At 40.4% G+C, this 68,808-nt stretch overlaps 1 protein-coding gene across 1 annotated transcript; it reads left to right on the top strand.

The window, feature by feature from the left end:
* Positions 1-29,049: 29,049 nt before the first annotated feature.
* On the top strand, positions 29,050-32,784 carry LOC137296896 (tetranectin-like protein). Its single transcript, XM_067828781.1, has 3 exons — positions 29,050-29,107; positions 29,425-29,604; positions 32,558-32,784. The coding sequence occupies exons 1-3, from the start codon at positions 29,050-29,052 to the stop codon at positions 32,782-32,784; spliced, it is 465 nt and encodes a 154-aa protein (XP_067684882.1).
* The last annotated feature ends 36,024 nt before the right edge of the window (positions 32,785-68,808 follow it).

Below are 68,808 nucleotides of genomic sequence, written 5' to 3'. Positions count from 1 at the left end.
GTTAAAAATCTCATATTCTAGGTAGAAGATTGATATTTTTAGATAACATTTAACAAAAACCCTTTAGTAGTTTCAGTTTCAAAAATATCGATCTAATATTAAACTGGTTGTCCTTAACTTTCAAAACCTTCCTGGAGCGTTTAACAAGTAGTGTAGCACCCGTGAAGATCAAGGTTAGAATTGATCTTCAGTAACGCATGCTTGCATGCTTGACGTAAGGGGGGACGAATAGCATCTGGTGGCCAGGCTCGCTGACTTCGTTCACCTCACCTCACCTCATAGCAAAGAAAATGCAAATGTTATCATATTTTCGTGATCAGTCATTCTGGTATATGTGTTTTCAAGTTCTATTTAATTTGATTAATAATGTACCATTTATCACCTTTGTGCGTAGTCTTACACGCCCGCAGTGCATGTAACTCTGTTGGCTAATTATGGGAGTTGAATCTCCTGAGTCCTCAGCCTCATCTCTTACAATTGTAATGTTTAGCTGTCTTTTAACACTTTATCTATTAGGCCAGCTACAGCCACTTGTCGCTAGAGTTGCATAAAAATAGAGCCTTTCAACTCTACTGCTTCATGTGTTGGTGAAGACCAGTGCCAAGCCGGATCTTCACGGGGCTGACATTGTACGTATACATGAATGCGTTTGACAAATCACAATGCCTTTCAGAAAGTGTCCAGAAAGTAATGAAATATAACACTGATTATATTTCGGAAATCATACCTGTACTCAGACTGTAGTAAACCGTTCCTGCCTCCTCTTGTTCGTCCTTGGGCGACATGGACAACACGTCGCTGGAGCTGACACCGTCGATGATGCTGTCTGTAGAATACAGACACACATGCTTTGGTCATACGACACAACGACACACATTCAACACGACATTGAATGTTTGAAACTTAGGTAGGATGTCAGTTATTATAGCTATTATAACATTTGTGAAACTTTCCCACTTGTTTCCAAAGTCGGTCTCGATTAAAGGAGACACAAGGATTACAAGATAAGTCAGCACGAGAGGGATCACAAAACACTCAATCGTGTACTGAACGTCGCTCTTTTGTCATAGAGGTGTAATAAATAACCAGTTGTTTGGCCCGACTTTTTTTTATCTCATTAGCTGAAAAGTAGACACATACTCGTACTTACGTAAATACATCTGTGTAAATACATAGTTTATCTCTGGGTCAGACGTGTAAAACAAAGGGAATATTGACTGATTCGAAACTCATCAGTACACAACGCGTGTCCAGTGAAAATTCAAAGCTTCTTCAAGGAATCTTCCGGGAGTCGAGACATCCGGATTGTCGGGGTCCGTGCTAACGGGGCTGAAACATAAGCAAAGGTCTATTCGCCCGATAATCTTGTTCATCATATACGTGTGCTGTTTAACACTGCACTGAGCAATATCCCAACTATATTGTGGTAGCCTAAACGTAGTTTGAGAAGTACTTAAATAGTCCAGGTGGTGATTTGGCATAATCAGTTAGACAACAACCGTGTTCAGAAATACACGTGAACATTCCTTCAGTATCTCCCCCCCCCCCCCCCCCCCCCCCACCCACCTGTTCTTTTCAGATATACAACTTACAAACGTAACAGAAATGTAACAGAAATTTCCCCAATCTAATTACACAAGTGTCATTTGTAAATCTACACTTCGCATATGTGGAGGCTGATTTTCAGTCCCAACGGATCATTTAAAGTATATAGTATTCAGTAAGCTGATGTAGATTATCTAATAACCTCTGCTCCAACGTCTCGAAAGGAAGCGGCTCCTGTGCCTTCATACAAAGAAGACACCGCTAGGGGAGCGTGTGCTACTAGAAGTAAAACATCACATCTCTGTCTATAAGTCGCTTATCTAATCGGATGCAAACCGTGTTATCAGTATCTTAGAAATCCTCGAACAGAATTTCAAAAATGTCTTTTAATTATGAATTCGTAAATGTCTCCCGAAAGTCTGCCATATTTATCTAGTATTATGGCAGTACAAAAATAAACTTCAATTTAAATTCAATATATTATTAATTTATTTACAATAATAACGCGCTACATCACATGAACGCTTGCTTAATATTGCATACACATATAAACAATAGTTATGTCTACTTTTACAGTCAATATTCAACATATATCTTGTTCTTATGTCAATATCGTGTTGTGTGGAACCTCAACTTCTAAAATGTTCTTACAACATTGACAAAATCTTAATTCCCCTGGGACATTAATTCTTCTCTATCCATTCTTCAAGATATTTAATTCACCTAATCTTAAAAGTGAAAAAAACTTCTTGAATCATCGTTATATAATGTTGACAAATATGATTCTACATTAAACGCTCTCTTGACACATGGGTAGAACTCTAAATCAAAATCTTCATCAACGTAGAAAATATACACTGGATGTAACAATCTGTCACTCATTGAGAAAACTGCTTAACAAATAAGTCAGAGTTTACAATATTTTTAAACTCCTACGCATAGCTGAAACCATAAATATAAATCTATTTCCTCACTTCAGTAACCCCAACGGTTATTCTCTCATTGTTTTAACATAATATAGGTTTGTTTTGGATATCTAGTATATTCCATAATCAATAATTTACATAAGTACTTAACACATCTTGTAGAATTCATACAAATATTAAGACGACCGCATTCAAATATGACAGCTGTGTTAATGCCAGCACCAAAACCATATTTACAGTATTTTACGTGAAATCTTTCTAGAATCAGTTACTCTTGAAAACCCCATATTACTGAGCAGTATGATCAGGCTTAATTTGTGTATATTTGAAATAGGACAGTGGGAAAGGGATTTTTAACTTATGGCGGAGCTGTTTAATTGGAAGAAGGGCTTTATTATCTTTATGAACGAGAGTCTGGACTGCTTTTGACCAAGGTAGTCTACTGGCAAATAACATACCAATATAAGTGTATTAGTTTGTAGTTTTCAACTTGACATGGTTGAACACCCATTTTTCGGTCTTCTTCACCATACCTCCCTTGAGAAAAAACGACTTTGTGCAAAATGTGCATAAAATATTAATTTTTCTTTGTAAACCTATACTAGCGTTAGAAAATAAACACAACTTATCAGCATAGAATAATAAAAGAGCTCTAATAAAAAATCTACTCCAACAAAAAATACCTCTGTAGTCCGACGATGTAAGATCCTCAAGGAACTGAAATATTCTGAAGTACTACAGTTTGATAGTTTTACAGGTAAAAAGATTTTACATAATAGAAAGAACATACAATAATTGATCTCTATTTACACAATCAAATGCTTTACAAAGTCAAAATATAAACACAAGAATCGACCCTTAGACATAGACAAGTATTTTTTTAAATTAAAGCCCGCAGGGTGCAAAACGTTATCAATAGTTGAATAGCCTGAACGGAATCCAGGTTGACATTCTGGATTTTAATAATTATGCACATTAACAAACAATGTCAGTCTTTCATTTCAAATATAAGTGAATATGTTTCCGCATATGTTCATCAAGGAAATACCTCTATACCTATTAACATCATTAACTTCTCGTGAAGTGGGAAGATAACACCGTGATCAAGCCGGAGGAAAGTTTCCAGCTTTAAAAATACAAATAAAAAGTATATGTGAATAAGATTGTTTCGATATGCCGTGTTTCGACATATCAGGAGGTAGTCCGTCAGGACCACAGGCTTTGCCAGGTTTTAAAGCTGATATTGCATTTGTTATTTAATTTATGGTTATCTCTTTATTTGGAATATTATTGGAGTCACCATCAATCAATATAAATGCACTTTGCAACATATACTGTTTGGCAAGATTATAAAATCTTCGTCTACGTTAACATCTTTAATATTTAGAATATTTTTAAAATAGTCAACCCATTGCAAACTCCTGCAGATGTCGCCTGTGGAATCGGTGTCCCTAATAATGATTTAACACCAGACCAGAATGTTTCGTAATTACCATCCTTAAATGATTGTAATAAGTGCTTAGTTGTGCATTCGTGGTACAAATCACACGGAATTTATCTCATGCTGAATACTTTCTTTTCTTTAAGTCTTTACATTCAAGGTCGTGTAATAACTCACGTATGTTTTACTTTTCAGTTTTCTCAAAAAACATGTTTGTGTCTTTTCCACTTTCTTGGACAATGTTTATAAGTTTATTAGCAGCAGCATCCGTGTGTCTAATACCATCTCTTACACCTATACAATTATCTTTACTATATATTACCTAACTCTTTTCTAATGAATCTAACCCTGCTTATAACTGTGCCTTCCATCCCCTTTAATGGGGATTTACTCAACAAGAGGACATGTTCAATTCTTCCGCCTCTTGGGCACAGTATCGACCATTCCTTTCTACTGGCAGCATTGTTCCGTCTCTTGGGCACAGAATTAAACCATTCCTTTCTGTTGCCGGCGACACCAACTTGAAAACGTTACTATCAGCTAATGGACACAGGCCGACAACACCTAAATACAACAATCCAGCAGGATGCATCTACCAGATCCAATGCAGTTGTAAAGAGACATATATTGGTGAAACTGGTCGACCACTGGCTGTCAGGCTAAAAGAATACAAAACATCAGTTCAAAATTTGGATCAGAAGTCTGCTGTATGTGAACACATCATACACAACCCTAATCACAAGATTGTTTGGGACAACACCAGGACATTAGTTAGGAACGCCAGTGACTTCAAAAAACGGAAGCTCCTAGAAGCCATTGCAATCAAGCGGAACAAGCCCTCAATCAACAGAGACGGACGGAGATGTTTACTTACCCAATTCATGGAACCACCTTATCCTCAGTGACTAATCTTTATCCAAACATCTTTACCTGTAACTCGTTAACCTAATCAACACAAGCCTGCACACCAATCAGTTGAAGCCTGTACATACGTTGAAGGATGTACATCAATCAATTGAAGCCTGTACATCAATCAATACAAACCTGTATATCTTTTTACCCATTGTTATCGGTCTACTGTTATAGGTATATATACTACAACCCTTTAGTTTTATCCTCACCTCACCTGAAGAAGAGACAAGGATCTGTCTCGAATCGTTGTGACCTTGTATAACAAAGAAGTTGAACCATAAAACATTTTTTGTTTGATTCCTCCAACTTCTAAATGCCTTTGAAACAACTAATAATAATGGATGTTTTGTGAATGCATCACCACATGGATTTCAGTCAAAGCAAAGCTGTTCGTTCAGTTATCCCCCTGTTAGGTGACTGGAATATGACATGAAAACTTCAGGTTTACAATTTTCAGCCAGTAGTGTGTGACTTGACCCTGAAAACCCCGACCATGCACAGATGAAAGAAAATTAGAAAGAATGGTCGAAGTGATTTATCGACCTGTCTGAAAACATCAAGATTCATAATGACACCCCATGCACATGTAGGAGGCTTCCGCGTTGTGCAGGTACTTCCCATGCATTGTATTTGCGCGTGGTAATAACGTGAAATGATGCTGCATACACAATATGGATGTCATTGTAACGTTCCTTAATGGGTTTTCTTTCTACCAGACTTCAAAGTTCAGGTTCCCCTACTTTTTATGAAGAGTATAGATGACCAAATTTGTGTGGATTTAGATGACAGCACTATTGTGTAGTGTTTAGTGATGCCTCTAGGTATCTTTTGATCGTGTGTGGCGTATAAGTTTAATCGTTGATATTAGAAAAATGCAGAATTTATGGATCATTATGATATTGGCCAGCTGAGAATGGAGTCCTGTCCATGCCAAGGTATTTCCAAGCTTGTGTCCTGGTCAGTCCTCGGTCCTTTCTTATTTCTTGTTTATGACAATGATATTGCTGATGATCTAGACTGCTCGACAAAATTATTTGCTGATGATTGGTCTCTTGGCTTATCATCTGATGATTGTCTACTGATTGAAAGGGAATTTAATTCAAACTGGTTGGGGCTTGGCTTGTAACATAACATTCTAATAAAACGGGGGCAATTCTTTTATATTTCCAAAAGCATGTTAATGCGCTAAATCCCTGCTTTGACGGGGTTGCTCTTGTGGAAATATTTCTGAAAATTTTTGTCATTACCTGTTTCACTGTCAATTATATATTTTACAAAAAAAACCTTCCCTCTGTTTTTGTCCGTCCATCTTGTAGAATGAATGTAAATAATATTTTTTATATACTGCGGAGAGGGTGTGCTAAGTTGCATGCTAGTAACTTGTACCCAATCTATTTCTCCTGAATAACATATGTTTAACACAAACGAACAAATCATTACATTGTGACTTGTGAGTACTTCTGGTTGCGTGTGCGTGTATGCGAAAATACAGAAATTCATGTATTAATGATGCTGGGTCTTTCTTTAGGGTTAACAACGTTTTGGTAAAATGAACATTTCTTCAAGCCGTAGTGTCAAGTGACACATTGGCCTGTTACACATTGTTCTCAGATGCTCCTTAAATACTCATGGGTCCTGTAAAAAATGTTTGAATAAAGCAATCATTATGGTATGCGAGAATCGAGTCATCTTTGGTTCCGACCGCAGATCAAAACGTCGGTGGTTAGAATCCCAGCACGGCCGCTATACGTGTACGTATGAAAGGTAACGCCAAGCCACAGAAACGGAGTTAGACATGCAGCGATTAGTGTATCATGTCAATAAAGACACATGGCAAATGTTGCTGTACACATTGCGGTTATACATGTCGTCTGTGGAGAAACGTATTCACAGAAAAATGTAATTGTTTTCCAAAAATGATTTGAGAAACACATTTTTAAAACGCAAGAAAAAAAGACGTAGATGAGTTTATCAAGTATTATGATATAACAATGGACAAAGTTCACTGTCCAGAACTAACACTGGATGACACTCTGTTGTAAATCTGTTTAAATTTATCGCATTATGAAGATGCAACATTTACATTGTGATACAAATTACCGATTAGTCAGTGAAGAGTAAACAGAAATTCTTCTTCGTTTATTCGGGTCAACCGAATTCAGCCATTGGGAGAGTTGTTGATTTTCGTAGCCTGTTGCACGTCAACGCAAAGACATAGGTAAAAGTGCACAGTAAAATTCTGTTGTGGAAAGGCTCCGTCTTAATCATATCGCGGACTTCCATGTACTGTGTATAAACGATTGAGAGATGAAAAAAGACAGAAGGGGACGATTTTCCGGCGTGATTTATGGCTTGGAGCTGTCCATCAGAAATCCTGAATGAATTGGAAAGGACGGCTCCAACATAAGTATGGTTACTGTTGATTGTATTGCGAGTAATATTCCAGCGCGCTCTAGAAGTGCGTTCTAAATTAATATGTATGTGATAAATACGTACAGCATTAATATTTGATGGTCAGTCACCCTTACAAAAAGTAAAAGAATGGATTCTCCGTTTTCAAACTTGTCACTCTAAAGATGAAGGGCGTCGTAATTTTCGAACTCAAAGATCATGTCAATATCACCGGATTCACAGTATTGATAACAGAAGTGTGGTATAAATGTATTGCTAGATCCATCAATAATGAAATGTAAAGGAATACATGCAAAATGCACGTGAAGCCTGCTCAACGCATCCATGGTTTGAGAAAAAATTCCACAAACCGCAGTGAAGTGGGAATTTGACCGTGAAAGCCAGCTGTGGCCCCAGTTTTGAGAGACTTCCAACTTCCAAGCAGTTGCTTGCGGTGGTTTTGTAGAGTCCAGAATTGGAAAGAGGAAATTTGAGAGCAAATCGGGACATCAACGAAATCCTTGCACGTCATGTGCTTCCGATTATTTGCCAACTGAGGAAGTTGTTCCGGCATGACAACAGCGGTCCGGTCCGGTTCAGCCGACAGAACACCCATGGGACGAGCTCAATCGACGTCAACGTCAACAGACGCCACAGACAGACACTTCCAGAACTGGCCATCGAAATGGAGGAATAGTAGGGAATAATTCCGCAAGTGAGACTTGGTGATCCTATACTGCCTATGCCAAGACACTACCATAGTCATTGCTGAAAATGGTGGCCATAGAAAGTACTGACTTTGATGCCATCTTGTGGACTCGAGCAAACAGATCACAACAATAAAAACTTTTGTTGTGTTGGCGAACTCCTTGTATATAAAAGAGAGTATTTTCACCATTCAAACTACATTAACTAATTGTTCCTAAACTAACACTAGAAATTCTTCTAAAATGGCTTTCGCGTTTCTTGTTTAAAGACAGTACTAGAGTATCAACTGTCCACAATAGGCTCTGCCTCTCCGGACTGTCAGTGCTTCGAGGACTTAACAAAACTAAACACTAGAAATTCTTCTAAAATGGCTTTCGCGTTTCTTGTTTGAAGACTGTACTAGAGGACCAAATTTCCACAATAGGCTCTGCCTGTCCGGACTGTCAGTGCTTCGAGGACTTAACAAAACTAAACACTAGAAATTCTTCTAAAATGGCTTTCGCTTTTTTTTGTTTGAAGACTGTACTAGAGGACCAAATTTCCACAATAGGCTCTGCCTGTCCGGACTGTCAGTGCTTCGAGGACTTAACAAAACTAAACACTAGAAATTCTTCTAAAATGGCTTTCGCGTTTCTTGTTTGAAGACTGTACTAGAGGACCAAATTTCCACAATAGGCTCTGCCTGTCCGGACTGTCAGTGCTTCGAGGACTTAACAAAACTAAACACTAGAAATTCTTCTAAAATGGCTTTCGCGTTTCTTGTTTGAAGACAGTACAAGGGTATCAAATGTCCACAATAGGCTCTGCCTGTCCGGACTGTCAGTGCTTCGAGGACTTGGGAAATCAGTTATATGCGGACAGCCACGTGGCAGTCCGTGATAGGTGTCTATAATAGTTGAGAAATGATCTGGATTTCCCGTTCTTTGTGGTTTACGTTTACGTTTTATGTGGTAATATTACCGTATATAATGTATCACCAGGTTTAAGCTGACCCACATGTTTTTCATACTATGAAAAGCGAGTGAGTGAGTTAAAATTTAAAGTCGCATCTGCCATATCGTGACTAAAACAGGTTGTACATTCACTATAAATACACGTAAATTAGGAAAAGATCCTGTCAACGAAGGATAGCAAAACCAGTTAGAATGTCACAGTATTTTCGAAGACATTGAAACTAGCATCATTCTCCAAAACTGTATTTTTTCAAATCTCGACACGACAGTATAACATGGGTTGTAGATCGCCAACAACTGAAGGTAGATCACCATATTTGGGACCATGGGGATTTACAGCACATCTGCTTGATGCAAGGGTGCTTTTCTAATATTATAACTGTACATAATTATCATAAGGTTTAACCAGATCACATTGTGAGCAAAATGCCACTCTGTACGTTGACCCGCACTCAATCAATTCTAACACGGCATGGGAGTCATGATCGGTCACAGACAGAAGATATTGTACCTGAATGCTTCAAGCATTGATTTCTCAAAGCTGCTTCCTGTTTTGTCTATGGGAGAACAGAATCAGTTAATAAGATAATTAGATTAATCGAGGTAAAATCGTTACATTGACAGAAAAGGTGGCAGAAATCCATTTGTGGACAATCGGAAACGTTTAGCACTCTCTGGTAGCTGACGCAAGCAGCATAGGTAGTTTTGTTTCTTTGGAATCACATCAAAATGGATTGATGTGTTTGGATTGCTAACCACGTCAAGGGAGGAATGGGGAGGCCCTGATTTGGACGTTTAGACTTAAACCTAACAAAACAACGGTTAAGCCACCGGAATAACACCACAAAATATCTAGTTGTATAATGCCATTGGGTTACGGCTTAGTCTGACTAACGGTCCCAATTACCTATGTTGAAATCTCTATGGAAATTCTTGGAACTACCTGTATCTCAGTAAAGAAAAACTTTAGCAATGTTGAAGCAACACATCAGAAAAGGGATTTCACCGCAAGTATGCACTAAATATTTATTTAAGACAAATACGCTAAACACAAAGCGAATAATAATGGTAGGTTTCGCGTTTTACTTCTTCAACCACTGACTCGCCTTGTCTTACATTACCAGTTGATCATTTGGAGTTTCAAGATGACACCGATAAGTCTGAAAATGATTGGAACAAACCGATGTAGGTGAAAAACAGTGTTTATCAGACAAAACTCCCCTCTTACCTAAAGGTTAAAGGTGTCATATCAACAGATTGCCAAGCGCCGACTGAGCATAGAGGATATATGGAGCACGGCGATATTTTGTTTTTTGGCATTTTACGAGATCAAAATGAACTAAAGAAGCTTGGTTACGAAAACGAGAGAGCGAAATTCAAGGAAGATATCTTGCCAACTTACTTGGAAATCCTGACGGGAAGCTTCCCCTGTATATATTCACATTGACAATGCTTACTCAGTCTTATTATGTATATTTTATGTATAAACAGTATCCAAAAGGCGTCATTCAAATGCTACATTTATACATGCTTAATAGTTTGTTTTCCATAAATGTCATTGGAGGTGGTAATGGGTATAAGTCTTAGGTGCATTACTACGCAATGAACTTTAGGAAGAGGTAAAAAATAACTGTTACTGTTAAATGTTTGCTATTCTTGGTATTACGTTTTTCAAAGTGAAGTATCAATTCTAGAACTATCAGTTGTCAAGGGGTTTAGTCAGAAATCCAACTAACTCCGAGGCTTCCACAAAATTGGTTATGGGATTACGTACCTGAGGTAAGACTGTTGTACACTGTTCCTCTCTCCTCTTGACCATTGACATTCGACATGAACAATGAGTAATGGAGTTGACACCGTCGCTGTTGTGGTCAGAAGAATGCAGACATGAACGCCTCGGTAATGACACGTGACAGTGCTTCGAATGTTGGAAACTTCAGAGAGGATTTCACTAGTGTGTGTGTGTGTGGTCATTGTGTCGGGTGTTAATAAGATTTTGTTAGCAAGGACATTTGTGCAACAGATTTACGTGACATATGATCTGAGTTTTATATTCTAGTTGAAACCTTATCAGATGCGTCAACTTTGCCAAGGGCCATGTGGAAATGATGGAGGAAAGCAAAGACCATGTCATGCGAGAAATAAGTCATCTTAAATCTCGCCGAAGACCCGTGTTCCAAGCCTAACATGTGTACGATTTGTGAAGTCTAATGCTTGCTCCTCCCTCCGTGATATTACTGCATTCACTGAGATGAAACTGCATCTGTTGACGAGGACAAATATTTGCTGGAATGGATGCACTTAGTTCATTGTTTTATATAAACGATGTTATATTTCTTCCTATATTTTCCCTCAATGTCAGATATGCCTTTTTCAGAGTTACTTGATAGGAGATTGTGATTGTACAAGTGTATCAAATAATATATGCTCTTTTTATCTGTGCTCTGTGAACACCGTTTTCTTTATATTGGCTTCTAATGAAGGCTTGCGAGAGTGTAGGATTTGTTCGCTTGGAGCGGGAGCGGGACACTGTTATGTCGCAGTGGAGGTGATAGTTATTGTTATGTGCTTGCCAGGTGACGTCAATGTTTGAAGCGCTTATAAAATATTATGGATTTTCAGTGTCAGATTTGAGAAGCAGAAACGGTCATAATGAATCTTTGGGCATATGAGCCATTGGCGCAGATGGAATCATTTCAAATAATAAAGTAAGAGCAGACTACAATGTACGAAACCATGATCGTTATGAATCACTATTGAAAAGTGACATCATCTTGTTTTTTGTTAAATAGCACAGGTCGGATCCATCACAAATAAGGGTAATATCCGCGTTATTCACCAGCAAAAACCGCCTCTAATTATGAAGTGAAAGTCCATGACACGAACCAACTACTGCATCGTCATTTTCAAGGATGACTACTCTCGTTTTGCAGTATTTCGGGAGAAGTTATGGGTCGTTACATAGATATGAGGCATTACACGTGCTTCAGTTATATGTCAAATTTCCGCGAGTAGTTTTCGATTGTCTCGAGGGACGTAACATTCATATCAAATTGGATCGAGAAAAGATTTATTCATTACCGTAGATATTGACCTATTATACACCATAAGACATGAAAACGTCACCCACATTTTAGGATTGATCTGCATCTTCAACTGCCTGCCATTGAGAACGCCACACGACAGTGATGGTCGTTCACCTAGGTTTCTGAGGACGTGCAAGGTTGTTCTTCCTTGAGCAAGGAAGTATACTTGCAGTAAACGTGGACAAGGTACTGTAACTATATGTCCCACTCCACCCAGCTGTGAATTGGGTACCTCATTAGGATGAGAGAGCTACAATAAAATCGGTGCGCCTAGTTACAACATTAGTTGTATAGTCCCTAGGGCGTTGAGATTGATAATACCATGTGACGTTGAGACTGTCATGCATTGATAAAGGGAAACAAATACCAGCGCCTTGAGCAAGCGCTAGTTCCACGGATAGGTGCGCTTCATATATATCCTATAATAATAACAAGCAGAATACAGTAAACTTGGCCCCGGGGATCAACAGTGAGTAATATTTGATGTTAGCTAAATAACATACGTGTCCAGAATGATGATGATACACGAATGAACATTGTATATGACGTGCAACAAACAGGACTTCTAACAATTAAGTGGAGAGACAATCAATGCCTCCTGATTGGTTTTACGTGTCTATTGTGGCGGTGTGAATAAAAGTCCAAACTCAAAATTGATTTGCCAAATCGGATAGATTAATATATTTCCAAATCATTTCATTTCTCACAAGCCAGTTTACTTTCGAAGTTAAACGGATGTATACTCATTTTATAAGAATAGATCTGTATGCTGTATGATATTATACGAGGACTGATGCAAGATTAGTTTCAGCAAGTCTAAAATCCTTAAACCTTTCTTAATTACCATACGTGGGGTGTTTTGAAATGATACTTATGAAAACTATGCTTTACTGTCTTGAAGACTGCAGTGGAGAGACTCGCGCCTGTTTGTACTCAGAACAGCATTGATAAAACTGGGACACTTGCGAGGAGTATGAATTAAATCAGACATGCTTTTGGTGTCTCAAATTGGAAAGTGTGTTCCAGATGTGAAAGTGTGCATAATTCCGTCGTTGAATGGACGGAGTGAGTGAGGGAGATCTGTGGTCACACTGACAATATTTCAGCCATATTGTGACTAAATCAAGTTATTCATTGGTACAATATACATATGAGAACTGTCAGCTCTGGACAGTACAACATGAATATCATTGATAGAATTAAGATTAGCTGATACATAACATTAACATTAGATCATTATTCAGGACAATACAAAATATAACACCAGACACAAGGTCACCAACTACTGAAGACCACGGGGACTTAACATTAATAAAAAAAAATCCCTTATTGTTTCCCTTTATGATGGTGGACACCGTAGGACTGGAAGTTTCCTTTAACTATTTGGCCAATCCACGTTTACTAGTATTGTGACTGCAAGGTGAGACACATACGGAGAGTTAAAGACCCCAAAAGAGTAAGCATAGCGCATGAGAGGGCTCTTGTGAACAGATGGGTTTTAGGACTTTTTTGAAAGTCTTCACAACTGATTTCTCTGATTGTGAGAGGGAAGCTGTTCCAGAGTAATGGTATAAATCGGTATTGATCTTGGCAAAATTATCTAAGAAGACAACAGCTAAGATTAGGTATCGCACTGTATAAAAGAGCAAAGTTGTGCACCACATGTTTGGAATAAAGATGCAACGAAATAGATAAACGTACATTTAACCAAGTCTAGTCTTAGGCAAGAATCACAGTTATCTGAAACCAAAAACAAAACAGGGCAAACAGTCAAAAATCGGCTTTAGAAATGCAGTCAGTAAGAAAAGTAGTTCAGAATGTGATGATCACTGGTAATATTGGTACATTATCAGATCATGGTTAGAATAATATAGAGATACACTGGCCATGTCGAATAAATGTCTTGAATCCAAATCATTATGAACTATAACATAACACTTTAAAGTCTACACCCGAACAAATATGTTAACGGTGAAACTCTTTTGCACTTTCCACCAGCAAGTAGTCTCTTTTGTACTTCGCATATACCTACTAAAACGTTCATTCTCATTTGACTGTTGTCCCTTCTCATTCCCACTCATCCCCATGTTAACTCCGGAAGACTCGAGAGTGTCCTTCAGCAAGCAAAACTCCTATTTTATTCACATGTGGATGTGTCAATAACTTAAGTTTGTCAAATGATCTAGCTTACTGACTGACGAAATAACAATATAGTGGTCTAATTGTTCTGATTCATACCTGTCACAACATCATTTGGCACGGAAACCATATGTCTACAACAATCACGTATTGTATATGAGAAGCAGTGTAGCTGAAGATCGGTAAACATTCTGGATGGACAATCTATTCTGGTCACAGGCAGTATATTGTCTTGCTTGTAAAGCACGTCAAAGTATCGACCGAATACTTGAACAAGAACCAATACACCTTTCTTACACGCAGAACTTTGATTCCTGCGCCTGGCAGCTTTGCTACCGAAAAGCTTTGTTTGTTTCTCCAGCCACAAGATAATCTGTGGAATTCACCGATAAGCCTTGATTCCAAGCAAAATATAGATCATTAGTGGACTACCTTTCAGTTCCTGCATCTGATTCATTGATTTAGTAGCTTGTTATTTTACAGTCTCAACCGTTTGAAGCATAATGTTAAGTGAGACTTTGGAAACATTCGACGTCGTCAATATTCATCTGGTGTAATCAATCATGTCAATGATCTATTCATAGCATATTCAGTTTCCTGAAGACCAGGTGGTCAAGACAATGTATGGTCTTGCGCTGGGGTTTGTTGCGTGCCTACGTTGGTCTGTGCATCTTTGGAAACATTGAAAATTTTGTATCTTAATCTTTATTTGTGCATTTGAACTTGTATACGTGTGTGAACTTAACTGAAGGCTATTTGAAGAATAATTATTATTCGGAGGATTGTTTAACATCTGTGTTTAACAGACTGTGTTCATTAACACTCTTGTTATCGGTCCAGACCACCTCCCCGCTCTAGTGATTAGTAAGCGGAAGGTAGCAGGTTCGAAACCCGGCCGCGTCAAGTAAAAAGACATTAAAATATGGTTGATGTTGTTCCCTGCCATGTGACAGGTATTAATGGGTACAACAATGACTGGTGAGCTCGAAGTCAGTATAATGTGACTGAGTGGGGTATTTATGTTTAACTACGGCATGGTATGCAAGTGAGTTAGCACGGTAAATCAGCTAGGTACGTATACGATCAGTACACGCTAGTATAAGCAGCCACATATACACACGCGTATGAGCGAAACATTCTCAAGTACGAAATTAAACCCCATTTCACCTCACCTCAGCTGTTATTGGTCGTGCAATTAGGCAGCCATATTAGTTTCAAGAGTTGACAGACTATTTCATTTTGTGTACAGAGCACGTCACCAGAACCTGTAGATCTACCAAATGAAGTACTTCAAGACTTTCCCAGAAATGTCTCCACACTACGTGCATGGCAGTAAAGATCTTCCCTCTTTGACGAAAGGACCGAATTTGAAGCATTTATGTAAAAACTTATGATGGCATAATTACCATCTGATGGCATTAACGGTTTTGACAAACATATAGGATGTGGGAAAGCGAATTATCCTCTAGACACCATATTAAGATGTCAGCTGAGACTGTGCATCGTTGTTGTGAGCTGGAGGAATTTGAGACAACAGTCAACGCAGTTTTGAATATTCAGCACAACCTTTTAAAATACTTTGTACTAAGCATAGTGTCTATGCACACAATCTTAGAAGGACATTCTTGCTTATGTGTTTTTCTGTTGAACAGCTAAACTGTTCTGATAAGTTGCAACTAAATGACTATTGTAGATTACTCCCCTCACATCCGTGAAGATAATATTGCTTGTGGTAAACTGATGCTTTTTGGTGGTTTTAGATTTCTAAAATATTTTTGCTTTTCATTTTTGCTTTGACTGAAACTGGTCGTTTTATTCTTTTTCGGATCAGAAAATTAGATCCGTTCAATGTATTTTAATCGTACTTGGAACATAAATAGGTCTGGTTGTTAACTGGTGCCCTTTGCTGATTTTGGATTTCTAAATATAATATAAGTGGTGTTAGTACTCCTTTCCGGAGCAGAACCTTTTCATACTCTAATTCCAGTTTGTGGGTATTCAAGAATCTAATCGCATAAATCAATAGTACCTCCATTGCCAGTATCAGCGTAACTGCGGTACAATAAAAAGCGGATTCACCCAGGCAGTCTGTTGTTGAAATATACACGCCAGTATATGAATAGTTTACACATGTATACTGTCGTCAGATTCATATGAAGAACAATGTATCATCACTCGTTCACTTGTTCATGAAGAGTATTCTACCGTTACGGGAGATATTGATGATCTTGTCTTCCTGTTTATAAATTTTAATGTTGCTGTTTTTCCCTTAACATTCAATGATAAAATAAACAAGGGGCTACAAAGAAATTGTAACAAGATCCAAATCACAACTGTTCTATTTGGTCTGTCACAGGTGCTTGTCCACCCGGCTACATACACAACCGCCTCCTCAACTTCAGTTACCAGCTTCATCTTAACAGGATCCTTTACACTGAGGGTCTCGCTGATTGTACTGCAAGAGGAGAACACTTGGCTACCATCGACAGTCCGGACAAGCAGACACACTTTGTAAAACAGGTCATAGCCTCAACAGGTGATAATTTCATCCTATAATACGTGGCAGGATGCGAGATGTACACTATAATAGAAAAGAAACTTCCCCATCGTCAGTTTCATTGGCCTTTTGAGCGATACATACTGTATAATTCTATAATGGCGAGTTTCACGCTACCAGCAAAACATGGCTCATAACATTTCGTACAACAAACATCTTGGGATAAGTAGGACGTTTTAGTCAGTTGTCTAAATGAGTCCAAATGCTTGTGATTTGTTGTGGGTACTTGAAACATGGATCAGTGCATATTGGTGAGCTGGTGCCGTTAAATAGTTTCGATGTTATGCATTTTGTTTGTTAAATGAGTTGGACTCAAAATTTTAGTGTCTCTGCTTGTTCATGGATCAGAACTTGAAAACCATGAAACATTTCTTGCTACACAAGCCAGTCTAGTGAGGAATCGGTGCTTGTTTGATGTTTTGGGGATTTCTTTAAGTCTTTTTCTGTAATAAGGTAAACATGGCAGCTATACAGTTTTCGAGTCAGTATGTTCAGCACAATAGACTGGACGAGTTAGCAGAGTAATAATGTTACCTGATGAATCGTTACCAGCGCCTCCTTTCACAAAGCACTAATGTGATCGTAAGTCGCTAAGGTAACCTTACTGCTAAGGGAGCTAAGGTTATTAACCCTAGTAAAGGTTGCTTCGTGAAAGGAGGCCCTGTTCTCTTGATAACTCTTTACAGGGCACGATTTTCAGAATGCATGAAAGGCCATCTTTCATAAAACGGTGAGGTAGACATCCAGAAAATGTGTGTTTGCTACATATGAGACGCATGCCCTTGTCACAGTATGTTTATGACGTGCATGAACGTTGGTATTTCCCGTGCGAAAGCGATGAATATGCCGACAACTAGGCACAAGCATGACGGCTACACTTTCTTGTCTCAGCTTTGTTTAGTCCCTCATTATTCAGATGCTTCACGCATAAAACTAACTATCTAACTATCCTCAGAAACAAGATCCATATGCTGTAAAAGACCAAGAACTGTGGATCCTGGTTAGAGTTGATATTCAGTAATAAATACTTGACGTCAACGTGATGGGATGGTCATCCTCGCTGACTTGGTTAACACGTGTCAATGCATCCAATTTTCACAGATCGATGCTAAACATATCGATAAACCACCTAGACTCGATTATTTGCAGACCGCCGCGATGTAGCTGGAATATTGCCGAGTACGGGATAAAAGCAAACGCATTCACTTAATAAATAAATAGACCTTTGGAAAGTTGTTATGATAATATGAATATTGACAATATATTATATATATATTAATAAGTCTATCCTGACATTAAGCTTTGATCCTTTCAGATAGTAAAACATACAGCTACTACATCGATGGATCAGATGTGAGTACTGAAGGGGAGTGGGTATACCACGACAGTCGTCCACTAACCCAAGTAGCCTGGGCTCCAGGTTACCCGGAAAATTCCACAGTAGGCAGCCAGCAGGGCCCATCAGTTTCGCTGGCAAGACAGGGTTTCGCATGAAGCAAAATACTATGCTTGCGAGAAAGATATTTGATGCAGTTCCTTTTTGGTCAAAGAAAAGTTTTGATGTATCTTGATGTATTGTACCATTCCTGCTTTCCTATACAGCACATGTTTCTGCCACATTAGAAGGTTTACCCTGATCTTCAGCTGCAGTAGGATTTTGATTGGTACAGTACGTCACAGTTATACACCGATACTTTCCTTACTAATCAGTCAAAGACACATACTAATATAACAGGCAGTTTGTTATTTTATAATTCTGTTTTGGTCACTGATCAATAGATATTTGATGAAACAGAGATTGTGAGAGTCGACTTTTAATTGTTATGTTCAGCATATACGACCTATTGCTTTTCGTTCAAAGATATAGGACGGTGGGAATACTGGTGCTTAAAGCGTCTCACCGAAGACCCAGGTTCCTTTCCCTTAATTGGTAGATTGGTTGACGCCCTTTTCTTGGGTCCATAATATTGCTGGAATACAAAAGCAGCTATACTACACTCGCTCACTCACTCAAAGATATCAATAAATGATTTCAATATCACCAGTATCTACTCTGTTTCAATACTTTTACCCATTGGGTTCTAATAGCAAATATACTAGTCACATAAAGAAACTGTGAATTGTCAAAATGTTATCACAGTTGATAAGTACGATAACAATGTCAAAGGTATATATAAACTTTAATGGAGGGATCATGAGACCATAACAAGCCCGGAGAATTTGAGTGGAAAAGTCAATCACAATGATATCACGAGTCCACAAGCGGGGCAGGTGTCAAAGGACCATGTCACACGCTCAATAACGGGTATGTCCACTATCTGCTTTGAGAACAGCAGTGCATCGACGACGCATAGAGTCTGTCAAACGTAGGAAAACTTGTAGGATGTCACGCCTGATTCTCTCAAGTTCCGTTGCAAGGTCAAGGACGCTACCTGGCGGCAAAGGAAGACGGCGTAGAGGTCGATCCATCCCGTCCCAAACATGCTCTATCGGGGAGAGATCCGGTGAATTTGCAGGTCAAGGCAGTAATTCAACGATGTGGTTTTGCATGAAATCTATAGCAACCCTTGCCGTGTGAGGGTGGGCATTGCCTTGTTGAAATGTTAACCCGGGACCATAACGTTGCAGAAAAAGAATTGCCACAGGTCGTAGAATCTGATCCCTGTAGCCCACACCAGTTAGGTTGCCATGAAAAATCACCAAAGGAGTTCTTTGACGTGCTGTTATTACACCCCAAATCATCTCCAATACACACTGTCTTGTGCATAACGTTCTCCCACGCGTCTATAGGCACTTTGACATCCATCACTATATGGGAGATGTTAAACCTGGACTCATCTGTAAAAACAATATTTCTCCACCAAAACAAGGGTCTGTGGACACGACTTTGGCACTACATTCGGCGAGCTTGTCGTTGTGACAGGATAGGTCGTATGGCGGGATGTCGTGGTCTGATCTCCTGATGACGTAAACGTTGTCGAACTGTGTTGGGATGAAAACGGCGAAGTCCTGGGATGGTCCGGGCAGTCATCACTGCTTTCTGAAACCTGTGGCGAAGATGGATCACCCTTGGCCATCTGTCCTGTCTTAGCGTTGTTACAGGTGGACGTCCAGAACGTGGCCAATCGATGACGTCATTTGTGTTCTGGTAGCGTCTCACCAGTGTAGAAATGGTGTTCCGGTAGCAGTGGAAATGTGCAGTCACTTGTCATTGAGACATTCCCCCACGGACCATGACAATGACCTCATGACGTTGTGCAGACGTTAGCCTTGGCATACTATGCGTTTCAGTAGCCGTTTAATTTTTTGGACGATCGCAAGGGCAGGGTTTGAGCTTTCCAAAGTTACAGTATTGTGTCGCATTCATGTGCTCTGTTTCTCTTTCCCTGAATGCACGTGCAACAACATATTTCACGTCTCAAAGACGAAACCAACGACGTCACGGAACGTGGCCTGTGCATGCATGTTGGATACTTGTTACTAATCTCTGCGTTTAAATCCTTATGTGTCGACACAGGTTAGATAAATTTAGATCTTCATTTTTTGTATGCACAGATCTTTATGTGCCTCGTATATTATGATCACAATACTGAGCACATCCTGTCTCAGCGACAGCCTCAGTGGAGCGAGATATTTAGTGATTTAATTCAGTCATCCTCTGAAATGCCGGTACCATTTTCGATTCTGTTTTCCTTGGCAAATTGTGATTTATAGCCTCTTGTTTGATGGCATATATTTTATCGCCTTGTTTACGTGCCAGACTTCATCACTGATAAGGCAATACTAGGCGAAATTAGCCGTACTAATATGTTAGCTTTAACAGAGCTTTTAAATACTGGATTAAATTGGTCAAAATGGGTGTAAACAGGTTCCCACATCAATGTTATAGTATGTAGAAAGATCTGGATGACAGAGGTAAAAAGAACTGGGTTTCTGATATCCGTCTGTTCCTGTTTCATGTGAGTATTCACACGTATGGTTATGATGGAGATAAAAAACTGTTTTTGTGTCTGTTCAAGCGAAGATTAGTGGATATTTATGTCAAAAACTGGCAAGAAAATCTACAATCTTCACAGTTTTTGAGTAATTATAGTCTTGTAAAATTCGGATTTTACCCTGAAGCGTATATTACATACCAGTTCAGGATAAGATGTTACAAAAAGGTATTTTGTAAATTCCGAATTTCTCTACATAACTTGAATGTAGATGCAACCAGACGAAATGAGGATGCTGAAAGACAGCTCACTGTGTGTAACCACTGTAACAGCGGACAAGTCCAGGATGAATTTCATATTGTACTACAGTGTCTAGAATTCAATGATTTGAGAATAAAGAATTTAAGATGTCTCGATGGCAAGTATGTATATAAATATCTCAAATGATGAATTTGCCAATTCACAAAATACACATGCTGTTAAAGTAATAGCAAAATTTAGCCACAATTACTGATTAAAATCTGTCTGTCTGCTCATACATATTTTTCAAAATTTTCCCATGTATATTTCAATGAATTCTGTTTGTGGTATTTGTCGTCATTTTATACCCCTGATGATCCGGGTTAGTATTAGTCTCCCGTACACCATACACTATTCATGTTGTAAAAGGCGACAAACTGGATCTGGTGATCGGACTTTGTTGCATTCAATTTTGATTTTACGTCTGTGATCAACTACAGAAGACGTGGGACACCCAAGTAAGTACAAATAAATTTCATGAACTTATACAAGGTTACATCTATACGTATTTTCAATCCATATTTGAATAGGTCAGATTGCGATGATGTCGTATTGGCTACACCAGATGTACATAATGAAATTAATTGATAGGTCAGGATCCTTGTCTTGATTGACTGTGTTGATTTTTCTATCACAAGGAATTTATAATTCAGTGTGAAAACGTTTAAGGATTTATTTATAATGTTAATTACCCTTAAATTATTGATTTATTGAAAGAAACAGAATTGTTTGTTGATGAATATATTTTTGTGACTGGTAGTTTACATTAGCAGCTAAGATTGTTAATGTTGAAGGTAGATAAATCCAATTACATTCATAGTAAATATGAACCTACTCCTATTTTAAATCGTTGTATATAAGCTATTTTAAAGTATTGCTAGCTTTTTTTCTAAATTGCTAACTGCCGAAGGAGCGGTGTAAATCCAGCTTAGTGTCCATGCAGAAAGCAAAAAGTCCCCATCAGTTCACCTGATGAAAGGTTCTGAAATGACCCCGAAACGTTGTGTGTCAAAGAATTAAGAAAAGATTTATCTATAAAAGATCTTGGTCATATATATCAACTTCCAAGTGCCGCTAAAAGAGATAAACAGAGACAAATATTACTTTAGAATAAACGCCAGGAAAACAAAAATGCAACAAACTGGAATATCAATTCAAAGAAAGTCAAAGGCAATGAAAATATTCCATTCATTCAGAAATGCTTGTTAGACGACACTCAACAGCTTGGACTCTCATCCCCCCACCATCTCTCTTGGTTCAATCGTTAATATACATGAATTATATACGTATGTGGTCTGACTAAGATGGAGAATTTTCACAGTAGGATTTTAGTATGCACGTTTGCCCTCCAAATGGATGAATTCGTCGGTTGACCTGAATAAACGAAGCAAAAGTCTGTCTGTTTATGCTCGTGTTTTATATCGTATTGTCTTCTTTAGTTGCAATGTTCTATTTTTGCTTGCTAGTTTTATGTTCATATCTGTGATATTCTAGAATATTTACTGTCCATCGTCGACAGTTTTTACTCTTCAACATTTTTTTTCATTTTTATTATATGAATTGTTTTCGAGCTATTGCCAATGTGACGTTAAATATAAACTCACTCACTTCTTTCTGTTTATTGTCGCCTGACCAGTAAGTATAATTGTATGACTTTTAATCAGTTTTACAGGTCAGCAACTGGTAAACTGTTAGTTCTGAGCAGTGCCCATCGTGAAAAGTATTAATTTCTCAACATATCACCGTCATTGTCTTTGGTATTAAACAATATGTTTTCGTGACGATGTAATTTTCTTCTATGTTTATTACGTATTGTTTTGTAAACAAGAGGAAAATGTGTTTCCCAAATTGTGCCACGTGAATATTCACGCAGACAATGTCAGAACACCTTTCAGATACGCGACTGCAGTACATTCTTCGTGGAGACTTAAATTATTTTGGAACAAGAATTACGTTTTCACGTGAATACTTTTCTTCACAGACGATATGTATAACCGAAATGTGTACAGCAACATTTGCTACTTGTCTTTGTTGACATGATACACTATTCGCTACATCTCTAACTCAATTGCAAACGGCTCAACATTACCTTTCAAAAGTACATGCCATAAAATGCCAAACATTCGAACAACGGACCATCTGCTACGAAGTCAGACACTTGTCCACATGACCAAAAAGGTTCACCCGTGACAATGTAAAGATGCTATCTTGCGGATAACTCCATTCCCAGCTACCCATTGTACATGTCTTCCCATTTAGTGAGAAAACTATTCGATATTGGTATGCATGGTTTCAAACAGACAATATTTCCACCCTCATAATTGAGTCATGACGCTCTTGTGACCTTTCCAACTGCTCTATTAAATATGAACTATGTGTATGACATTTTATAAGGTCCCAGGGGATTCTGACTTGTGTTAAAGCAGCACTCTTTCTGTTCACTGTTCACTGACCTGTCTGTTAAGGTGTCATTTTGTATAACACTTTGTGTGCATGTTTAACGTGTGATAATGCAAACAGACTGTTGAACACAGACGGTCAGCCACGTGTAAAAGGTATACAGCTAGATATGTTGATAACACAGGCTCATTTTCACTCCTTGTATATCTATGTGTATATCATTCATGCATACAACATATACTCTTGTAAACATAAATATGTCGCACTATCCATTAATCTCTGACATAAATACCAAGTCATTGCTTATGCTAAGACACGTCACAAATGTCATATCCGTAAGAATATGTGTACAGATACACCACGTTGTGGTGACCTTGCACGTGTCGAGTCCCAGTTGTCTCTAACTGCGTAAATTGGCCCAAAGATTCCTGATTTAATTATAACCATTCGTAGAACAGAACATATTGGTTTCTTGACGTAGAAAGGAAAGAAAGATGGCTGAATTCTACACTGACGGCATGGACAAAAGTTCATTTGAACAACAACTTTTACCCAAACGAAGTTCCACTGATTAATCAACCCTTTCCGATTTTTTGTCATCAACTATCTCTCTCTCACACACACGCACACACATGTGTATGAATTTGCTGACTATCCCTTGTATGAGCACCTGACAAGGAATACAAAATAGCATTTAACGCGTTCTGTATTTAAGAGGTTCAATAAGTCAATATTCCGTCTGTTTAACGTGCTTAACTATTTTTTTACGTAGAGGGAACCTAGTACAAGCGTTTGCTTGTAAGCCAATACGATCGAAATATCGAACCAAAACTTTGGCGAACTAATTATGCGTTGGATCTCTGTGACAGAAGAATGACATGCATTTCACTATCGTTTAAACACACTTTTACTGTCTTTACCTGTAATTCCAGTGTGGCTCACTACTAAAGAACGGCTTTGGGAATAAGAGAGATAATTTCACAAATGTTATAAGAACACCTGACATCCTATCCGAAGTTTTCTACATTGGAAACAATGTTGAATGTGTGTTGCTGTGTCTTATGATTGTCCGGTACAGACTCATTTATTTACAGATCGCCGCCATGTTGTTGGAATATTGCCCAGTGTGACTTTGAACAACAAAGTTTAATTTAATATTAATGATTTGATGTTTGAATGCCCCTCTATCTACGGAGAAGGCACAAGTGACTCACTAGTCTAAAGTGTCAAAGCTCATTTCGGTCTCCAAGGCAAGGCAGATATGTCTGTTTTTATGTGTTTGTAAGCGATGTAAGTGAGTGAGCTACAATTTCAAGTGGGTTTGGCTATATTTTGCCATATCGTGACTAAATCAAGTTATAGTTTAATAATAATTTTAGATAAACTGCAAAACCTATCAACGAAATACAGGAACACAAGTAGAAAACCACAGTTAGTCTTCAACAAACCATGCTTGTCATACAAGGCGACTATGCTTGTCGTAAGAGGCGACTAAGCGGATCGGGTGGTCAGACTCGCTGACTTAGTTGACGCATGTCATTGGTTCCCAGTTGCGCAGATAGATGCTCATCCTGTTGACCACTGGATTGTCTGGTCTAGACTCGGATATTTACAGACCTCCGTCATATAGCTGGAATATTGCTGAGTGCGGCGTAAAACTAAACTCACTCACTGTAAAACATTTTAACTATAGAGAGCAGTAGGATACAAAAACAGGTTATAGATTGCTTACAACTGATTGTACATCGCCATACTTAGAACCATAGGGATTTACAGTACATGTGCTTCATGTATGGGCCCTGGCTGGATATATACATCATCCCTTCAGAGGTTTGCAGTTTTGGAGAATCCAGCCATAAATTAAAATAACACATATGATAAGGTAACATAGTAGTGCGTTTATATTTACTTTCATAGTTTTGTGCCTAACATACCCTGTCATGAGGACAACAATATTAAGTACTTTCACCCCCTTCGAGGATACAGCTAGTAACAGTATCAATTTTTATTTAAACTACCAATCAGACCGTAAACAACGTTAACGCTGAAATATTCACTAGTGTCCCTTGTGATGGAAAGAATTATGCAGTCAAACAGGACAAGCTTGAAACTAACGTACGATTTATTTCATGTAATGTATTAATACCCACTTGGGTGACCCACTTCGTTTATATCAGATCACGGGTACAAGATCTATTGGCAGCTCTGTAATCAGAGCATGGGAACAGAATTGTTGTCACAGGTATGTTGAGCGCAGCCTTGACAGCAAATTTGACCATTTTCTTAAAGAAATGACATATTGATATTATTTAAGGTGTTTATTAGTATATGTTAGGGTTGTTAATATGGCATTGAATTCTGTTATCCGGTATTCTGGAAGGTATTGTTGTGGATCCAATGACAGTGGTACAGGCAACTGCCCCATTGTTCTTGGAAGCATCTGTAAATAAAGATTTGTATGTTTTATGTGTATTTTACCACGACAAGAAACAGTTTAAAGTGTCACAGAAAGTGATCTGTCAACTCACTCATTTAAAGCTTTAAAAAGAGTGTTTATTGCTGTACTAAATAAAGTTACAGACAAAGTACTGCCTTGTGTGACATCCTGATCCTGACTGTAATGATCAGGCAGGGTTGAGTCCTTGCCTGCCTGTTACAAACAGTGACAGAAAAAGAGGTAAACGATCTCTCAAACCAAAATAGTGTAAATACTTGGAAATGCTGCGCTTCCAAGTAGTAACGTGGACGTTTCCAAGACCATAGAAAATAGAGACGAATAGAGATGTTGTTTAGATACTATGTTTAAATACACTTTTTTCAAAGGATTCTAATCGTACCAAATGATCGATGGTACTTCGATTTTTTTCCAGAAACCATATTGTATGTAAGATGTTGGTTTCCAAATAACAAATGAATCTGTACTGGTCTGTAATTAGGCGGATCAATACGATCCCGGGCCAGGCGTCGAATCTTGTCATTTAAAAGTTATTCTTTATATCTAAGTAATGGATTGTAGAATGTCGGCGAAAATATTTTTCTGATTTCTTCTTTCTCTTTCTGGTCTGTTTACATTCATTGTTAAACCATGTTTTAAGAAAATGTGGAATTGCAGAGGGCATGGGTATAGTATGGTCAGCAATAATGTTTAGTGTATCTGAAAATACGTGTACAGGATCAATACACAGAGTCTTATATAGCGATCAAGAAGTTCCTTCTTAATAAAGGTGGAACATTACCGGGGCTGAAATTTGTGAGAATGGAAGGAAAGCGATCATGGGATGGAAGGAGGATAAACGGCTCTGCCTCTGTGTGTGAAGAGATCCATGTCAAGTCAGTCTAACATCCCGTGCGACAGATTCGTGAAAATCTTTCTGGATTCAATACATTTTTTTACATTTAATTTTAATTATTTTTTATTCCCGTTGAAACACAGGGCAGTACCTCGATGACGCTGGGTGTAAACCTTCACAATTATCGTATATGCAGTCATTTTCGCAGTCTGTATTTTCATGGTGGTCACCACAACGATGACACACCTGAGAGTTACGAGTGAGAGTCATGTCTCACGTACTGACATTTATAACAGCGGGTTGGATTCGGGACTTGTATTTATCATCATTCTTTATGGTGATATGTTTCACCATCATAACGACCGGATCTCCAAGCTTCAAACAGAATATTACTTGCATCTTTGTGTATTAAGTACTGTTTTGTCAACATGAAGAAAGTTCCCAAATTGTGTCACGTGAATGACTCATGTCCTCAGTAGTTACGCAGACAATGTCTGAACAACATTCAGCTAAGTTCCTGAAGAATATTAATTCGTAGAGGCTTAAATCATTATGGGAAAATAATTACACATATCTTTTTCCGCAGACGAGACGTGTAACCACCATGTGTTCAGCAACCTTTGCCATGTGTCTGTATTGACATAGTATTCGCTACATGTCTACCTCAGCTGCAGTGATAATTCAAAAGTACAAGTGTAACGGTAAAAAAATGTCCGTGCTTGGATTCGAACCACGGGCCTTCATTCTCCGAGTCAAACACTAGTGCACATAATTGAAAAGAATCCTCCCTCTGATACACATGGAAGTCATCTCCCCACTTAATGAGAAGTTAAACCATTCAGTGGAAACCCTCACAACCGGCATCCCTCCAATCCGACATGCTATCAATATCGGCACTAGTTAATTCTTGATCATTTGCACTTTTCCGTACTTTGGCACAATAACGAGCGCCCTGTTGGCTGTTTATACAGTAGTTAACGCTCACAAAAGCGGCATCGGTTATCTTGGTTCTCCTGTTGATCGCCTGAACGTGTATTAACAACAAGAGATCACAGTTACGGTGGTTAAGCATAAGTAGGTGAGGCTAAACTGGTGAGCGGCACGTGTTACTTGCACTATAAATTAATTGTCGTGTCACAAGATTGCTGGACCAGTAAATCATGGTATTAACTCTTGAACAGGAAATTCAGATGATAAGAGATTAGTGAAAAAAATATTGCACTTCAGTACCAAACTGGCAGACGGTGTCTGGAAGAAAGCGTAAAGATACTTTGCCATGACAAGCGAAGTAACATTAATCCACAGGTTCAAACCTTACGGACTGTTGCTGAGAACATCGCTCTTGAGACGAAATCAGAGGAGCTTACTGACTTTTTCACGTCATAAATTATATACATGTACGCTTGTGTTGTATCATTTTAATGTTATTTGTATTGATGAATAAAGTAAAGGATGGCTAACAACACGTTATTCAGTTGTATTTTTACGGCACACGGAATAGCATGCTCATGACTGTTGAAAAGGGAAACGTTCGCTACATCGTCACGCTCTCTATACCGGCATATTTTGCCGGTCCCAACTCATGACGGTTTAGAGGGCTTCGACTGTATGCGGGGTGTCAAACAGGCAATATTTACTTCCTCACAACATGACCCACTTTTGCACTCTCGAACTGCTCTCTTAAATAATGATATACATGTATAATCCATGATAGTCATTATTATTTTCATACAACAGTATATGCTCATGTAAGTATTAACGTGTACGACATGATGTAGAATGAAAAGAAAGAGAAACTGATTGTACACTGACGGATTGGACAAATGTTCATTCGAACAACAATTCTAACCCACTCACTAATCAACGTATGTCCAAATTTCCGCCATGAACTCTCTCCCTCACACACATAACTGCTGGTCACAGTGTTTATTCATACTTCAAAGCAGCAATATCTATAAGTGTATGAATTCATTGATTATCCCTTGTATAAGCATGTGACAAGGAATACAAAATAACAGTTTACTACGCAGTGTCCTTCAGGAGGCTTTGATTTCTTATTAGCTACGCTGTGTCTAGTGTATATAAACAGATCCAAATAAGTCAATATTCCCTTTGATTTACACTTTTAATTATACAGTTATACAGAGGGGAGCAAGTACGACTTTCCGCTTGCTCTGTAAGCCAGTATCTTTTGAAACTCTGTGACAGAAGAACGACATGCATTCCTCTGTAATCACTCTTATACTTACTTATCTTGTAACCCCAGCGTCGACTAGACTAAAGACTGGTTTTGGGAACAAGTGGAACAATTTCACAAATGTTATAATAGCAAGTGACATCCTGTCTGAATTTTCCAATATTCAAAGCGATGCGGAATGTGTGTCGCTGTGTCTTATGACCGAGGCGTGTGTGTCTGTATTCTACAGACAGCAACATCGACGGTGTCAGCTCCATGATGTTTTGTTTATGTCACCGAGTAATGGAAAAGAAGAGATGGGCACATTGTACTACAGTCTTAGTTCAGGTACGCCATCCGAAATGTTGTATTTGACCACTTTCTGAAAGGTATTGTGTATTCGTAGCTTCTAACTTCTAAATTGATACCAATAGAAGCCGATCCGATGTCATTGAGTGAAATAATTAGATAGCGTTTGATAAGGTTGGGGACTTCAATATTACACTTAATGAATATTCCTTTATACATGTTTCAGTTGGTGTTGTCATTAGTACAATTTTCATATTTTCCATTCACATTTAAAGATATGAAATGAAAACTGGAATTCAAAGAAATCTTACAAATGTCAAATCATATCTGTCCTTGTTCTTTCTGGTCTCCCACAGGTAATTGTCCGCCCAGGTACATCCATAACCGGCTTCTTAACGTCTGCTATCAGCTTCATCTTAACAAGGCCCTCTACATCGAGGGGCTTGCTGACTGTAGATCAAGAGGAGAACATTTCATTGTCATTGACAGTTCAGACAAGCAGAGTCACTTTGTAAAGCAAGTCACAGCCTCTAAAGGTGGGAACTGAAAACTCTGATACTCTGATACATGCGAGAGGCACACTGTCTTGGTTAAATGACTCGAAATAACAAGATAATTGTATTTTCTTGTTTCTGGAGCAGAACTCCAAATTATCATTAAATACACTTGACGCTAAAAGACTCAAGAGATGATGAAACTTTCTGCTGCATTGTAATGTTCGACATCCGCTTCTTGGTCTGTCTACGGTGACCCCAGTCTGTCTGAAGCGCTGAATAAGTCTTGCATCAAAGGGCATTGGCAACATGATAGTATGTCCCTATAGCAGCCTCCCAATGACTCGTTCTCGCTCTCCAGCTGTTAATCGTAGCATATTTCTCTTCCTTGTGTATCATATCATGCATTCTAGTCTCTCTCTACACCCTATAGAATTATTCTACACGTGAAATTGATGTAACTACTGCTTGGATATTGTGCTATGTATTGGCAACTGATAATGCTATATGTAAACCGAATATGGAAAAAAAATGTAAGAAAGATGCATTTCTCCAAAATATGAATGCTTTTGAGAAATGATGTTCGCAACTACATAGTGCTGTGTCGATAAGTTTTGTGTGTAAACTAATACCTTATAACATATCTTCGATAGTTTTTAAGTAATTGATAAAGGTAGGAGGATAACGTATCTTTTGGCGTTTAGCATAGTAATTGCTACCCACATCAAACTACTGTAGAAAATGAGTTTTGTGGTGGTGGATATGAGACTTGTAGTTCGTGTGTTTTTTTTAAAAGATCCCCATGACATTCATTCAATTGTCCAGTCATTATGTTGAGCAAAATCGAACTGAAGGTAAGAGAGTATTATATGCTGAACCGCAAAAGAAACGTCACCCTCCCAACACGTTTGCCAGACATGTTTCATCTTACCTTTAATTATTTTTTCATATATATATGTTTAGCTTGACCTGGCTCGTAGCCAGTGTTCAAATAAATTTGGTTTCAGATTCTGTATTTTATACAAAAAGCGTGTCGCTAAAACGCAGTTACTAATGGTAAGTATGGGACAAGGTATTTGTGCCAATTTCATGAACAAGACAATGCACGTGCATCCCAAGGTACCATCCCCATGGGAAGGGCCACCGAACATGTAACGAATCATGCACAGTTCGACGGTAACGACATGCCAGTATTATCAAGGGAACAGAGGGACCAAGCTTTAGGATGACTGAATACTGCAAGACATGTCGTATAGAATTTTGCTTCATGTCCGAACAGTATACCGCCTGCACCACAGCAGACCACAATGTTCGCAGTGGAAGATTGCCTGTGACAACGCTGAGACAAAATCGTCATCACCTGCAAACCGTTTCGCTACGGATATGCAAATCTCAAACTAGGCCTTATGGTGTTCCGGGGTATTCGTCCTGGTAGAGAAAATAGTGTAAGATCTGCCCATTACACTGATTAAGCACTGACACTCTTCGTCGTGTCATATTTTGGTTGACAACGCGCGTGCCCACACTGCCAGAGCAACAACAGACTTTCTCCGTCGTCGCAGCATACAAACTCTGCCCTCAGTTCGGAAGCAAACCAGACAGAGTACTTGTGGGACGAGATTTAGAGGAGGATGTGATGATGATGTGCGACCAAGGCCGACAACGGCAGCTGAGCTCCCTCAACCGTATCACCATGCATGGCTGGAAGTTCCTATGGTCTTCATCAACCGTTTCATAAACTCTATGTACAGACGGTGCAACCCTGTTGTCTATGTTCAAGGAGGCGATACGAGTTATTGACTTTCGGATCGCACTGTCGCGTCACCTGTCGTCATATGGAAGTGTAATTGTCTGATATTAGTCTGAGGTATTGATGATCAATTTCGACATCTTCCCGACTACTATTGTGTTATTTACATGTGTGACGATTACCAATTTCAAAAAGGGAGTGACGTTTCTATGTGGTTCAGTGTACATATCTATAGTTATATGATATACACTGATATGTCATCTGATGAATCTTTAGAGAATCTCTTCATAGCTCTTCACCATATCGTTTGCATAACATGTGAGTGAGTTAAAATTTACAGTCACATCGGCAATTTGTATAGCATTTCTGTGTTATTCTGTTTGGCTCTATCTCTTTTTCACTTCAACAACCTACTTGTCAACATCTGTCGTCTCTAGTTACCGGAATCTATACTATCTATGTGCATTCCAAGGAGAGGGTATTCTAAGTTGGAGAACTTGTTCCTCATCCCTTTCTGTGTGAATAAAACATGTTTAAAACAAAAACAATCAGCAGTATCGTGGCTTCACCGTAAATACATGTAACTTATAAAATAAAATAAAAAACACGTGTCAACCATGGACCATACTGGGGACCATGTTGATTTTTGATTTACAATACATTTGCTTCCTGCCTGGGCCCTTGCTGGATTGACGCGGCCCCTTCATCTGTTAGCAATTTAGACACATCTAGCCAAAAGTTAATAATACACACGGGTTACGATTAACAACAGTGGAAATTTTGGGAACTTATGTGTAGAAGGAATCCGAAGTATGATGACTTGCAATCATTCCTCTGCCCTGAATCATTTATCGTTTTATAGCTAACCATAAGGCTAAGTATATCTTAGAAATAAATGACAATATGACCCTGACAAATCAAACTGTTTAAAAGGTTTGCTGTAGAAAAGATTGAGGGACATTCTGCAACAGTATTCACACAAAAATAATCTGAATTCCAGCTAAAACAAATGTGTTCTAAACACATTGAATCCAACATGGCTGCTGGATCAGGAACCTTCTTACAGGGACCCGGAATGGAACTCAGCAGTCCTGTTTAAAGTAAAGTTTACTTCCATGCAAACACATAGTAAAGTTTTCAGCCAAAAAACTCAAATGGCCTTTACGATTACAATGATACTTGTGACTAACGTTTTATAAAGTCATATTTTACAGAAGAAACACGATCCACCTTTAATCTTTGCAGATAGCAGAAAATCTAGCTACTACATTGATGGATCTGATGCAGCAACTGAAGGGCAGTGGGTATACCACGACGGTCGACCAATGACTTATTTTGCTTGGGCTCCAGATTATCCGGACAACTCCACAGTGACAAAGGACTACATATCCGCTAGCAGGACCAGAGCGTTTCGCTGGCGTGACAGGATTGTAGATCAACGAAAATTCTACGCTTGCGAGAAAGATATTTGATGCAGTTATTTTGTTATAAAAGAAGAGATCCATAACTTGTATTGTATTGTACCATGCCAGTTTGTCATTTACAACAAGTGCCTTAGCCACATTAGATCGTACAACATGAGGTTTCTTTTACGTTCAGCGGCAGCACGTTTCATCGGTTAAAGGTCTATTTGTTCTAGACCGAAGCGTTATTGTCGAATGATTTAGTGACACGTATGAAGAATCATACTAATCACACACATATATATTGTTATTTTTATCAGCCTATATGCTTTCCGATCAACAAGCAGACATCTGCATGTGGTTAAATATACCTTTTGATTGTTGAAATGCGCTGTCAAGTTGAGACGAGGATGTGAGGAGACTGAGAAGGGACTGAGAGTGAAATGGGGATAAAATGTTTCAGTGGGTATATTGTGACCGTTGAAGTTTTGTTATACGATATAAAGCGTTTCGTTCAATGATATTCTGGCCCGTGAGGTAGCCTTGTCGTTATAGCAAAGCTTTCGCTCGTCACGCCGAGGGTGCGGTTTCGATTCCCTATGTGGGTACAATGTATGAAGTTCATTTCTGGTCTCCCCTCCGTGATATTTCCGTGAAACGCACTGTTTAACTAAAACTCAATCCCTTACTCATATCCATGAATACTTTAATTGATATCTCCTGTATGTGTGCACAAATATCTAAACCAAGTGAAACTAGTGAGCTCACCATCTGCTACCTGAAGCATCAGTGAAGACAGATTTTGATTTCAGCAGTCGGTCGTCCTCTACACTGCTATTTTTTCCAATTCAATTTTCTTTGCCAAATTGTCACTGATGTCTACAGTTTAATACAGTTTAAATTATCTGTGTGTCATCGTCTTGAAGATATACTCAACCAAAAAAGTTTAGCACGCTCGTATACAAAATGACATATATCATAATATACTAAAATAATTCGTATTTGCAAATCATACTATTGTCGCCTTTCATTTATCGGCCAGAAAATCATCAAAAGCCGTGTTCAGTGTTCCCAACAACGCCTTCACACTCACATACTCGAGATGGGGGGTCTGAGGCCACAAATGTCAGTATCGTGTGTGACCTCCATTGGCCTGAATCACAGATGTGCATCGACGTCTCATGCTGTCAACAACTGCTCTGAATTCACCAACGTTAATGTTACCCCATTCCCGTACGAGTACACGTTCAAGGTCACGGAGGTTATCGAGATGGGGGAGACATTCTCGGACCCTCCTGCCAAGAATATCCCAAACATTCTCTCTGGGAGAGAGGTGTAGGGATCTTGCTAGCCACTGCAGAGGTTGAACATTGTGCTGTTGATGAAGGTTCCTGGTAAGCATGGCTGTGTGTGACCTAGCGCTATCCTGCTGAAATGTAAAGCCATGATTTTGTTGCAAAAACGGGATAACAACTGGTCTGATGATTTCATCATAATATAGTTGTGCATTGAGGTTTCCCCGAACAACAATCAAGTCCATTTTACCCCCTACATGGATCCCAGCCCAAACCATAATGCTACCTTCGCGATACCGGTCATGTTCAATGACGTTATTCACATCATAACGTTCACCTGGTCGACGCAGAATTGTGCTTCGTCCGTGAATAATGTCCTGTTTCACTGTGCGCGACGCCATCGCTGATGAATGCGTGCCCATTGTAAACGTACCTGTCTGTGATGTAGAGTCAAGGGAACCCCATCCACTGGGCGTTCGGCATGCAGTCTGGTGGCGTGTAGGCGATTCATGACAGTTTGAGGGTGAACAATAGTGCCTCTAGCATGTTGCAATTCGCGGACCTACTGTGGTGCACTGATAAACCTGTAACGTCGAGATGACGTCACTAAATATCGATCTTCCCTGGGCGTTGTTTTACGGGGCCTACCTGAGCGTGGACGATCTCTGACTTGACCAGTTTATTGCACACGTGATCAGAGACGTGAAATCGTGGTCCTGTGCACATTGAAATGACTGGCTACTTCTTGAAAGGATTGACCAGTCTCCCAATGGCTTCGTGAAGCTGATTTTCAGCATGCCTCTTCTGCGGCCCATGCTGAATGCTTGAAAAATTTAAGCGTTTTTGACGTTCTGGTAAATGTCTTAATGTGTGTGCATTAAATCTTTGTTCACTAGATGTTGTTTTTTCTGTGTGACACAGGAAAAATGCGCTTCCCGTGATTACCATCAACATGCACGTGCATTTCGATTTTTCGTCATGCATCAATGCCAAGTGATTTGACAATGTAAACTTTTGAATTTCAGACATGTTGGAGCAGGATTATCATTTTAAAAACTCATTTGCACCAGGGTGCTAAACCCTTTTGGTTCTGTATATTTTGTTTATGGGTAAGATGTTACTCGTGGTGTTACTTGTGATTCGGACATTTTTTTCAAATTTCCTCTGATGTATTTCGTATCTCAATAAAAGTCACTGACACTGATGATTTCTATTCAAAGTGTCCTCAAGTTAATTCCACACATGTCATCTTGTCACAGATGCTTAGATCGGTGCCCATGGTGTTGATTACCAGACTGTCTGGCACAGACCTAAGTATATACAGATCGTCTACATATAGATGGAATATTGCTAAGTGCGGCTCTAAACAACAAAGATTAATTTCATTTTACTGATTTGATGTTTGAATGCATACTCCTTAGAGCCGAGAAGGCACAACTGACCCAGTTGTCGAAAGTGTCAAAGCTTACTTCGGTCTTCTAGGCAAGTCAGATAAATTTACTTGTGGTATTGTTATATACTCACACGTACAATAGGAGTGAACATGAAACAAAGCTGTAAACGTCTGGATTACTTCCACCTCACAAACTGATCAAAAGGCGTCCTATGTCAAGTACATCATGGGTTACAAAAACACAAAAACGTGAATCGCAGCAAGAGGTCTTACGACTAAGAAAATAGAGCAAGGGTTCCAAATACGCAAAAAGGTGAATTCAAGCTACAGGTTTTCAAACCAGTTGAAATAATAGAGGAAGGTTCCTGATGGAGTTCTAGAGGGTCAAAACGCAGTTCCGTGAAAGTCAGCTTTTGCACTTCCGGAAGGGTAATGGTGGATACATCATGATTTGCAAATACGCAAAAAGGTGAATTGAAGCTACAGGTTTTCAAACTAGCTCAAATGATAGCGGAAGGTTCCTGATGGAGTGCTTCAGGGTCAAAATGCAGTTTCGTAAAAGTCAACTTTTGCACTCCCGGAAGGGTAATGGTGGATACATCATGGGTTGCAAACACGCAAAAGGTGAATCGGATGTACAGGTTTCAAAGAAAGCTCAAATGATAGAGGAAGGTTCCTGATGGAGTGCTAGATGGTCAAAATGCACTTTCGTAGAAGTCAACTTTTGCACTTCCGGAAGGGTAATGGTGGATACATCATGGATTGCAAATACGCAAAAAGGTGAAACGGATGTACAGGTTTGAAAACTAGTTGAAATGATAGAGGAAGGTTCCTGATGGAGTGCTAGATGGTCAAAACGCAGTTCCGTGAAAGTCAACTTTTGCACTTCAGCAAGGGTAATGGCGGATACATCATGGGTTGCAAATACGCAAAACAGTGAATTGAAGCTATAGGTCTCAAAACCAGCTCAAGTGATAGAGGAAGGTTCCTGATGGAGTGCTAGAGGGTCAAAATGCAGTTTCGTATAAAAGGGAACTTTTGCACTCCCGGAAGGGTAATGGTGGATACATCATTGGTTGCAAATATGCAAAAAGGTGAATTGAAGCTACAGGTTTCAAAACCAGCTCAAATGATAGAGGAAGGTTCCTGATGGAGTGCTAGAGGGCCAAAACGCCGTTTCGTAAAAGTCAACTTTTGCACTCCCGGAAGGGTAATGGTTGATACATCATGGGTTGCAAATACACGAAAACGTGAATTGAAGCTACAGGTTTTAAAACCAGCTCAAATGATAGAGGAACGTTCCTGATGGAGTGCTTCAGGATCAAAATGCAGTTTCGTAAAAGTCAACTTTTGCACACCCGGAAGGGTAATGGTGGATACATCATGGGTTGCAAATACGCAAAAAGGTGAATCGGATGTACAGGTTTTCAAACCAGTTGAAATAATAGAGGAAGGTTCCTGATAGAGTTCTAGATGGTCAAAATGCAGGCTCGGAAAAGTCAACTTTGGCACTTCCACAAGAGTAATGGAGGATACATCATGGGTTGCAAATACGCAAAAAGGTGAATTGAAGCTACAGGTTTTCAAAACAAACTCAAATGATAGAGGAAGGTTCCTGATGGAGTGCTAGAGGGCCAATATGCCGTTTCGTCAAAGTCAACTTTTGCACTTCTGGAAGGGTAATGGTGGATACATCATGGGTTGCAAATACGCAAAAAGGTGAATTCAAGCTACAGGTTTTAAAACCAGTTGAAATGATAAAGCAACGTTCCTGATGGAGTGCTAGAGGGCCAATATGGGTTGCAAATACGCAAAAAGGTGAATTGAAGCTACAGGTTTTCAAAACAAACTCAAATGATAGAGGAAGGTTCCTGATGGAGTGCTAGAGGGCCAATATGCCGTTTCGTCAAAGTCAACTTTTGCACTTCTGGAAGGGTAATGGTGGATACATCATGGGTTGCAAATACGCAAAAAGGTGAATTCAAGCTACAGGTTTTAAAACCAGTTCAAGTGATAAAGCAACGTTCCTGATACAGTGCTAGAGGGCCAAAATGCAGTTTCGTAAAAGTCAACTTTTGCACTCCCGGAAGGGTAATGGTGGATACATCATGGGTTGCAAATACGCAAAAAGGTGAATTGAAGCTACAGGTTTTAAAACCAGTTGAAATGATAAAGGAACGTTCCTGATAGAGTGCTAGATGGTCAAAATGCAGTTTTGGAAAAGTCAACTTTGGCACTCCCACAAGACTAATGGCGGACACATCATGGGTTGCAAATACGCAAAACAGTGAATTGAAGCTACAGGTTTTCAAAACCAGCTCAAATGATAGAGGAAGGTTCCTGATGGAGTGCTAGAGGGCCAATATGCCGTTTCGTCAAAGTCAACTTTTGCACTTCTAGTAGGGTAATGGTGGATACATCATGGGTTGCAAATACGCAAAAAGGTGAATTGAAGCTACAGGTTTTTAAACCAGTTGAAATGATAGAGGAAGGTTCCTGATGGAGTGCTTCAGGGTCAAAATGCAGTTTCGTAAAAGTCAACTTTTGCACTCCCGGAAGGGTAATGGTGGATACATCATGGGTTGCAAATACGCAAAAAGGTGAATCGGATGTACAGGTTTTCAAACCAGTTGAAATGATAAAGAAACGTTCCTGATAGAGTGCTAGATGGCCAAAATGCAGTTTCGTAAAACTCAACCTTTGCACTCCCGGAAGGGTAATGGTGGATACATCATGGGTTGCAAATACGCAAAAAGGTGAATTCAAGCTACAGGTTTTAAAACCAGTTGAAATGATAGAGGAACGTTCCTGATGGAGTGCTAGATGGTCAAAATGCAGTTTTGGAAAAGTCAACTTTGGCACTCCCACAAGAGTAATGGCGGATACATCATGGGATGCAAATACGCAAAAAGGTGAATTGAAGCTACAGGTTTTCAAAACCAGCTCAAATGATAGAGGAAGGTTCCTGATGGAGTGCTAGAGGGCCAATATGCCGTTTCGTCAAAGTCAACTTTTGCACTTCTGGAAGGGTAATGGTGGATACATCATGGGTTGCAAATACGCAAAAAGGTGAATTGAAGCTACAGGTTTTTAAACCAGTTGAAATCATAGAGGAAGGTTCCTGATGGAGTGCTTCAGGGTCAAAATGCAGTTTCGTAAAACTCAACTTTTGCACTCCCGGAAGGGTAATGGTGGATACATCATGGGTTGCAAATACGCAAAAAGGTGAATCGGATGTACAGGTTTTCAAACCAGTTGAAATGATAAAGCAACGTTCCTGATGGAGTGCTAGAGGGCCAAAATGCAGTTTCGCAAAAGTCAACTTTGGCACTCCCGGAAGGGTAATGGTGGATACACCATGGGTTGCAAATGCGCAAAAAGGTGAATTGAAGCTACAGGTTTTCAAAACCACCTCAAATGATAGAGGAAGTTTCCTGATGGAGTGCTAGAGGGCCAATATGCCGTTTCGTCAAAGTCAACAATTGCACTCCCGGAAGGGTAATGGTGGATACATCATAGGTTGCAAGTACGCAAAAAGGTGAATTGAAGCTACAGGTTTTTAAACCAGTTGAAATGATAGAGGAAGGTTCCTGATGGAGTGCTTCAGGGTCAAAATGCAGTTTTGTAAAAGTCAACTTTTGCACTCCCGGAAGGGTAATGGTGGATACATCATGGGTTGCAAATACGCAAAAAGGTGAATTCAAGCTACAGGTTTTAAAACCAGTTGAAATGATAAAGGAACGTTCCTGATAGAGTGCTAGATGGTCAAAATGCAGTTTTGGAAAAGTCAACTTTGGCACTCCCACAAGAGTAATGGCGGACACATCATGGGTTGCAAATACGCAAAAAGGTGAATTGAAGCTACAGGTTTTCAAAACCAGCTCAAATGATAGAGGAAGGTTCGTGATGGAGTGCTAGAGGGCCAATATGCCGTTTCGTCAAAGTCAACTTTTGCACTTCTAGTAGGGTAATGGTGGATACATCATGGGTTGCAAATACGCAAAAAGGTGAATTCAAGCTACAGGTTTTTAAACCAGTTGAAATCATAGAGGAAAGTTCCTGATGGAGTGCTTCAGGGTCAAAATGCATTTTCGTAAAACTCAACTTTTGCACTCCCGGAAGGGTAATTGTGGATACATCATGGGTTGCAAATACGCAAAAAGGTGAATCGGATGTACAGGTTTTCAAACCAGTTGAAATGATAAAGCAACGTTCCTGATAGAGTGCTAGAGGGCCAAAATGCAGTTTCGTAAAAGTCAACTTTTGCACTCCCGGAAGGGTAATGGTGGATACATCATGGGTTGCAAATACGCAAAAAGGTGAATTCAAGCTACAGGTTTTAAAACCAGTTGAAATGATAGAGGAAGGTTCCTGATGGAGTGCTAGAGGGTCAAAATGCAGTTTCGGAAAAGTCAACTTTTGCACTCCCAGAAGGGTAATGTTGGATACATCATGGGTTGCAAACACGCAAAAAGGTGAATTGAAGCTACAGGTTTTCAAAAACAGCTCAAATGATAGAGGAAGGTTCCTGATGGAGTGCTTCAGGGTCAAAATGCAGTTTCGTAAAAGTCAACTTTTGCACTCCCGGAAGGGTAATGGTGGATACACCATGGGTTGCAAATGCGCAAAAAGGTGAATTGAAGCTACAGGTTTTCAAAACCACCTCAAATGATAGAGGAAGTTTCCTGATGGAGTGCTAGAGGGCCAATATGCCGTTTCGTCAAAGTCAACAATTGCACTCCCGGAAGGGTAATGGTGGATACATCATATGTTGCAAGTACGCAAAAAGGTGAATTGAAGCTACAGGTTTTTAAACCAGTTGAAATGATAGAGGAAGGTTCCTGATGGAGTGCTTCAGGGTCAAAATGCAGTTTTGTAAAAGTCAACTTTTGCACTCCCGGAAGGGTAATGGTGGATACATCATGGGTTGCAAATACGCAAAAAGGTGAATTCAAGCTACAGGTTTTAAAACCAGTTGAAATGATAAAGGAACGTTCCTGATAGAGTGCTAGATGGTCAAAATGCAGTTTTGGAAAAGTCAACTTTGGCACTCCCACAAGAGTAATGGCGGACACATCATGGGTTGCAAATACGCAAAAAGGTGAATTGAAGCTACAGGTTTTCAAAACCAGCTCAAATGATAGAGGAAGGTTCGTGATGGAGTGCTAGAGGGCCAATATGCCGTTTCGTCAAAGTCAACTTTTGCACTTCTAGTAGGGTAATGGTGGATACATCATGGGTTGCAAATACGCAAAAAGGTGAATTCAAGCTACAGGTTTTTAAACCAGTTGAAATCATAGAGGAAAGTTCCTGATGGAGTGCTTCAGGGTCAAAATGCATTTTCGTAAAACTCAACTTTTGCACTCCCGGAAGGGTAATTGTGGATACATCATGGGTTGCAAATACGCAAAAAGGTGAATCGGATGTACAGGTTTTCAAACCAGTTGAAATGATAAAGCAACGTTCCTGATAGAGTGCTAGAGGGCCAAAATGCAGTTTCGTAAAAGTCAACTTTTGCACTCCCGGAAGGGTAATGGTGGATACATCATGGGTTGCAAATACGCAAAAAGGTGAATTCAAGCTACAGGTTTTCAAAACCAGTTGAAATGATAGAGGAAGGTTCCTGATGGAGTGCTAGAGGGTCAAAATGCAGTTTCGGAAAAGTCAACTTTTGCACTCCCAGAAGGGTAATGTTGGATACATCATGGGTTGCAAACACGCAAAAAGGTGAATTGAAGCTACAGGTTTTCAAAACCAGCTCAAATGATAGAGGAAGGTTCCTGATGGAGTGCTTCAGGGTCAAAATGCAGTTTCGTAAAAGTCAACTTTTGCACTCCCGGAAGGGTAATGGTGGATACATCATGGGTTGCAAAAACGGAAAAAGGTGAATTCAAGCTACAGGTTTTAAAACCAGTTGAAGTGATAAAGGAACGTTCCTGATAGAGTGCTAGATGGTCAAAATGCAGTTTTGGAAAAGTCAACTTTGGCACTCCCACAAGAGTAATGGCGGATACATCATGGGATGCAAATACGCAAAAAGGTGAATTGAAGCTACAGGTTTTCAAAACCAGCTCAAATGATAGAGGAAGGTTCCTGATGGAGTGCTAGAGGGCCAATATGCCGTTTCGTCAAAGTCAACTTTTGCACTTCTGGAAGGGTAATGGTTGATAGATCATGGGTTGCAAATACGCAAAAAGGTGAATTGAAGCTACAGGTTTTCAAAACCAGTTGAAATGATAGAGGAAGGTTCCTGATGGAGTGCTTCAGGGTCAAAATGCAGTTTCGTAAAACTCAACTTTTGCACTCCCGGAAGGGTAATGGTGGATACATCATGGGTTGCAAATACGCAAAAAGGTGAATCGGATGTACAGGTTTTCAAACCAGTTGAAATGATAAAGCAACGTTCCTGATAGAGTGCTAGAGGGCCAAAATGCAGTTTCGTAAAAGTCAACTTTTGCACTCCCGGAAGGGTAATGGTGGATACATCATGGGTTGCAAATACGCAAAAAGGTGAATTCAAGCTACATGTTTTAAAACCAGTTGAAATGATAGAGGAAGGTTCCTGATGGAGTGCTAGAGGGTCAAAATGCAGTTTCGTAAAAGTCAACTTTTGCACTCCCAGAAGGGTAATGGTGGATACATCATGGGTTGCAAATACGCAAAAAGGTGAATTGAAGCTACAGGTTTTCAAAACCAGCTCAGATGATAGAGGAAGGTTCCTGATGGAGTGCTAGAGGGCCAAAGTGCAGTTTCGTGAAAGTCAACTTTTGCACTCCCGGAAGGGTAATGGTGGATACATCATGGGTTGCAAATACGCAAAAAGGTGAATTGAAGCTACAGGTTTTCAAAACCAGCTCAAATGATAGAGGAAGTTTCCTGATGGAGTGCTAGAGGGCCAATATGCCGTTTCGTCAAAGTCAACTTTTGCACTCCCGGAAGGGTAATGGTGGATACATCATGGGTTGCAAATACGCAAAAAGGTGAATTCAAGTTACAGGTTTTAAAACCAGTTGAAGTGATAGAGGAACGTTCCTGATAGAGTGCTAGATGGTCAAAATGCAGTTTTGGAAAAGTCAACTTTGGCACTCCCACAAGAGTAATGGCGGATACATCATGGGTTGCAAATACGCAAAAAGGTGAATTGAAGCTACAGGTTTTCAAAACCAGCTCAAATGATAGAGGAAGGTTCCTGATGGAGTGCTAGAGGGCCAATGTGCCGTTTCGTCAAAGTCAACTTTTGCACTTCTGGAAGGGTAATGGTGGATACATCATGGGTTGCAAATACGCAAAAAGGTGAATTGAAGCTACAGGTTTTTAAACCAGTTGAAATCATAGAGGAAGGTTCCTGATGGAGTGCTTCAGGGTCAAAATGCAGTTTCGCAAAACTCAACTTTTGCACTCCCGGAAGGGTAATGGTGGATACATCATGGGTTGCAAAAACGGAAAAAGGTGAATTCAAGCTACAGGTTTTCAAACCAGTTGAAATGATAAAGGAACGTTCCTGATGGAGTGCTAGATGGTCAAAATGCAGTTTTGGAAAAGTCAACTTTGGCACTCCCACAAGAGTAATGGCGGATACATCATGGGATGCAAATACGCAAAAAGGTGAATTGAAGCTACAGGTTTTCAAAACCAGCTCAAATGATAGAGGAAGGTTCCTGATGGAGTGCTAGAGGGCCAATGTGCCGTTTCGTCAAAGTCAACTTTTGCACTTCTGGAAGGGTAATGGTGGATACATCATGCGTTGCAAATACGCAAAAAGGTGAATTGAAGCTACAGGTTTTTAAACCAGTTGAAATCATAGAGGAAGGTTCCTGATGGAGTGCTTCAGGGTCAAAATGCAGTTTCGTAAAACTCAACTTTTGCACTCCAGGAAGGGTAATGGTGGATACATCATGGGTTGCAAATACGCAAAAAGGTGAATCGGATGTACAGGTTTTCAAACCAGTTGAAATGATAAAGCAACGTTCCTGATAGAGTGCTAGAGGGCCAAAATGCAGTTTCGTAAAAGTCAACTTTGGCACTCCCGGAAGGGTAATGTTGGATACATCATGGGTTGCAAACACGCAAAAAGGTGAATTGAAGCTACAGGTTTTCAAAACCAGCTCAAATGATAGAGGAAGGTTCCTGATGGAGTGCTTCAGGGTCAAAATGCAGTTTCGTAAAAGTCAACTTTTGCACTCCCGGAAGGGTAATGGTGGATACATCATGGGTTGCAAATACGCAAAAAGGTGAATTCAAGCTACATGTTTCAAAACCAGTTGAAATGATAAAGGAACGTTCCTGATAGAGTGCTAGATGGTCAAAATGCAGTTTTGGAAAAGTCAATTTTGGCACTCCCACAAGAGTAATGGCGGACACATCATGGGTTGCAAATACGCAAAAAGGTGAATTGAAGCTACAGGTTTTCAAAACCAGCTCAAATGATAGAGGAAGGTTCCTGATGGAGTGCTAGAGGGCCAATATGCCGTTTCGTCAAAGTCAACTTTTGCACTTCTAGTAGGGTAATGGTGGATACATCATGGGTTGCAAATACGCAAAAAGGTGAATTGAAGCTACAGGTTTTCAAAACCAGTTGAAATCATAGAGGAAGGTTCCTGATGGAGTGCTTCAGGGTCAAAATGCAGTTTCGTAAAACTCAACTTTTGCACTCCCGGAAGGGTAATGGTGGATACATCATGGGTTGCAAATACGCAAAAAGGTGAATCGGATGTACAGGTTTTCAAACCAGTTGAAATGATAAAGCAACGTTCCTGATAGAGTGCTAGAGGGCCAAAATGCAGTTTCGTAAAAGTCAACTTTTGCACTCCCGGAAGGGTAATGGTGGATACATCATGGGTTGCAAATACGCAAAAAGGTGAATTCAAGCTACAGGTTTTCAAACCAGTTGAAATGATAAAGGAACGTTCCTGATGGAGTGCTAGATGGTCAAAATGCAGTTTTGGAAAAGTCAACTTTGGCACTCCCACAAGAGTAATGGCGGATACATCATGGGTTGCAAATACGCAAAAAGGTGAATTCAAGCTACAGGTTCTTAAACCAGTTGAAATGATAGAGGAAGGTTCCTGATGGAGTGCTTCAGGGTCAAAATGCAGTTTCGTAAAAGTCAACTTTTGCACTCCCGGAAGGGTAATGGTGGATACATCATGGGTTGCAAATACGCAAAAAGGTGAATTCAAGCTACAGGTTTTCAAACCAGTTGAAATGATAAAGGAACGTTCCTGATGGAGTGCTAGATGGTCAAAATGCAGTTTTGGAAAAGTCAACTTTGGCACTCCCACAAGAGTAATGGCGGATACATCATGGGTTGCAAATACGCAAAAAGGTGAATTCAAGCTACAGGTTCTTAAACCAGTTGAAATGATAGAGGAAGGTTCCTGATGGAGTGCTAGAGGGTCAAAATGCAGTTTCGTAAAAGTCAACTTTTGCACTCCCAGAAGGGTAATGTTGGATACATCATGGGTTGCAAATACGCAAAAAGGTGAATTGAAGCTACAGGTTTTCAAAACCAGCTCAAATGATAGAGGAAGGTTCCTGATGGAGTGCTAGAGGGCCAAAATGCAGTTTCGTGAAAGTCAACTTTTGCACTCCCGGAAGGGTAATGGTGGATACATCATGGGTTGCAAATACGCAAAAAGGTGAATTGAAGCTACAGGTTTTCAAAACCAGCTCAAATGATAGAGGAAGTTTCCTGATGGAGTGCTAGAGGGCCAATATGCCGTTTCGTCAAAGTCAACAATTGCACTCCCGGAAGGGTAATGGTGGATACATCATAGGTTGCAAATACGCAAAAAGGTGAATTCAAGCTACAGGTTTCAAAACCAGTTGAAATGATAGAGGAAGGTTCCTGATGGAGTGCTTCAGGGTGAAAATGCAGTTTCGTAAAAGTCAACTTTTGCACTCCCGGAAGGGTAATGGTGGATACATCATGGGTTGCAAATACGCAAAAAGGTGAATTCAAGCTACAGGTTTTAAAACCAGTTGAAATGATAGAGGAAGGTTTCTGATGGAGTGCTAGAGGGTCAAAATGCAGTTTCGTAAAAGTCAACTTTTGCACTCCCAGAAGGGTAATGTTGGATACATCATGGGTTGCAAATACGCAAAAAGGTGAATTGAAGCTACAGGTTTTCAAAACCAGCTCAAATGATAGAGGAAGGTTCCTGATGGAGTGCTAGAGGGCCAAAATGCCGTTTCGTCAAAGTCAACAATTCCACTCCCGGAAGGGTAATGGTGGATACATCATAGGTTGCAAGTACGCAAAAAGGTGAATTGAAGCTACAGGTTTCAAAACCAGTTGAAATGATTTAGGAAGGTTCCTGATGGAGTGCTTCAGGGTCAAAATGCAGTTTCGTAAAAGTCAACTTTTGCACTCCCGGAAGGGTAATGGTGGATACATCATGGGTTGCAAATACGCAAAAAGGTGAATTCAAGTTACAGGTTTTCAAACCAGTTGAAATGATAAAGGAACGTTCCTGATAGAGTGCTAGATGGTCAAAATGCAGTTTTGGAAAAGTCAACTTTGGCACTCCCACAAGAGTAATGGCGGATACATCATGGGTTGCAAATACGCAAAAAGGTGAATTGAAGCTACAGGTTTTCAAAACCAGCTCAAATGATAGAGGAAGGTTCCTGATGGAGTGCTAGAGGGCCAATGTGCCGTTTCGTCAAAGTCAACTTTTGCACTTCTGGAAGGGTAATGGTGGATACATCATGGGTTGCAAATACGCAAAAAGGTGAATTGAAGCTACAGGTTTTTAAACCAGTTGAAATCATAGAGGAAGGTTCCTGATGGAGTGCTTCAGGGTCAAAATGCAGTTTCGTAAAAGTCAACTTTTGCACTCCCGGAAGGGTAATGGTGGATACATCATGGGTTGCAAATACGCAAAAAGGTGAATTCAAGCTACAGGTTTTCAAACCAGTTGAAATGATAAAGGAACGTTCCTGATGGAGTGCTAGATGGTCAAAATGCAGTTTTGGAAAAGTCAACTTTGGCACTCCCACAAGAGTAATGGCGGATACATCATGGGTTGCAAATACGCAAAAAGGTGAATTCAAGCTACAGGTTCTTAAACCAGTTGAAATGATAGAGGAAGGTTCCTGATGGAGTGCTAGAGGGTCAAAATGCAGTTTCGTAAAAGTCAACTTTTGCACTCCCAGAAGGGTAATGTTGGATACATCATGGGTTGCAAATACGCAAAAAGGTGAATTGAAGCTACAGGTTTTCAAAACCAGCTCAAATGATAGAGGAAGGTTCCTGATAGAGTGCTAGAGGGCCAAAATGCAGTTTCGTAAAAGTCAACTTTTGCACTCCGGGAAGGGTAATGGTGGATACATCATGGGTTGCAAATACGCAAAAAGGTGAATTGAAGCTACAGGTTTTAAAACCAGTTGAATTGATAAAGGAACGTTCCTGATGGAGTGCTAGATGGTCAAAATGCAGTTTTGGAAAAGTCAACTTTGGCACTCCCACAAGAGTAATGGCGGATACATCATGGGTTGCAAATACGCAAAAAGGTGAATTAAAGCTACAGGTTTTCAAAACCAGCTCAAATGATAGAGGAAGGTTCCTGATGGAGTGCTAGAGGGCCACTGTGCCGTTTCGTCAAAGTCAACTTTTGCACTTCTGGAAGGGGAATGGTGGATACATCATGGGTTGCAAATACGCAAAAAGGTGAATTGAAGCTACAGGTTTTTAAACCAGTTGAAATGATAGAGGAAGGTTCCTGATGGAGTGCTAGAGGGTCAAAATGCAGTTTCGTAAAAGTCAACTTTTGCACTCCCAGAAGGGTAATGTTGGATACATCATGGGTTGCAAATACGCAAAAAGGTGAATTGAAGCTACAGGTTTTCAAAACCAGCTCAAATGATAGAGGAAGGTTCCTGATGGAGTGCTAGAGGGCCAAAATGCAGTTTCGTGAAAGTCAACTTTTGCACTCCCGGAAGGGTAATGGTGGATACATCATGGGTTGCAAATACGCAAAAAGGTGAATTGAAGCTACAGGTTTTCAAAACCAGCTCAAATGATAGAGGAAGTTTCCTGATGGAGTGCTAGAGGGCCTATATGCCGTTTCGTCAAAGTCAACTTTTGCACTCCCGGAAGGGTAATGTTGGATACATCATGGGTTGCAAATACGCAAAAAGGTGAATTGAAGCTACAGGTTTTTAAACCAGTTGAAATCATAGAGGAAGGTTCCTGATGGAGTGCTTCAGGGTCAAAATGCAGTTTCGTAAAAGTCAACTTTTGCACTCCCAGAAGGGTAATGTTGGATACATCATGGGTTGCAAATACGCAAAAAGGTGAATTGAAGCTACAGGTTTTCAAAACCAGCTCAAATGATAGAGGAAGGTTCCTGATGGAGTGCTAGAGGGCCAATATGCCGTTTCGTAAAAGTCAAGTTTTGCACTCCCGGAAGGGTAATGTTGGATACATCATGGGTTGCAAACACGCAAAAAGGTGAATCGGATGTACAGGTTTTCAAACCAGTTGAAATGATAAAGCAACGTTCCTGATAGAGTGCTAGAGGGCCAAAATGCAGTTTCGTAAAAGTCAACTTTTGCACTCCGGGAAGGGTAATGGTGGATACATCATGGGTTGCAAATACGCAAAAAGGTGAATTCAAGCTACAGGTTTTAAAACCAGTTGAATTGATAAAGGAACGTTCCTGATGGAGTGCTAGATGGTCAAAATGCAGTTTTGGAAAAGTCAACTTTGGCACTCCCACAAGAGTAATGGCGGATACATCATGGGTTGCAAATACGCAAAAAGGTGAATTGAAGCTACAGGTTTTCAAAACCAGCTCAAATGATAGAGGAAGGTTCCTGATGGAGTGCTAGAGGGCCAATGTGCCGTTTCGTCAAAGTCAACTTTTGCACTTCTGGAAGGGTAATGGTGGATACATCATGGGTTGCAAATACGCAAAAAGGTGAATTGAAGCTACAGGTTTTTAAACCAGTTGAAATGATAGAGGAAGGTTCCTGATGGAGTGCTAGAGGGTCAAAATGCAGTTTCGTAAAAGTCAAGTTTTGCACTCCCGGAAGGGTAATGTTGGATACATCATGGGTTGCAAATACGCAAAAAGGTGAATCGGATGTACAGGTTTTCAAACCAGTTGAAATGATAAAGCAACGTTCCTGATAGAGTGCTAGAGGGTCAAAATGCAGTTTCGTAAAAGTCAACTTTTGCACTCCCGGAAGGGTAATGGTGGATACATCATGGGTTGCAAATACGCAAAAAGGTGAATTCAAGCTACATGTTTTAAAACCAGTTGAAATGATAGAGGAAGGTTCCTGATGGAGTGCTAGAGGGTCAAAATGCAGTTTCGTAAAAGTCAACTTTTGCACTCCCAGAAGGGTAATGTTGGATACATCATGGGTTGCAAATACGCAAAAAGGTGAATTGAAGCTACAGGTTTTCAAAACCAGCTCAAATGATAGAGGAAGGTTCCTGATGGAGTGCTAGAGGGCCAAAATGCAGTTTCGTGAAAGTCAACTTTGGCACTCCCGGAAGGGTAATGGTGGATACATCATGGGTTGCAAATACGCAAAAAGGTGAATTGAAGCTAGTGGTTTTCAAAACCACCTCAAATGAAAGAGGAAGGTTCCTGATGGAGTGCTAGAGGGCCAATATGCAGTTTCGTTAAAGTCAACTTTTGCACTCCCGGAAGGGTAATGGTGGATACATCATGGGTTGCAAATACGCAAAAAGGTGAATCGGATGTACAGGTTTTCAAACCAGTTGAAATGATAAAGCAACGTTAATGATGGAGTGCTAAATGGTCAAAAGGCAGTTTCGTAAAAGTCAACTTTTGCACTCCCGGAAGGGTTATGGTGGATACATCATAGGTTGCAAGTATGCAAAAAGGTGAATTGAAGCTACAGCTTTTAAAACCAGTTAAAATGATTTAGGAAGGTTCCTGATGGAGTGCTTCAGGGTTAAAATTCAGTTTCGTAAAAGTCAACTTTTGCACTCCCGGAAGGGTAATGGTGGATACATCATGGGTTGCAAATACGCAAAAAGGTGAATTCAAGCTACAGGTTTTAAAAACCAGCTCAAATGATAGATGAAGTTTCCTGATGGAGTGCTAGAGGGGGAATATGCCATTTCGTCAAAGTCAACATTTGCACTCCCGGAAGGGTAATGGTGGATACATCATGGGTTGGAAATACGCAAAAAGGTGAATTGAAGCTACAGGTTTTCAAAACCAGCTCAAATGATAGAGGAAGTTTCCTGATAGAGTGCTAGAGGGCCAAAATGCAGTTTCGTAAAAGTCAACTTTTGCACTCCCGGAAGGGTAATGGTGGATGCATCATGGGTTGCAAATACGCAAAAAGGTGAATTCAAGCTACATGTTTTAAAACCAGTTGAAATGATAGAGGAAGGTTCCTGATGGAGTGCTTCAGGGTCAAAATGCAGTTTCGTAAAAGTCAACTTTTGCACTCCCAGAAGGGTAATGTTGGATACATCATGGGTTGCAAATACGCAAAAAGGTGAATCGGATGTACAGGTTTTCAAACCAGTTGAAATGATAAAGCAACGTTCCTGATAGAGTGCTAGAGGGTCAAAATGCAGTTTCGTAAAAGTCAACTTTTGCACTCCCGGAAGGGTAATGGTGGATACATCATGGGTTGCAAATACGCAAAAAGGTGAATTGAAGCTACATGTTTTAAAACCAGTTGAAATGATAGAGGAAGGTTCCTGATGGAGTGCTAGAGGGTCAAAATGCAGTTTCGTAAAAGTCAACTTTTGCACTCCCGGAAGGGTAATGGTGGATACATCATGGGTTGCAAATACGCAAAAAGGTGAATTGAAGCTACAGGTTTTCAAAACCAGCTCAAATGATAGAGGAAGGTTCCTGATGGAGTGCTAGAGGGTCAAAATGCAGTTTCGTGAAAGTCAACTTTGGCACTCCCGGAAGGGTAATGGTGGATACATCATGGGTTGCAAATACGCAAAAAAGGTGAATTGAAGCTAGTGGTTTTCAAAACCACCTCAAATGAAAGAGGAAGGTTCCTGATGGAGTGCTAGAGGGCCAATATGCAGTTTCGTAAAAGTCAACTTTGGCACTCCTGGAAGGGTAATGGCGGATACATCATGAGTTGCAAATACGCAAAAAGGTGAGTCGAATGTACAGGTTTTCAAACCAGTTGAAATGATAGAGGAAGGTTCCTGATGGAGTGCTAGATGGTCAAAATGCAATTACGTGAAAGTCAACTTTTGCACTCCCGGAAGGGTAATGGTGGATACATCATGGGTTGCAAATACGCAAAAAGGTGAATTCAAGCTACAGGTTTTAAAAACCAGCTCAAATGATAGATGAAGTTTCCTGATGGAGTGCTAGAGGGGGAATATGCCATTTCGTCAAAGTCAACATTTGCACTCCCGGAAGGGTAATGGTGGATACATCATGGGTTGGAAATACGCAAAAAGGTGAATTGAAGCTACAGGTTTTCAAAACCAGCTCAAATGATAGAGGAAGTTTCCTGATAGAGTGCTAGAGGGCCAAAATGCAGTTTCGTAAAAGTCAACTTTTGCACTCCCGGAAGGGTAATGGTGGATGCATCATGGGTTGCAAATACGCAAAAAGGTGAATTCAAGCTACATGTTTTAAAACCAGTTGAAATGATAGAGGAAGGTTCCTGATGGAGTGCTTCAGGGTCAAAATGCAGTTTCGTAAAAGTCAACTTTTGCACTCCCAGAAGGGTAATGTTGGATACATCATGGGTTGCAAATACGCAAAAAGGTGAATCGGATGTACAGGTTTTCAAACCAGTTGAAATGATAAAGCAACGTTCCTGATAGAGTGCTAGAGGGTCAAAATGCAGTTTCGTAAAAGTCAACTTTTGCACTCCCGGAAGGGTAATGGTGGATACATCATGGGTTGCAAATACGCAAAAAGGTGAATTGAAGCTACATGTTTTAAAACCAGTTGAAATGATAGAGGAAGGTTCCTGATGGAGTGCTAGAGGGTCAAAATGCAGTTTCGTAAAAGTCAACTTTTGCACTCCCGGAAGGGTAATGGTGGATACATCATGGGTTGCAAATACGCAAAAAGGTGAATTGAAGCTACAGGTTTTCAAAACCAGCTCAAATGATAGAGGAAGGTTCCTGATGGAGTGCTAGAGGGCCAATATGCCGTTTCGTAAAAGTCAAGTTTTGCACTCCCGGAAGGGTAATGTTGGATACATCATGGGTTGCAAACACGCAAAAAGGTGAATCGGATGTACAGGTTTTCAAACCAGTTGAAATGATAAAGCAACGTTCCTGATAGAGTGCTAGAGGGCCAAAATGCAGTTTCGTAAAAGTCAACTTTTGCACTCCGGGAAGGGTAATGGTGGATACATCATGGGTTGCAAATACGCAAAAAGGTGAATTCAAGCTACAGGTTTTAAAACCAGTTGAATTGATAAAGGAACGTTCCTGATGGAGTGCTAGATGGTCAAAATGCAGTTTTGGAAAAGTCAACTTTGGCACTCCCACAAGAGTAATGGCGGATACATCATGGGTTGCAAATACGCAAAAAGGTGAATTGAAGCTACAGGTTTTCAAAACCAGCTCAAATGATAGAGGAAGGTTCCTGATGGAGTGCTAGAGGGCCAATGTGCCGTTTCGTCAAAGTCAACTTTTGCACTTCTGGAAGGGTAATGGTGGATACATCATGGGTTGCAAATACGCAAAAAGGTGAATTGAAGCTACAGGTTTTTAAACCAGTTGAAATGATAGAGGAAGGTTCCTGATGGAGTGCTAGAGGGTCAAAATGCAGTTTCGTAAAAGTCAAGTTTTGCACTCCCGGAAGGGTAATGTTGGATACATCATGGGTTGCAAATACGCAAAAAGGTGAATCGGATGTACAGGTTTTCAAACCAGTTGAAATGATAAAGCAACGTTCCTGATAGAGTGCTAGAGGGTCAAAATGCAGTTTCGTAAAAGTCAACTTTTGCACTCCCGGAAGGGTAATGGTGGATACATCATGGGTTGCAAATACGCAAAAAGGTGAATTCAAGCTACATGTTTTAAAACCAGTTGAAATGATAGAGGAAGGTTCCTGATGGAGTGCTAGAGGGTCAAAATGCAGTTTCGTAAAAGTCAACTTTTGCACTCCCAGAAGGGTAATGTTGGATACATCATGGGTTGCAAATACGCAAAAAGGTGAATTGAAGCTACAGGTTTTCAAAACCAGCTCAAATGATAGAGGAAGGTTCCTGATGGAGTGCTAGAGGGCCAAAATGCAGTTTCGTGAAAGTCAACTTTGGCACTCCCGGAAGGGTAATGGTGGATACATCATGGGTTGCAAATACGCAAAAAGGTGAATTGAAGCTAGTGGTTTTCAAAACCACCTCAAATGAAAGAGGAAGGTTCCTGATGGAGTGCTAGAGGGCCAATATGCAGTTTCGTTAAAGTCAACTTTTGCACTCCCGGAAGGGTAATGGTGGATACATCATGGGTTGCAAATACGCAAAAAGGTGAATCGGATGTACAGGTTTTCAAACCAGTTGAAATGATAAAGCAACGTTAATGATGGAGTGCTAAATGGTCAAAAGGCAGTTTCGTAAAAGTCAACTTTTGCACTCCCGGAAGGGTTATGGTGGATACATCATAGGTTGCAAGTATGCAAAAAGGTGAATTGAAGCTACAGCTTTTAAAACCAGTTAAAATGATTTAGGAAGGTTCCTGATGGAGTGCTTCAGGGTTAAAATTCAGTTTCGTAAAAGTCAACTTTTGCACTCCCGGAAGGGTAATGGTGGATACATCATGGGTTGCAAATACGCAAAAAGGTGAATTCAAGCTACAGGTTTTAAAAACCAGCTCAAATGATAGATGAAGTTTCCTGATGGAGTGCTAGAGGGGGAATATGCCATTTCGTCAAAGTCAACATTTGCACTCCCGGAAGGGTAATGGTGGATACATCATGGGTTGGAAATACGCAAAAAGGTGAATTGAAGCTACAGGTTTTCAAAACCAGCTCAAATGATAGAGGAAGTTTCCTGATAGAGTGCTAGAGGGCCAAAATGCAGTTTCGTAAAAGTCAACTTTTGCACTCCCGGAAGGGTAATGGTGGATGCATCATGGGTTGCAAATACGCAAAAAGGTGAATTCAAGCTACATGTTTTAAAACCAGTTGAAATGATAGAGGAAGGTTCCTGATGGAGTGCTTCAGGGTCAAAATGCAGTTTCGTAAAAGTCAACTTTTGCACTCCCAGAAGGGTAATGTTGGATACATCATGGGTTGCAAATACGCAAAAAGGTGAATCGGATGTACAGGTTTTCAAACCAGTTGAAATGATAAAGCAACGTTCCTGATAGAGTGCTAGAGGGTCAAAATGCAGTTTCGTAAAAGTCAACTTTTGCACTCCCGGAAGGGTAATGGTGGATACATCATGGGTTGCAAATACGCAAAAAGGTGAATTGAAGCTACATGTTTTAAAACCAGTTGAAATGATAGAGGAAGGTTCCTGATGGAGTGCTAGAGGGTCAAAATGCAGTTTCGTAAAAGTCAACTTTTGCACTCCCGGAAGGGTAATGGTGGATACATCATGGGTTGCAAATACGCAAAAAGGTGAATTGAAGCTACAGGTTTTCAAAACCAGCTCAAATGATAGAGGAAGGTTCCTGATGGAGTGCTAGAGGGTCAAAATGCAGTTTCGTGAAAGTCAACTTTGGCACTCCCGGAAGGGTAATGGTGGATACATCATGGGTTGCAAATACGCAAAAAAGGTGAATTGAAGCTAGTGGTTTTCAAAACCACCTCAAATGAAAGAGGAAGGTTCCTGATGGAGTGCTAGAGGGCCAATATGCAGTTTCGTAAAAGTCAACTTTGGCACTCCTGGAAGGGTAATGGCGGATACATCATGAGTTGCAAATACGCAAAAAGGTGAGTCGAATGTACAGGTTTTCAAACCAGTTGAAATGATAGAGGAAGGTTCCTGATGGAGTGCTAGATGGTCAAAATGCAATTACGTGAAAGTCAACTTTTGCACTCCCGGAAGGGTAATGGTGGATACATCATGGGTTGCAAATACGCAAAAAGGTGAATTCAAGCTACAGGTTTTAAAAACCAGCTCAAATGATAGATGAAGTTTCCTGATGGAGTGCTAGAGGGGGAATATGCCATTTCGTCAAAGTCAACATTTGCACTCCCGGAAGGGTAATGGTGGATACATCATGGGTTGGAAATACGCAAAAAGGTGAATTGAAGCTACAGGTTTTCAAAACCAGCTCAAATGATAGAGGAAGTTTCCTGATAGAGTGCTAGAGGGCCAAAATGCAGTTTCGTAAAAGTCAACTTTTGCACTCCCGGAAGGGTAATGGTGGATGCATCATGGGTTGCAAATACGCAAAAAGGTGAATTCAAGCTACATGTTTTAAAACCAGTTGAAATGATAGAGGAAGGTTCCTGATGGAGTGCTTCAGGGTCAAAATGCAGTTTCGTAAAAGTCAACTTTTGCACTCCCAGAAGGGTAATGTTGGATACATCATGGGTTGCAAATACGCAAAAAGGTGAATCGGATGTACAGGTTTTCAAACCAGTTGAAATGATAAAGCAACGTTCCTGATAGAGTGCTAGAGGGTCAAAATGCAGTTTCGTAAAAGTCAACTTTTGCACTCCCGGAAGGGTAATGGTGGATACATCATGGGTTGCAAATACGCAAAAAGGTGAATTGAAGCTACATGTTTTAAAACCAGTTGAAATGATAGAGGAAGGTTCCTGATGGAGTGCTAGAGGGTCAAAATGCAGTTTCGTAAAAGTCAACTTTTGCACTCCCGGAAGGGTAATGGTGGATACATCATGGGTTGCAAATACGCAAAAAGGTGAATTGAAGCTACAGGTTTTCAAAACCAGCTCAAATGATAGAGGAAGGTTCCTGATGGAGTGCTAGAGGGTCAAAATGCAGTTTCGTGAAAGTCAACTTTGGCACTCCCGGAAGGGTAATGGTGGATACATCATGGGTTGCAAATACGCAAAAAAGGTGAATTGAAGCTAGTGGTTTTCAAAACCACCTCAAATGAAAGAGGAAGGTTCCTGATGGAGTGCTAGAGGGCCAATATGCAGTTTCGTAAAAGTCAACTTTCGCACTCCCGGAAGGGTAATGGTGGATACATCATGGGTTGCAAATACGCAAAAAGGTGAATCGGATGTACAGGTTTTCAAACCAGTTGAAATGATAAAGCAACGTTAATGATGGAGTGCTAAATGGTCAAAATGCAGTTTCGTAAAAGTCAACTTTTGCACTCCCGGAAGGGTAATGGTGGATACATCATAGGTTGCAAGTATGCAAAAAGGTGAATTGAAGCTACAGGTTTTAAAACCAGTTGAAATGATTTAGGAAGGTTCCTGATGGAGTGCTTCAGGGTTAAAATTCAGTTTCGTAAAAGTCAACTTTTGCACTCCCGGAAGGGTAATGGTGGATACATCATGGGTTGCAAATACGCAAAAAGGTGAATTGAAGCTACAGGTTTTAAAAACCAGCTCAAATGATAGATGAAGTTTCCTGATGGAGTGCTAGAGGGGGAATATGCCATTTCGTCAAAGTCAACATTTGCACTCCCGGAAGGGTAATGGTGGATACATCATGGGTTGCAAGTATGCAAAAAGGTGAATTGAAGCTACAGGTTTTCAAACCAGTTGAAATGATAGAGGAAGTTTCCTGATGGAGTGCTTCAGGGTCAAAATGCAGTTTTGGAAAAGTCAACTTTGGCACTCCCACAAGAGTAATGGCGGATACATCATGGGTTGCAAATACGCAAAAAGGTGAATTGAAGCTACAGGTTTTCAAAACCAGCTCAAATGATAGAGGAAGGTTCCTGATGGAGTGCTAGAGGGCCAATGTGCCGTTTCGTCAAAGTCAACTTTTGCACTTCTGGAAGGGTAATGGTGGATACATCATGGGTTGCAAATACGCAAAAAGGTGAATTGAAGCTACAGGTTTTTAAACCAGTTGAAATCATAGAGGAAGGTTCCTGATGGAGTGCTTCAGGGTCAAAATGCAGTTTCGTAAAAGTCAACTTTTGCACTCCCGGAAGGGTAATGGTGGATACATCATGGGTTGCAAATACGCAAAAAGGTGAATTCAAGCTACAGGTTTTAAAACCAGTTGACTTGATAAAGGAACGTTCCTGATGGAGTGCTAGATGGTCAAAATGCAGTTTTGGAAACGTCAACTTTGGCACTCCCACAAGAGTAATGGCGGATAGATCATGGGTTGCAAATACGCAAAAAGGTGAATTGAAGCTACAGGTTTTCAAAACCAGCTCAAATGATAGAGGAAGGTTCCTGATGGAGTGCTAGAGGGCCAAAATGCAGTTTCGTAAAAGTCAACTTTTGCACTCCCGGAAGGGTAATGGTGGATACATCATGGGTTGCAAATACGCAAAAAGGTGAATTGAAGCTAATGGTTTTCAAAACCACCTCAAATGATAGAGGAAGGTTCCTGATGGAGTGCTAGAGGGTCAAAATGCAGTTTCGTAAAAGTCAACTTTTGCACTCCCGGAAGGGTAATGGTGGATACATCATGGGTTGCAAATACGCAAAAAGGTGAATCGAATGTACAGGTTTTCAAACCAGTTGAAATGATAGAGGAAGGTTCCTGATGGAGTGCTAGATGGTCAAAATGCAGTTTCGGAAAAGTCAACACTGGCACTCCCGGAAGGGTAATGGTGGATACATCATAGGTTGCAAATACGCAAAAAGGTGAATTGAAGCTACATGTTTTTAAAACCAGCTCAAATGATAGAGAAAGTTTCCTGATGGAGTGCTAGAGGGCCAATGTGCCGTTTCGTCAAAGTCAACTTTTGCACTTCTGGAAGGGTAATGGTGGATACATCATGGGTTGCAAATACGCAAAAAGGTGAATTGAAGCTACAGGTTTTTAAACCAGTTGAAATCATAGAGGAAGGTTCCTGATGGAGTGCTTCAGGGTCAAAATGCAGTTTCGTAAAAGTCAACTTTTGCACTCCCGGAAGGGTAATGGTGGATACATCATAGGTTGCAAGTATGGAAAAAGGTGAATTGAAGCTACAGGTTTTAAAACCAGTTGAAATGATAGAGGAAGGTTCCTGATGGAGTGCTTCAGGGTCAAAATGCAGTTTTGTAAAAGTCAACTTTTGCACTCCCGGAAGGGTAATGGTGGATACATCATGGGTTGCAAATACGCAAAAAGGTGAATCGGATGTACAGGTTTTCAAACCAGTTGAAATGATAAAGGAACGTTCCTGATAGTGTGCTAGAGGGCCAAAATGCAGTTTCGTAAAAGTCAACTTTTGCACTCCCGGAAGGGTAATGGTGGATACATCATGGGTTGCAAATACGCAAAAAGGTGAATTGAAGCTAATGGTTTTCAAAACCAGCTCAAATGATAGAGGAAGGTTCCTGATGGAGTGCTAGAGGGCCAAAATGCAGTTTCGTGAAAGTCAACTTTTGCACTCCCGGAAGGGTAATGGTGGATACATCATGGGTTGCAAATACGCAAAAAGGTGAATTGAAGCTACAGGTTTTAAAACCAGTTGAAATGATAAAGGAACGTTCCTGATAGAGTGCTAGATGGTCAAAATGCAGGCTCGGAAAAGTCAACTTTGGCACTCCCACAAGAGTAATGGAGGATACATCATGGGTTGCAAATACGCAAAAAGGTGAATTGAAGCTACAGGTTTTCAAAACAAACTCAAATGATAGAGGAAGGTTCCTGATGGAGTGCTAGAGGGCCAAAATGCAGTTTCGTGAAAGTCAACTTTTGCACTCCCGGAAGGTTAATGGTGGATACATCATGGGTTGCAAATACGCAAAAAGGTGAATTGAAGCTAGTGGTTTTCAAAACCACCTCAAATAAAAGAGGAAGGTTCCTGATGGAGTGCTAGAGGGCCAATATGCCGTTTCGTCAAAGTGAACTTTTGCACTCCCGGCAGGGTAATCGTGGATACATCATGGGTTGCAAATACGCAAAAAGGTGAATTGAAGCTACAGGTTTTCAAACCAGCTCAAATGATCGCGGAAGGTTCCTGATGGAGTGCTAGATGGTCAAAACGAAGTTCCGTGAAATTAAACTTTGGCACTCCTGGAAGGGTAATGGTGGACACATCATGGGTTGCAAATACGCAAAAAGGTGAATCGAATGTACAGGTTTTCAAACCAGTTGAAAAGATAGAGGAAGGTTCCTGATGGAGTGCCAGATGGTCAAGACTCAATTTCGTAAAAGTCAACTTTTGCACTCCCGGAAGGGTAATGGTGGATACATCATGGGTTGCAAATACGCAAAAAGGTGAATTGAAGCTACAGGTTTCAAAACCAGCTCAAATGATAGCGGAAGGTTCCTGATGGAGTGCTAGATGGCCAATATGCCGTTTCGTCAAAGTCAACTTTTGCACTCCCGGAAGGGTAATGGTGGATACATCATAGGTTGCAAGTATGCAAAAAGGTGAATTGAAGCTACAGGTTTTAAAACCAGTTGAAGTGATAGAGGAAGGTTCCTGATGGTGTGCTTCAGGGTCAAAATTCAGTTTCGTAAAAGTCAACTTTTGCACTCCCGGAAGGGTAATGGTGGATACATCATGGGTTGCAAATACGCAAAAAGGTGAATTGAAGCTAATGGTTTTCAAAACCACCTCAAATGATAGAGGAAGGTTCCTGATGGAGTGCTAGAGGGCCAAAATGCAGTTTCGTAAAAGTCAACTTTTGCACTCCCGGAAGGGTATTGGTGGATACATCATGGGTTGCAAATACGCAAAAAGGTGAATCGAATGTACAGGTTTTCAAACCAGTTGAAATGATAGAGGAAGGTTCCTGATGGAGTGCTAGAGGGCCAAAATGCAGTTTCGTAAAAGTCAACTTTTGCACTCCCGGAAGGGTAATGGTGGATACATCATGGGTTGCAAATACGCAAAAAGGTGAATTGAAGCTAATGGTTTTCAAAACCACCTCAAATGAAAGAGGAAGGTTCCTGATGGAGTGCTAGACGGCCAATATGTCGTTTCGTCAAAGTCAACTTTTGCACTCCCGGCAGGGTAATGGTGGATACATCATGGGTTGCAAATACGCAAAAAGGTGAGTTCAAGCTACAGGTTTTAAAACCAGTTGAAATGATATAGGAAGGTTCCTGCTGGAGTGCTAGAGGGCCAAAATGCAGTTTCATAAAAGTCAACTTTTGCACTCCCGGAAGGGTAATGGTGGATACATCATGGGTTGCAAATACGCAAAAAAGTGAATTGAAGCTAATGGTTTTCAAAACCACCTCAAATGATAGAGGAAGGTTCCTGATGGAGTGCTAGAGGGCCAATATGCAGTTTCGTAAAAGTCAACTTTTGCACTCCCGGAAGGGTAATGGTGGATACATCATGGGTTGCAAATACGCAAAAAGGTGAATCGGATGTACAGGTTTTCAAACCAGTTGAAATGATAAAGCAACGTTAATGATGGAGTGCTAAATGGTCAAAAGGCAGTTTCGTAAAAGTCAACTTTTGCACTCCCGGAAGGGTAATGGTGGATACATCATAGGTTGCAAGTATGCAAAAAGGTGAATTGAAGCTACAGGTTTTAAAACCAGTTGAAATGATTTAGGAAGGTTCCTGATGGAGTGCTTCAGGGTTAAAATTCAGTTTCGTAAAAGTCAACTTTTGCACTCCCGGAAGGGTAATGGTGGATACATCATGGGTTGCAAATACGCAAAAAGGTGAATTGAAGCTACAGGTTTTAAAAACCAGCTCAAATGATAGATGAAGTTTCCTGATGGAGTGCTAGAGGGGGAATATGCCATTTCGTCAAAGTCAACATTTGCACTCCCGGAAGGGTAATGGTGGATACATCATAGGTTGCAAGTATGCAAAAAGGTGAATTGAAGCTACAGGTTTTAAAACCAGTTGAAATGATAGAGGAAGTTTCCTGATGGAGTGCTTCAGGGTCAAAATGCAGTTTTGGAAAAGTCAACTTTTGCACTCCCGGAAGGGTAATGGTGGATACATCATGGGTTGCAAATACGCAAAAAGGTGAATCGGATGTACAGGTTTTCAAACCAGTTGAAATGATAAAGCAACGTTAATGATGGAGTGCTAAATGGTCAAAAGGCAGTTTCGTAAAAGTCAACTTTTGCACTCCCGGAAGGGTAATGGTGGATACATCATAGGTTGCAAGTATGCAAAAAGGTGAATTGAAGCTACAGGTTTTTAAACCAGTTGAAATGATTTAGGAAGGTTCCTGATGGAGTGCTTCAGGGTTAAAATTCAGTTTCGTAAAAGTCAACATTTGCACTCCCGGAAGGGTAATGGTGGATACATCATGGGTTGCAAATACGCAAAAAGGTGAATTGAAGCTACAGGTTTTAAAAACCAGCTCAAATGATAGATGAAGTTTCCTGATGGAGTGCTAGAGGGGGAATATGCCATTTCGTCAAAGTCAACATTTGCACTCCCGGAAGGGTAATGGTGGATACATCATAGGTTAAAAGTATGCAAAAAGGTGAATTGAAGCTACAGGTTTTCAAACCAGTTGAAATGATAGAGGAAGTTTCCTGATGGAGTGCTTCAGGGTCAAAATGCAGTTTCGGAAAAGTCAACTTTGGCACTCCCGGAAGGGTAATGGTGGATACATCATGGGTTGCAAATACGCAAAAAGGTGAATCGGATGTACAGGTTTTCAAACCAGTTGAAATGATAAAGGAAGGTTCCTGATGGAGTGCTAGATGGTCAAAAGGCAGTTCCGTGTAAGTCAACTTTGGCACTCCTGGAAGGGTAATGGCGGATACATCATGGGTTGCAAATACGCAAAAAGGTGAGTCGAATGTACAGGTTTTCAAACCAGTTGATGAAATAGAGGAAGGTTCCTGATGGAGTGCTAGATGGTCAAAATGCAGTTTCGGAAAAGTCAACTTTGGCACTCCCGGAAGGGTAATGGTGGATACATCATGGGTTGCAAATACGCAAAAAGGTGAATTGAAGCTACAGGTTTTCAAAACCAGCTCAAATGATAGAGAAAGTTTCCTGATGGAGTGCTAGAGGGCCAATATGCCGTTTCGTCAAAGTCAACATTTCCACTCCCGGAAGGGTAATGGTGGATACATCATAGGTTGCAAATACGCAAAAAGGTGAATTGAAGCTAAAGGTTTTCAAAACCACCTCAAATGATAGAGAAAGGTTCCTGATGGAGTTCTAGAGGGCCAAAATGCAGTTTCGTAAAAGTCAACTTTTGCACTCCCTGAAGGGTAATGGTGGATACATCATGGGTTGCAAATACGCAAAAAGGTGAATTGAAGCTACAGGTTTTCAAACCAGCTCAAATGATAGCGGAAGGTTCCTGATGGAGTGCTAGATGGTCAAAAGGCAGTTCCGTGAAAGTCAACTTTGGCACTCCTGGAAGGGTTATGGCGGATACATCATGAGTTGCAAATACGCAAAAAGGTGAGTCGAATGTACAGGTTTTCAAACCAGTTGAAATGATAGAGGAAGGTTCCTGATGGAGTGCTAGATGGTCAAAACGCAATTTCGTGAAAGTCAACTTTGGCACTCCCTGAAGGGTAATTGTGGATACATCATGGGTTGCAAATACGCAAAAAGGTGAATTGAAGCTAAAGGTTTTCAAAACCACCTCAAATGATAGAGGAAGGTTCCTGATGGAGTGCTAGAGGGCCAAAATGCAGTTTCATAAAAGTCAACTTTTGCACTCCCGGAAGGGTAATGGTGGATACATCATGGGTTGCAAATACGCAAAAAGGTGAATTGAAGCTAATGGTTTTCAAAACCACCTCAAATGAAAGAGGAAGGTTCCTGATGGAGTGCTAGACGGCCAATATGTCGTTTCGTCAAAGTCAACTTTTGCACTCCCGGCAGGGTAATGGTGGATACATCATGGGTTGCAAATACGCAAAAAGGTGAATTCAAGCTACAGGTTTTCAAACCAGTTGAAATGATAGAGGAAGGTTCCTGATGGAGTGCTAGAGGGCCAAAATGCAGTTTCGTAAAAGTCAACTTTTGCACTCCCGGAAGGGTAATGGTGGATACATCATGGGTTGCAAATACGCAAAAAGGTGAATTGAAGCTAATGGTTTTCAAAACCACCTCAAATGAAAGAGGAAGGTTCCTGATGGAGTGCTAGACGGCCAATATGTCGTTTCGTCAAAGTCAACTTTTGCACTCCCGGCAGGGTAATGGTGGATACATCATGGGTTGCAAATACGCAAAAAGGTGAATTCAAGCTACAGGTTTTAAAACCAGTTGAAATGATATAGGAAGGTTCCTGATGGAGTGCTAGAGGGCCAAAATGCAGTTTCATAAAAGTCAACTTTTGCACTCCCGGAAGGGTAATGGTGGATACATCATGGGTTGCAAATACGCAAAAAAGTGAATTGAAGCTAATGGTTTTCAAAACCACCTCAAATGATATAGGAAGGTTCCTGATGGAGTGCTAGAGGGCCAATATGCAGTTTCGTAAAAGTCAACTTTTGCACTCCCGGAAGGGTAATGGTGGATACATCATGGGTTGCAAATACGCAAAAAGGTGAATCGGATGTACAGGTTTTCAAACCAGTTGAAATGATAAAGCAACGTTAATGATGGAGTGCTAAATGGTCAAAAGGCAGTTTCGTAAAAGTCAACTTTTGCACTCCCGGAAGGGTAATGGTGGATACATCATAGGTTGCAAGTATGCAAAAAGGTGAATTGAAGCTACAGGTTTTAAAACCAGTTGAAATGATTTAGGAAGGTTCCTGATGGAGTGCTTCAGGGTTAAAATTCAGTTTCGTAAAAGTCAACTTTTGCACTCCCGGAAGGGTAATGGTGGATACATCATGGGTTGCAAATACGCAAAAAGGTGAATTGAAGCTACAGGTTTTAAAAACCAGCTCAAATGATAGATGAAGTTTCCTGATGGAGTGCTAGAGGGGGAATATGCCATTTCGTCAAAGTCAACATTTGCACTCCCGGAAGGGTAATGGTGGATACATCATAGGTTGCAAGTATGCAAAAAGGTGAATTGAAGCTACAGGTTTTAAAACCAGTTGAAATGATAGAGGAAGTTTCCTGATGGAGTGCTTCAGGGTCAAAATGCAGTTTCGGAAAAGTCAACTTTTGCACTCCCGGAAGGGTAATGGTGGATACATCATGGGTTGCAAATACGCAAAAAGGTGAATCGGATGTACAGGTTTTCAAACCAGTTGAAATGATAAAGCAACGTTAATGATGGAGTGCTAAATGGTCAAAAGGCAGTTTCGTAAAAGTCAACTTTTGCACTCCCGGAAGGGTAATGGTGGATACATCATAGGTTGCAAGTATGCAAAAAGGTGAATTGAAGCTACAGGTTTTTAAACCAGTTGAAATGATTTAGGAAGGTTCCTGATGGAGTGCTTCAGGGTTAAAATTCAGTTTCGTAAAAGTCAACTTTTGCACTCCCGGAAGGGTAATGGTGGATACATCATGGGTTGCAAATACGCAAAAAGGTGAATTGAAGCTACAGGTTTTAAAAACCAGCTCAAATGATAGATGAAGTTTCCTGATGGAGTGCTAGAGGGGGAATATGCCATTTCGTCAAAGTCAACATTTGCACTCCCGGAAGGGTAATGGTGGATACATCATAGGTTGCAAGTATGCAAAAAGGTGAATTGAAGCTACAGGTTTTCAAACCAGTTGAAATGATAGAGGAAGTTTCCTGATGGAGTGCTTCAGGGTCAAAATGCAGTTTCGGAAAAGTCAACTTTGGCACTCCCGGAAGGGTAATGGTGGATACATCATGGGTTGCAAATACGCAAAAAGGTGAATCGGATGTACAGGTTTTCAAACCAGTTGAAATGATAAAGGAAGGTTCCTGATGGAGTGCTAGATGGTCAAAAGGCAGTTCCGTGTAAGTCAACTTTGGCACTCCTGGAAGGGTAATGGCGGATACATCATGGGTTGCAAATACGCAAAAAGGTGAGTCGAATGTACAGGTTTTCAAACCAGTTGATGAAATAGAGGAAGGTTCCTGATGGAGTGCTAGATGGTCAAAATGCAGTTTCGGAAAAATCAACTTTGGCACTCCCGGAAGGGTAATGGTGGATACATCATGGGTTGCAAATACGCAAAAAGGTGAATTGAAGCTACAGGTTTTCAAAACCAGCTCAAATGATAGAGAAAGTTTCCTGATGGAGTGCTAGAGGGCCAATATGCCGTTTCGTCAAAGTCAACATTTCCACTCCCGGAAGGGTAATGGTGGATACATCATAGGTTGCAAATACGCAAAAAGGTGAATTGAAGCTAAAGGTTTTCAAAACCACCTCAAATGATAGAGAAAGGTTCCTGATGGAGTTCTAGAGGGCCAAAATGCAGTTTCGTAAAAGTCAACTTTTGCACTCCCTGAAGGGTAATGGTGGATACATCATGGGTTGCAAATACGCAAAAAGGTGAATTGAAGCTACAGGTTTTCAAACCAGCTCAAATGATAGCGGAAGGTTCCTGATGGAGTGCTAGATGGTCAAAAGGCAGTTCCGTGAAAGTCAACTTTGGCACTCCCGGAAGGGTAATGGCGGATACATCATGAGTTGCAAATACGCAAAAAGGTGAGTCGAATGTACAGGTTTTCAAACCAGTTGAAATGATAGAGGAAGGTTCCTGATGGAGTGCTAGATGGTCAAAACGCAATTTCGTGAAAGTCAACTTTGGCACTCCCTGAAGGGTAATTGTGGATACATCATGGGTTGCAAATACGCAAAAAGGTGAATTGAAGCTAAAGGTTTTCAAAACCACCTCAAATGATAGAGGAAGGTTCCTGATGGAGTGCTAGAGGGCCAAAATGCAGTTTCATAAAAGTCAACTTTTGCACTCCCGGAAGGGTAATGGTGGATACATCATGGGTTGCAAATACGCAAAAAGGTGAATTGAAGCTAATGGTTTTCAAAACCACCTCAAATGATAGAGGAAGGTTCCTGATGGAGTGCTAGAGGGCCAATATGCAGTTTCGTAAAAGTCAACTTTTGCACTCCCGGAAGGGTAATGGTGGATACATCATGGGTTGCAAATACGCAAAAAGGTGAATCGGATGTACAGGTTTTCAAACCAGTTGAAATGATAAAGCAACGTTAATGATGGAGTGCTAAATGGTCAAAAGGCAGTTTCGTAAAAGTCAACTTTTGCACTCCCGGAAGGGTAATGGTGGATACATCATAGGTTGCAAGTATGCAAAAAGGTGAATTGAAGCTACAGGTTTTAAAACCAGTTGAAATGATTTAGGAAGGTTCCTGATGGAGTGCTTCAGGGTTAAAATTCAGTTTCGTAAAAGTCAACTTTTGCACTCCCGGAAGGGTAATGGTGGATACATCATGGGTTGCAAATACGCAAAAAGGTGAATTGAAGCTACAGGTTTTAAAAACCAGCTCAAATGATAGATGAAGTTTCCTGATGGAGTGCTAGAGGGGGAATATGCCATTTCGTCAAAGTCAACATTTGCACTCCCGGAAGGGTAATGGTGGATACATCATAGGTTAAAAGTACGCAAAAAGGTGAATTGAAGCTACAGGTTTTAAAACCAGTTGAAATGATAGAGGAAGTTTCCTGATGGAGTGCTTCAGGGTCAAAATGCAGTTTCGGAAAAGTCAACTTTGGCACTCCCGGAAGGGTAATGGTGGATACATCATGGGTTGCAAATACGCAAAAAGGTGAATCGGATGTACAGGTTTTCAAACCAGTTGAAATGATAAAGCAACGTTAATGATGGAGTGCTAAATGGTCAAAAGGCAGTTTCGTAAAAGTCATCTTTTGCACTCCCGGAAGGGTAATGGTGGATACATCATAGGTTGCAAGTATGCAAAAAGGTGAATTGAAGCTACAGGTTTTCAAACCAGTTGAAATGATTTAGGAAGGTTCCTGATGGAGTGCTTCAGGGTTAAAATTCAGTTTCGTAAAAGTCAACTTTTGCACTCCCGGAAGGGTAATGGTGGATACATCATGGGTTGCAAATACGCAAAAAGGTGAATTGAAGCTACAGGTTTTAAAAACCAGCTCAAATGATAGATGAAGTTTCCTGATGGAGTGCTAGAGGGGGAATATGCCATTTCGTCAAAGTCAACATTTGCACTCCCGGAAGGGTAATGGTGGATACATCATAGGTTGCAAGTATGCAAAAAGGTGAATTGAAGCTACAGGTTTTCAAACCAGTTGAAATGATAGAGGAAGTTTCCTGATGGAGTGCTTCAGGGTCAAAATGCAGTTTCGGAAAAGTCAACTTTGGCACTCCCGGAAGGGTAATGGTGGATACATCATGGGTTGCAAATACGCAAAAAGGTGAATCGGATGTACAGGTTTTCAAACCAGTTGAAATGATAAAGGAACGTTCCTGATGGAGTGCTAGATGGTCAAAAGGCAGTTCCGTGTAAGTCAACTTTGGCACTCCTGGAAGGGTAATGGCGGATACATCATGGGTTGCAAATACGCAAAAAGGTGAGTCGAATGTACAGGTTTTCAAACCAGTTGATGAGATAGAGGAAGGTTCCTGATGGAGTGCTAGATGGTCAAAATGCAGTTTCGGAAAAGTCAACTTTGGCACTCCCGGAAGGGTAATGGTGGATACATCATGGGTTGCAAATACGCAAAAAGGTGAATTGAAGCTACAGGTTTTCAAAACCAGCTCAAATGATAGAGAAAGTTTCCTGATGGAGTGCTAGAGGGCCAATATGCCGTTTCGTCAAAGTCAACATTTCCACTCCCGGAAGGGTAATGGTGGATACATCATAGGTTGCAAATACGCAAAAAGGTGAATTGAAGCTAAAGGTTTTCAAAACCACCTCAAATGATAGAGAAAGGTTCCTGATGGAGTTCTAGAGGGCCAAAATGCAGTTTCGTAAAAGTCAACTTTTGCACTCCCGGAAGGGTAATGGTGGATACATCATGGGTTGCAAATACGCAAAAAGGTGAATTGAAGCTACAGGTTTTCAAACCAGCTCAAATGATAGCGGAAGGTTCCTGATGGAGTGCTAGATGGTCAAAAGGCAGTTCCGTGAAAGTCAACTTTGGCACTCCTGGAAGGGTAATGGCGGATACATCATGAGTTGCAAATACGCAAAAAGGTGAGTCGAATGTACAGGTTTTCAAACCAGTTGAAATGATAGAGGAAGGTTCCTGATGGAGTGCTAGATGGTCAAAACGCAATTTCGTGAAAGTCAACTTTGGCACTCCCTGAAGGGTAATTGTGGATACATCATGGGTTGCAAATACGCAAAAAGGTGAATTGAAGCTAAAGGTTTTCAAAACCACCTCAAATGATAGAGGAAGGTTCCTGATGGAGTGCTAGAGGGCCAATATGCCGTTTCGGAAAAGTCAACTTTTGCACTCTCGGAAGGGTAGTGGTGGATACATCATGGGTTGCAAATACGCAAAAAGGTGAATCGGATGTACAGGTTTTCAAACCAGTTGAAATGATAGAGGAAGGTTCCTGATAGAGTGCTAGATGGTCAAAATGCAGTTTCGGAAATGTCAACTTTTGCACTCCCGGAAGGGTAATGGTGGATACATCATGGGTTGCAAATACGCAAAAAGGTGAATTGAAGCTACAGGTTTTAAAAACCAGCTCAAATGATAGATGAAGTTTCCTGATGGAGTGCTAGAGGGGGAATATGCCATTTCGTCAAAGTCAACTTTTGCACTCCCGGAAGGGTAATGGTGGATACATCATAGGTTAAAAGTATGCAAAAAGGTGAATTGAAGCTACAGGTTTTCAAACCAGTTGAAATGATAGAGGAAGTTTCCTGATGGAGTGCTTCAGGGTCAATATGCAGTTTCGGAAAAGTCAACTTTGGCACTCCCGGAAGGGTAATGGTGGATACATCATGGGTTGCAAATACGCAAAAAGGTGAATCGGATGTACAGGTTTTCAAACCAGTTGAAATGATAAAGGAACATTCCTGATGGAGTGCTAGATGGTCAAAAGGCAGTTCCGTGTAAGTCAACTTTGGCACTCCCGGAAGGGTAATGGCGGATACATCATGGGTTGCAAATACGCAAAAAGGTGAGTCGAATGTACAGGTTTTCAAACCAGTTGATGAGATGGAGGAAGGTTCCTGATGGAGTGCTAGATGGTCAAAATGCAGTTTCGGAAAAGTCAACTTTGGCACTTCCGGAAGGGTAATGGTGGATACATCATGGGTTGCAAATACGCAAAAAGGTGAATTGAAGCTACAGGTTTTCAAAACCACCTCAAATGATAGAGAAAGTTTACTGATGGAGTGCTAGAGGGCCAATATGCCGTTTCGTCAAAGTCAACATTTCCACTCCCGGAAGGGTAATGGTGGATACATCATAGGTTGCAAATACGCAAAAAGGTGAATTGAAGCTAAAGGTTTTCAAACCACCTCAAATGATAGAGAAAGGTTCCTGATGGAGTGCTAGATGGTCAAAAGGCAGTTCCGTGAAAGTCAACTTTGGCACTCCTGGAAGGGTAATGGCGGATACATCATTAGTTGCAAATA

The sequence above is a fragment of the Haliotis asinina genome, chromosome 9 (genome assembly GCF_037392515.1).
Source record: "Haliotis asinina isolate JCU_RB_2024 chromosome 9, JCU_Hal_asi_v2, whole genome shotgun sequence".
Classification (NCBI taxonomy): Eukaryota; Metazoa; Mollusca; class Gastropoda; order Lepetellida; family Haliotidae; genus Haliotis; species Haliotis asinina.
The sequence above is the reverse complement of the archived record's forward strand: the minus strand, read 5'-3'. Positions and strand labels throughout refer to the sequence as shown.

Excerpts from the sequence above, each read along its gene's own strand:
- LOC137296896 (XM_067828781.1), top strand. The coding sequence starts at position 29,050 with ATGTCACCGAGTAATGGAAAAGAAGAGATGGGCACATTGTACTACAGT. Across the intron at positions 29,108-29,424 it reads GTACTACAGTCTTAGTTCAG|GTAATTGTCCGCCCAGGTAC; the intron begins GTACGCCATCCG and ends GGTCTCCCACAG. Across the intron at positions 29,605-32,557 it reads GCAAGTCACAGCCTCTAAAG|ATAGCAGAAAATCTAGCTAC; the intron begins GTGGGAACTGAA and ends TAATCTTTGCAG.